The 72089-nt window shown below is 37.9% G+C and overlaps 1 pseudogene; it reads right to left on the reverse strand.

Annotated features, from left to right (window-relative positions):
• Positions 1 to 19550: 19550 nt before the first annotated feature.
• Positions 19551 to 20069, reverse strand: LOC120862275 (annotated as a pseudogene).
• Positions 20070 to 72089: the final 52020 nt, after the last annotated feature.

The following is a 72089-nucleotide window of genomic DNA, read 5'->3' on the forward strand; positions in this document are numbered from 1 at the left end:
CTTTGGTATTCACTCAGTCCTTTGTTCTGTGAGCAGGCCAGGCTGCGCGTTAGAACCTTTCATGGGAAAGTTCTCTTTTTTTCTCTCTCTCTGGCGATCCCACAGTTTTGGTTGCTATCTCATGTTAGCTCCCTCAGAATTGCCCTCAGGGCATTACCCTAAATCCTTACCCTGGTCCTTACCCTAAGCACCAATTATGCAGCCCACAGCTCCCTTTCCAGCCCCTGCTCTCTGGCAGCAGACGCGAGTGTCTGGGCTATTTCTCTACTGGCAGTGGCTGTTAGATGGGTATTCTGTGGGTTTTATTTTTTTCTCCCGGTTATGTTGCCCTCTGAGATCCCAAAACTCCACATAGGCCCGCTTGTGAGATGGCTTCCTACTGTTTGGAAGCTTCTCCTCCTTCACTACTCCCTCCCAAGGATAGGTCTCCATCCCTAACTCTTTGTCTCTCTTTTTGTCTTTTATATTTTGTCCTACCTCCTTTTGAAGAGAATGGGCTGCCTTTCTGGGTGACTGGTGTTCTCTGACAGCATTCAGAAACTGTTTTGTGGGAGTTGCTCAGCATTCAAATGATCTTTTGGTGAATTTGTGGCAGAGAAAGTGGTTTCCTTGTCCTATTTCTCCACCATCTTGGGAAACCCCCCCCAACCCCGCGACAACTCCCATTCTTCTCTCCCAATCCCTAGAAACTGCCAATTTATTTTCTGTCTCTAGGAATTTGCCTGCTCTAGGTACCTCATCAAAATGAAGTCATGTAATACCTGTTCCTTTGTGACCAGCTTCTTATTTCACTTAGCATAATGTCCTTAAGTTTCATGCATGTTGCAGCATGTGTCAGAATTTCCTTCTCTTTTAAGGCTCATTGATGTTCCACTGTGTGTGTATACCACATTTTCTGTTTATCCATTTGATGGACATTTGTGTTCTACCTTTTGACTGTTATGAATTATGCTGCTGTAAACTTTGGTGTGCAAATATCTATTAGAATCCTTGGTTTCGATTTTTTGAGTATAAGCCCAATTCCAAGAGTGGAATTACAAAACCATATGATAATTATATGTTTAATATTTTAAGGAACAACCATGTTCAATATTAGTTTTGGACATCAGCTGGACTAGTGAATACTGCCTGGTTTTAATCTTCAAAGATGACACTTGTTTGGCAAAAGCTAAGAGTTTCAAGGGAAATAGATGTTGGTACCTTTATGAATAGGTTAGCGGTATATAGAAGTGTTTACTCCAGCACATTGAGCTTATTTTGATACTGTACTGGCTTTACCACAATATATCTTTAAAGACAACATATGCATACATAGTAATTACAAACCACATTCTTTGTTTTATATGCTAACTATGAAGTTCATGCTTCATTATCTGTTTCCTTAGCTATGCATCCCTTTGTGTTAATAACCACTTCTAAGGTCTTTAATTCCCTAAACATTTACAACCTAAATATTTTGCTGAGGCATGTCTCTTTCCTTATAGTCAGCATTGTTGCTAAATGTCATTAGGAAATCTCAGTAAATATCAGTCCTGTGGACTTGAGACTTAACACAGTTACTCATGATGACTTTTAAAAAAGGCTCTTTTTTGTATAGTGACATTACTTTCATAAAGCACAATTGAACTCTCTGTCTAAAGACCATCTATATGTGTCCAGCCAAATGTTTTACTTCAGGTTTACATTATTAGTTTAGAGTATCTTTCCACAAGGTGGTATTTCTAGAAATAGGAATACTAGCTGAAACCTACATCAGGAGTTTAACTTAAATTTATTCTATGATAGAACTACTGGACCACCAGTCAACCTACTACTACTTAATATTAATAAAAGAAAAAATAATAAGAGATGGAGAGGGATATAATTTTATTATGGGAGTTTCATTTTGGTAAAATCATAATGAAATTTTTAAGTGTTAGCTTTTAATTGTTCATCCTTTATTTTAGACACATCCAAGGAAGACAGTTTGATGGAAGATGTAGGAATACAAAACTATTAAAAAAGATAAGCTTTTAAGCCTCTTTGGGAAAATAAAAGCAAAGCCATATCTTCTAGGATTAAGGAAACTGGAAAACCCTTGGAAAATTATTAATAGGTTGTTAAAATTCCCCATTAGAAATGAACACTCTCATCATGCTTTTATACCACAATTCAGGATCTTTTCATCAGAGAAATTAAGTGATAGTCCTAGTTTCAATGTTTGAAGTTTGGCTGCTAAAGAAAGCTTTTCCTGTAGCATGTTAAATGGCCCAGATTGGCACTTGTTTCTTAGGTGCTCGATAAATGAAAGAAACTTCAAAATATATGTAGACATATACATTTCCCCCCCAAAGTTTCCTTCTAGGAATACCCCATAATTATTGCTTTAGTGGGCAATAATTTGAAAATCAGAAGATTTCAGAGAAAAGAAACTTTAAGAATTTCACATTTATTTCTTATCATGAACAGGAATCTCCATGCTGAGAACTGGTTTCCCAATTCCCAAGCCAATGTCTTCTTTCTCTCTACACATGTTTTCTCCTTTTTAGCATTATTACTGTGAAGAAAAAAATAGGTGTTTTATTTTCCCTAAAAAACTCATATTGTTTTTCTAGATTAAAGAACTATGATAAACTTTTAAAAGAAGTGTCTAGGAGAAATAATCAATGAATATATTCATTTATTTATAAACATTTATTGAATACCAAATACATCCTAGGATCTATGAAATACACTGAAGGAACAATATTGATCAAAGTCAGACACAGTGCTTCCTCTCCCAGAGTCTGAAGAGTAGTGGAGAGAAAAATTAATGAATAAATAATGCTAAATTGCATATAATTACAAATTGAGATAAATCTTTGAAATAATCTTTGAATAATCTTTAGATTGTTGAAAATATTTGACAAAAGAAGTTGATCAGACTTGGGCAGCAAGAATGACTTCCCCCCCAAAATGATATGTGTACTGATGTCCAAAAGGTGAGTTGAATTTAACTAGGTGAAAGGAGATAGGATGAGGGTAAAGTAGGGAGAAAAGGTGTGACATGTAAACCCATGTATTAGGGAGGGAAAAAGATCATATACAGTGGGATCAGAAGGTGTTTTTTATTGTATTGTTTTGGATGAAAGCTGGATGAAAACTGGGCATGCTCCTAATCTAAAAGGAAGGACTTAGGCGAGAGAGAGAGGTTGAATGTATGGGAGAGATAGAAATAGCTGGAGCAAGGTCTCCAAGGAAGTAAAAGGTTGAGGAGGCCTGAGATGATGAGCAAGGAGTATAGAACTGGTTGTGAAGGAATGGAGGCATCGACAAAGAGAGGAAGATAGTTGAGAAAGTAATTTATGCACTGGTGTTTAAGACAAAATCATCTGCTGAGGTTGAGGTTAGGGTTAGATCGGGAACTTGAGGTGAATGTTGAGTATATGAGGGAGAAGACCAACAAAAAAATTAATAAATTGTGTTGAAGTTCCTATGAAATTGGGTATAAGGTCTAGGGAAGTAAAGTGAAAGAAAGTGAAAGTACTAGTCACTCAGTTGTGTCTGAGTCTTTGCGACCCCATGGACTGTTTTCAACCAGACTCCTCTGTCCATGGAATTCTCTGGGCAAGAATACTAGAGTGGGTTGCCATTTTTTTTTTCCAGGGGATCTTCCAACCTAGGAATTGAACTTGGGTCTCCTGCATTGCAGGCAGATTCTTCACTGTCTGAGCCACCCGGGAAGCCCAATACATTCATGTATTTAGATAAAAACATGGAAGTGACCAACACATACTGTAGCACAAGATATGTTCAATGAAACTAGAATAATCTCAGTGCTGACATTAAGAGAACATTAAATTCAAATAACATAATTATGAATCAGGATCCCATCTCTTTAAGATTTTTTCACAGTTTGTTGTGATCCACACAATCAAAGGCTTTAATGTAACCAATGAAGCAGAAATAGATGTTTTTTCTGGAATTCTCTTGCTTTTTCTACGATCCAATGGATGTTGGCAATTTGATCTCTGGTTCCTATGCCTTTTCTAGATCCAGCTTGTACATCTGGAAGCTCTCGGTTTACATACTGTTGAAGCCTAGCTTGTAGGATTTTGAGCACTACTTTCTAGCATGTGAAGTGAGTGCAATTGTGTGGTAGTTTCAACATTCTTTGGCATTGTGATGCTTCCTAAGGCCCACTTGACTTTGCACTCCAGGATATCTGGCTGTAGGTGAGTGATCACACCATTGTTATCTGGGTTATTAAGCTCTTTTTTGTATAGTTCTGTGTATTCTTGAAGAATTATTAAAAAAAAAAAACTGTGGAAAATTCTTAAAGAAATGGGAATACCAGACCACCTTACCTGTCTCCTGATAAACCTGTGTGCAGGTCAAGAAGCAACAGTTGGAACCGGACATGGAATAACAGAATGATTCCAACTTGGGAAAGGAGTACATCAAGGCTGCATCTTGTCACCCTGCTTATTTAACTTATATGCAGGGTACATCATATGAAATGCTGGGCTGGGTGAAGCACAAGCTGGAATCAAGATTGCCGGGAGAAGTATCAATAACCACAGATGTGTAAATGACACCATCTTTATGGCAGAAAGTGAAGAGGAACTAAAGAGCCTCTTGATGAAGGTGAAAGAGGAGAGTGAAAAAACTGCTTAAAACTCAACATTCAAAAAACTAAGGTCATGGCATCTGGTCCCATCACTTCATGGCACGTAGTTGGGTAAACAATGGAAACAGTGTCAGACTTTATTTTTTGGGCTCCAAAATCACTGCAGATGTTGAGTGCAGCCATGAAATTAAAAGACGCTTGCTCCTTGGAAGAAAAGTTATGACCAACCTAGACAGCATGTTAAAAAGCAGAGACATTACTTTACCAACAAAGGTCCATCTAGTCAAAGCTATGGTTTTTCCAGTCTCACATGTATGTATGTGAGAGTTGGACCATAAAGAAGGCTGAGTGCTGAAGCACTGAGCACTTTCAAACTGTGGTGTTGGAGAAGTCTCTTGAGAGTTCCTTGGACTGTAAGGAGATCAAGCCAATCAATCCTAAAGAAGATCAACCCTGAATTTTCATTAGAAGGACTGATGCTGAAGCTCCCATATTTTGGCTACCTGATGTGACGAGCCAACTCATTAGAAAAGACCCTGATGCTGGAAAAGATTGAAAGCAGGAGGAGAAAGGGATGACAGAGGATGAGATGGTTGGATAGTTGGCATCACCGACTCAATGGACATGAGTTTGAGCAAACTCTGGGAGATTAGCGAAGGACAGGAGGCCTGGCGTGCTGTAGTCCATGGGGTTGCAAAGAGTCAGACACGACTGAGCGACTGAACAACAATGAATCAGGAACACAGTCAAATATGCTTTGTATCAACTATGATAAAAAATAATTAGAAAATAGGAAAAGGTGGCAAAGTTCAGAGATATTTATAATGTAATGGAATATATAGATGGAAAGAGAAAAGAGGTGAGGTAAAGGAAGAAAACTGATTCTCTCTGCTTCTTACCAGAAGGAAAATTAAGAAGGAAATTAATTAAGAAGGATAAAGGGAACCTCTGATTGTTTCAGTATTGGTTACTTGATGATTTTTCAGAGACTGAAAATTGAGATCTGATAACTTCTTGTAATAAACATGATGTCATGTAATGATTCTTGTCACCAAGTATAAATGTGTGGCTGGGGATTTCCCTCTCACCACCAAGCAGTTCTCCAATGCCAGCCGGATGTCGTACAATTCATCTCATTTCTGACACTACCTCTCCGGAGATAGCATCAGATTCCACAGGTTAGGGGCTAAGTCCCACACGACTGCCCTTTACTTCAGATATACTAATTGCAAGTCCAGGTGGTTACTTGGGCTGCTGACTGACTGGCTGTAAATCAGAGATTCCCATAATTCCCTCCTTGAGTTTGATTAATTTGCTAGAGTGTCTCGTAAAACTCAGGAAACCTGTTTACTCACCAGATTACTAGTTTATTACTAAGGATACGAATCAACGCCTAGGTGAAAAGACACATAGAATGAGGTACGGAGCAAAGGAACTTCTATCTGCATTGAATTTGGGGCCTGACACAGTGGCATGAGGAAGCATTCTGGTTCATCTACTTGGGAACTCTCTGAGCCCTGTCCTTCTGGTTTTATTACATACGTGTGATTGATTAAAATGCTCAATCTCCAGTTTCTTTCCTCTCCCCAGAGATCTAGAGATGGAACTGAAAATTCCAGCCTTCTAATCCCAAAGAAAGGCAATGCCAAAGAATGCTGAAACTACTGCACAACTGCACTCATCTCACATGCTAGTAAAGTCATGCCCAAAATTCTCCCAGCCAGGCTTCAACAATACATGAACTGTAAATTTCCAGATGTTCAAGCTGGTTTTAGAAAAGGCAGCAGAACCAGAGATCAAATTGCCAACATCCGCTGGATCATCGAAAAAATAAGAGAGTTCCAGAAAAACATCTATTTCTGCTTTATTGACTATGCCAAAGCCTTTGACTGTGTGGATCACAAGAAACTGGAAAATTCTGAAAGAGATAGGAATACCAGACCACCTGACCTGCCTCTTGAGAAACCTGTATGCAGGTCAGGAAGCAACAGTTAGAACTGCACATGGAACAACAGACTGGTTTCAAATAGGAAAAGGAGGATGTCAAGGCTGTATATTGTCACCCTGCTTATTTAACTTCTATGCAGAGTACATCATGAGAAACGCTGGACTAGAAGAAACACAAGCTGGAATCAAGATTGCCGGGAGAAATATCAATAACCTCAGATATGCAGATGACACCACCCTTATGGCAGAAAGTGAAGAGGAACTAAAAAGCCTGTTGATGAAAGAGGAGAGTGAAAAAGTTGGCTTAAAGCTCAACATTCAGAAAACAAAGATCATGGCATCTGGTCCCATCACTTCATGGGAAATAGATGAGGAAACAGTGGAAACAGTGTCAGACTTTATTTTTTGGGGCTCCAAAATCACTGCAGATGGTGATTGCAGCCATGCAATTAAAAGATGTTTACTCCTTGGAAGAAAAGTTATGACCAAACTAGATAGCATATTGAAAAGGAGAGGCATTACTTTGCCAACAAAGATCCGTCTAGTCAAAGCTATGGTTTTTCCAGTGGTCATGTATGGATGTGAGAGTTGGACTGTGAAGAAAGCTGAGTGCTGAAGAATTGATGCTTTTGAACTGTGGTGTTGGAGAAGACTCTTGAGAGTCCCTTGGACTGCAAGGAGATCCAACCAGTCCATTCTAAAGGAGATCAGTCCTGGGTGTTCTTTGGAAGGAATGATGCTGAAGCTGAAACTCCAATACTTTGGCTACCTCATGCGAAGAGTTGACTCATTGGAAAAGACTCTGATTCTGGGAGGGATTGGGGGCAGGAGGAGAAGGGGACGACAGAAGATGAGATGGCTGGATGGCATCACCGACTCGATGGACATGAGTTTGGGTGAACTCCGGGAGTTGGTGATGGACAGGGAGGCCTGGCGTGCTGCAATTCATGGGGTCACAAAGAGTCGGACACAACTGAGTGACTGAAGTGAACTGAATCCCATGGTTGGTTCTCCTAGTAACCAGCCCCCATCCTCAGGTGCTTCCCTGTTTCCCCAAAATTGCTTCATTAACTCAAGTGTGGTTGAAAGGGGTATATTAGAATTATTGACACCTTTATCATATAGGAAATGCCAAGGATTTTAGGAGCTTTATGCCTGAAGCAGGGTTGAAGACCAAATATATATTTCTTATTATAAACCACAGTATCATACTCTTTGTTTTTTTCTTCTGATACTTGGAAAAACATGCATTTATATTACTTCTCTTTTCTACCAAATTCAGTCAAAAGAGAAGAGCAGTAATAACATCTGAATAACACAGATGTGCTCGTGAAGTCCTTTCTTCTATTGAGACACTGTGGATGGGGAAGTTGTCTATGCATTTATTGTTATCGTTATTGTTGTTGTTTTATCTTTGTTGTTCAGTTGTGTCCAACTCTTTGTGACCCCATGGACTGCAGCATGCCAGGCTTCCCTGTCCTTCACTATCTCCTGGAGCTTGCTCAAACTCATGTCCATTGAGTTGGTGATATCAATCCAACCATCTCATCCTCTGTCATCCCCTTCTCCTGCCTTCAATCTTATCCAGCATCAGGGTCTTTTACGATTTTATCTTACCAATCATCTAGTCACACTCTTCAAAAAAGTTTGAATTTCTTAGAGCATTTGCTTTTCCTAACTATGGTGCTTGGTGATATATTATTTATTTATTTATTTAAAGAAGATGCTAGCCACCAGCTGGAGTTGGTCGCCTTGAAATAGAATTTTCTGCTTCAGACATTAGTCACTTGAGTACTCTGCCAGGTTATGAAACATAAAGTGAGTAGACACCCGTGACTCTGGAGGAAGGGTGTAATAGACTTTTTGTGGCTTGACGAAGATCCTTCTCTCCAGATTCCATTGTCTGCTGGTAGGGCTGGCTTTGCACGTGTGGAACCAGGATGGTCACACAGGATCCCCACACTTGGGGTATGAGGTTCTGTTGTTGTTGCTATGAAATTCTTAATGATTTTATCTTAGAATTTGTTTATTTGTAAATGAAGTATGTTGACACAGTGGTGCATACTTTGGGGGCTTGGGGCCATCAGCTCACTCCTGGTCCCTCTTCCTTCCACTTCCCCAGGAGAGGTTCTTGGCTCCCTGCTCCCAGTTTTGCACATCCTCCCTGCCTGTGTCCCATGATTACTGCTGTCCTCTGCTTGATCTGGCAACCAGGTTGGGTTGGTGGGGAGGAGGTTGGAAGGTGCCATACGTAGCCTTCTGCCACCCTTTTGGCTCTAGTAGTGGTTTGTGAACAAACACGGAGGGTTAGGGTCAATGTATGCTTGTGGCATCATAAGGCAAGGGAAGGTGGTGACCATCCCTGGACCAGCAATTCCACTGCATACTTGGCAGCTGCGTAAGTGATGGAGGGTCTTTTTTCCACCTGTCCAGGTACTGCGTGTATCCTGGCAGGGAAGCTGTGGTCCTTTGGTAGTTGCCTGTCCTCTGTGGGTTGGAGCAGTGGGGCCTTTGGAAGGGAAGATGACTTCTCTGCCCCTGGTGGTAGCATGGCAATGGTGGCTGCTGGGAAACAGATCCCCCCACCTCGTGAGCCATGTGTGCCATCACAAAGAGGTCCCTGGGCACATGTGGAGGTTTGCTCTTGCTCTGTGGTTATCCTCATGCCTAAGAGTGAACACCATTGAACACTGAATAAAGCCCAACATGAGATGATAAAGGGGACTGTGGAAGAACGGAAAAGTTTGATATTGGAATATGTTTATTGACACTTTTCTCTGTTTTTAGAACAAAAGATCCCACATTTTTATTTTGAACAGGGTTTTGCAAATTATGTAGTTGGCCTTGTCCACGGGGCTTATTACTGCATGGTGATGGTTAAGTCACTAAGTCGTGTCCTACTCTTGCGATCCCATGGATTGTAGCCTGCCAGGTTCCTCTGTCCATGGGATTTCCCAGGCAAGAATATTGGAGTGGGTTGTCACTTCCTCCTCCAGTGTATCTTCCTGACCCAGGGATTGAACCTACGTCACCAGGTTAGCAGGCAATCTCCTGTGTTGTGGGTGAAATCATTACTGTTTGAGCCACCAGGGAAGTTCTATTATTGGATAGCTGGAGGTCAATGAGTCTTCTGGGAAGGAAGGCCTTGAGACCTCTCTGATGCTTATTGTCACGCTTTGCAAAAAAAAAAAAAAAAAGAAGACAGCATCTGGGTAGAAAATTAAAGAGCTATGAATTTACATTCAAGTATGAAGTTATTCAGGCACTAAGATGGAAAGTATTTTGTAGCTGCAGGTGAGACAAAATTGTGAAGACCTGGTTTTCTACAGTGACATCTTGTGGTAGTGAAAGAAACAACAGCTGTGCTGACCCAAGGAGGCTTTCTTGTTTTCTCCAGCAGCAGGCATTTAGAGTGAGTAAGCCTCTGGGCTTAGAGAGGGAAAGGGTAGGTCTCAAGAGGGAGATAATGGACCTTCTATTAATGAAGGCAGGTGAGGCGAATGAGTTAGTGGAAAAATATAAGATGTGATCAAACACGCATTCCAAGCCCAGGATATGGGCCATGTTGGTTTCTTTGCTATGGAATTATGTTTTGATTAAATGCCATAGATATTAAAATAGAGGAATATTTAAGTTTTCTTCTTGGGTATGGAGATTCAATATTTCAGGAGAGATTATGAACATCAACTTATAGTAAATCTTTTATAACTTTATGGCCAGATATTGACTCATAGTAATATTGTTCAAATATTTATTAAGTAATAAATATTTATGGATTTTGGCACTGTCCTAGGCTAAGCATGTGTATCAGGTGTCTTACTTGTCACTTAAATTCGTTGTAAAATTTCTTGAGTTTTAACTTAAGGGATTGCAAGGAAATAAAAACATGAAATTCCACTTTATGTATTTAGTAGCATGTATCAGGTTAGATGTTGGGATGCAATAGTAATGCAGACATTTATGTTTGCTGTTTTCATGAAGCTTACAATCTAGTGGGTGCAGATATTCAACAAACACTTGCACAGATGCTTAACTTCAATTGTGCCGAGTGCTACGAAGGAGAAGCATAGAGTGCTGTGAGGTAATAATACGAGGATGTAGCCTGTCCCTGAGGAAGAAACATTTAAACTGAGGCTCAGAGGATGAGTAGGAAGCATATAAGAAAGAGTAGGGGATAAAAGGGGAACAGGGAGGATAATATTTCAGAGGGAGTGGCATATTTGATGGTTGAATACAAGGAATAGAAAGCTGGCTTGGGGGCCAAGGCTCAGTAATTAAAGGGGACAGTGGTCAGCAAGGAAGCTGGGAAGGAGGTTGGGACCAAATTATCCAGGGCCTTGAAGGTAATGGCCAAGATTTACCCTCTTAACCGCCAAACAATGTACAGATATTGAAGCATTTTAAACAGTTACAGTCAGATTTTTTTTTTCCTTTGTCTTAAAAAAAAAATCTCTCTGGCTTCAGTGATTAAAACAGATTGTTCCCATTTGAGAGAATAAACACAAAGCATGGTTTGAACACACAGGATTTTTGGAATTAATGACAGAACTAGGTACATCAGCAAGTAATGATCAAGTGAAGATGTTTTTCAAGTTCTGCAAGATATAGGAGGTCTACATTCTGTAGGTCTACCATCAAATTAAATTTTAGCTTTTTGTTACCATGCAGAAGTAAAAGGAGTAGTTTCCTCTTTCTTGTTTTCAATTCTATCACTGATAAAATATGATGTACATCGTGGACAAAGCTTGGCATATTTATAACTTCCAATAATTGGTACATTAAGCTTCATTGTTAGTATCTAAGTAAATAGGTTTAGATTTAAAGGATACTTTGATCGTGGTTTTCTTTTTGATTGGAAAGAGGGTTTTAGGTAGGAAGGATTTATTTTTTTCAGCATTCTTAGAAATGGCAGACTTCTTAACTGTGGTGTTGGAGAAGACTCTTGAGAGTCCTTTGGACTGCAAGGAGAGCCAATCAGTCCATCCTAAAGGAGATCAGTCCTGGGTTTTCATTGGAAGGACTGATGCTGAGGCTGAAACTCCAGTACTTTGGCTACCTCATGCGAAGAGTTGACTCACTGGAAAAGACTCTGATGCTGGGAGGGAGTGGGGGCAGGAGGAGAAGAGGACGACAGAGGATGAGATGGCTGGATGGCATCACCGACTTGATGGACATGAGTTTGGGTAAACTCCGGGAGTTGGATATGGACAGGGAGGCCTGGCGTGCTGGGATTCATGGGGTCGCAAAGAGTCAGACACGACTGAGTGACTGAACTGAGCTGAACTGAATTAATATTATTACTACTAGCTCTACTGTTGTTACTCAGTTATGCTCAGCGCCTCTGTCCGTGGAATTCTCCAGGCCAGAATACTGGAGTGGGTAGCCTTTCCCTTCTCCAGGGGATCTTCCCAACCCAGGGATTGAACCCCAGTTTCCTGCATTGCAGGTGGATTCTTTATCATCTGAGACACCAGGAAAGCCCAAGTATACTGGAGTGGGTAGCCTATCCTTTCTCGAGGGGATCTTCCCGACCCAGAAATCGAACTGGGGTCTCCTGCATTGCAGGCAGATTCTTTACCAGCTGAGCCACCAGGGAAGCCTGCTTGCATATTTATGTTTATATATATATACCTTCTTTCTTCATTCATCTGTTGTGAACACTTAGGTGCTTCCATATCTTGGCTATTGTGAGCAATGCTGCTATGAACACTGAAGTGCATATATCTTTTTGAATTAATGTTTTCATTTTCTTAGGATATATACCTGGAAGTGGAATTGCTGGGTCATATGGTAACTCTATTTTTGTTTTTGTTTTTTTGAGGAAATTTCATAGTGTTTTCCATAGTGGTTACGCCGATTTAGATTCCCACCAACAGTGTAACAGGGTTCTCTTTTCTCTACATTTATTATTTGTGTTCTTTTTGATGATAGCCATTCTGATGGGTGTGAAGTAGTATCTCATTGTGGCTTTGATTTGCATTGCTCTGATGGTTTACAATATTGAGCATCTTTTCATGTGCCTGTTGGCTATCCCTATATCTTCTTTAGAAAAATATTCAGGTCCTCTGCCCCCTTTTAGATGATTTTTTAAAATCTTTTTATTTTGTATTGGGGTATAAGTCATTAACAGTGTTGTGATAGATTCAGGCGAACAGTGAAGGGAGTCAGTCCTACATATACATGTATTCCTTCTCTCCCAAACTCCCCTCCCTTCCAGGCTGCCATAGAATGTTGAGCAGAGTTCCATGTACTATACGGTCAGTCCTTGTTGGTTATCCATTTTAAATATAGCAGTGTGTACATGTCCATCTCAAACTCCCTAACTATCCCTTTCCCATATCCTTTCATCATTCTCTAAGTCTGTAAGTCTGTTTTGTAAGGAAGCTCATTTTTATCATTTCTTTCTAGATTCCACGTATGAGATGGATGACCTTTTTTTGATGTTGAGTTGTATGTTGTTCAGTCACTCAGTCATGTTCGACTCTTTGCGATGCCATGGGCTGCAGCATGCCAGACTTCCCTGTCCTTCACTATCTCCTGGAGCTTACTCAAACTCATGTTCATTGAGTCAATGAAACCATCTCATCCTCTGTCACTCCCTTCTTCTCCTGTCCTCAATTTTTCCCAGCATCAGAGTCTTTTCCAGTGATTTGGCTCTTCGTATCAAGTGGCCAAAGTATTGGAGCTTCGGCTTCAGCATAAGTCCTTCCAGTGAATATTCAGGGTTGATTTCCTTTATTTTATTTTTTTTTAAATTTTATTTTTACTTTATTTTACTTTACAATACTGTATTGGTTTTGCCATACATTGACATGAATCCACCACGGGTGTATACAAGCTCCCAATCCTGAATCCCCCTCCCATCTCCTACCCCATATCATCTCTCTGGATCATCCCCGTGCACCAGCCCCAAGCGTCCTGTATCCTGTATCGAACATAGACTGGCACTTCGTTTCTTACATGATAGGATACATGTTTCAATGCCATTCTCCCAAATCATCCCACCCTCTCCCCCTCCCTCAGAGTCCAAAAGTCCATTCTATACATCTGTGTCTCTTTTGCTGTCTTGCATACAGGGTCATCATTACCATCTTTCTAAATTTCATATATATGTGTCAGTATACTGTATTGGTGTTTTTCTTTCTGGCTTACTTCACTCTGTATAATCAGCTTGAGTTTCATCCATCTCATTAGAACTGATTCAAATGTATTCTTTTTAATGGCTGAGTAATACTCCATTGTGTATATGTACCACAGCTTTCTTATCCATTCATCTGCTGATGGACATCTAGGTTGTTTCCATGTCCTGGCTATTATAAACAGTGCTGCAGAATTAACTGGTTTGATCTCCTTGCTCTCCAAGTGACTCTCAAGAGTCTTATCCAGCACCATAGTTCAAAAACATCAGTTCTCCAGTGCTCAGCCTTCTTTTTGGTTCAACTCTCACATCTGTACATGACTAGTGGAAAAACCATAGCTTTGACTATACGTACCGTTGTCAGCAAAGTGATGTCTCTGTGTGTGCGTGTTTGGGGGTCTCTGGTGGAGGCATGCATTGAGAGTGGCGTGCCTTGGGGTCAGGAGCACTGATAGCAGCAGTCCTGGGAGGCACAGCATGCTGGTATAAGTCCTTTTGGAGGAGGTTGCCATACCCCTACCATAGTTTGGTCTAGACCAAACTACAGGGAAGGAACACAGCCTCACCTATCAACAGAAAATTGGGTTAAGGATTTACTGAGCATGGCCTTGCCCACCACAGCAAGATCCACTTTCCCCCACAACCAGTCCCTTCCATCAGGAAACTTGCCTAAGCGTCTTATCCTCATCCATCAAAGGACAGACAGGATGAAAACCACAATCACAGAAAATGAACCAAAATGATCACAAGAATCACAGCTTTGTCTAACTCAATGAAACTATGAGCCATGACGTGTAGGGCCACCCAAGACAGGTGGGTCATGGTGGAAAGTTCTGACAAAGTGTGATCCACTGGAGAAGGGAATGGCAAACCACTTCAGCATTCTTGCCTTGAGAATCCCATGAACAGTATGATTTGTATGAGTTATTTATATATTTTGGAGATTAACCTCTTGTCAGTCATATCATTTGCAAATATTTATTTTTTTCCATTCTATAGGTTATCTTTTTGCTTTGTGGTGGTTTCCTTTACTGTGGAAAACCCTTTAAGTCTACTTAAGTCCCATTTGGTTACTTTGCTTTTGTTGCCTTTGCCTCAGGAAACAGATCTGGAAAAAAAAAATATTGCTACAATTTATGTCAAAGAGTGTTTTACCTATGCTTTCCTTTAAGAGTTTTATCATTTCCAGTCTTACATTTAGGTCTTTAATCCATTTCGAGTTTATTTTTGTATACGGTGTTAGAAAATGGTCTAATTTCATTCTTTTACATGTGACTTCAGTTTCCCAACACCGTTTATTGAAGAGACTGTTTTTCCTCCATTGTATGTTCTTGCCTTCTTTGTCAAGATTAATTGACTCTAAGTGTGAGGAGATGCAAGTTCAAACCCTGAGTCAGGAAGATCCCCTGGAGAAGGAAATGACGACCCTTTCCAGTATTCTTGCCTGGGAAATCCCACACAGGCTGAGGAGCCTGGCGGGCTACAGTTCCTGGGGTTACAAAGAGTCAGACATGACTTGGTGACTGGTGGTGGTGGTTTAGTTGCTAAGTCGTGCCTGACTCAAACCCTGCATTTTCTACACTGCAGGTGGATTCTTTACCACTGAACCCCCAGGGATTCCCCAGTGACTAAACAATAACAGTAACTATTCCCTACTTTATTTCTCTTAAAAATTTCTGTTGTTATTTAGACATTTAGAATTGTTCATGCAACATAAACACATTGCTTAATATGTTATCTTAAACCAAGCACCCGTGTAACCACTACCAAAATCAAAAAGTAAAATTGATTCCAGCCAACCCCCTCTGTGCCCCTTCCTGTTTATCACTCCCATCAATGGTACTGACTAGCCTCACTTTTAAATAGCATTTAAAAAACTGAGATATGCTTCACCCAACATAAAATTCATTATTTTAAAGTATGCACTTCAGCTGTTTTAAGTATATTTACTATATTGTGCAACCCTGGAGGAGGGCATGGCAACCTACTCCAGTATTCTTGCCTGGAGAATCCCATGGACAGAAGAGCTTGGAGGGCTACAGTCCATAGGGTCACAAAGAGTTGGACATGACTGAAGTGACTTAGCATGCACACATGAAACCATCACCACTAATTCCAGAACCTTCCCATTTCCCTCCTTACCCATCCCACCCCAATCATGTATTTATTAGCAGTTAGTCCTAATTCCTGCCTTCCCACATTTTCTGGCAACCACTAATCTACTTTCATCTTGATGGATTTACCCATTGTGGACATTTCATGTAAATGTTTTTGAATAATAAGTCATCTTCTGTGTTTAGCTTCCTTCACTTAGAATGTGTCAATACTTCCTTTTTATGGCTGAGTAAGTATCCCATTGTATGAATATACCACATTTTGCTTGATTCTTCATCAGTTGATATACATTTAGGTTGTTTCCACTTTTTGGCTATTATGAATAATAATATTATGAACACATTTTTGTGTGAACATGTTTTTAATTTTCTCAGGTACATTCCTAGAAGTGGAATTGCTGGGACATTTTTTACACACCTCTGTAATGTTTAGTAGAGAGTCTGGGACAGAGAAAGTATCAGTAAATAAATAATGGTTCAATTGAATTAAAGTAGATGGCTGTCATGGGCTATGGCCAGGTGTTGGAGGAGGTCACTAGGAGGACACAGTTGACTTGGGAGCTAGATTCCTTATCCCGTCCTCTGTCCTTTAGAGGTACAAAGTGAAGTCGCTCAGTCATGTCTGACTCTTTGCGACCCCATGGACTATAGCCTACCGGGCTCCTCCGTCCATGGGATTTTCCAGGCAAGAATACTGGCTTGGAGGTACAAGCCACCTACAAACCTATTTTTATACTAGCAGCCGCTTCAAGGATGTAGCCTTGTGAGAATAATGTGGTTTTGAAACAGTCTGCATGGTATACATGACTGAACCCACTGTGGCCTCTATATAGACTTTTAAGGTTCTGGTGGGCAGGTATGAAGATTTGCTTGGAGCCAGCAAAGGCAAGCCTCATAAGTAAGTACCCTTGACATGAAACCCACCACCTAGCCAATTTGGTGTGGCTGACTCTTCAGTCCCTTCCTTCCCTTCATGTATGAGTGTGAGGAAGGCCAGTTTCGAATTTCCCCCCAGGACTCCCAAGGCTGTGAACCAACATCAGGTCTATTCATAGAAACACTCCGGGAGAGAATAATGGGAAGATTCTTATGTTTTATGACAATGTTGGAGTAAGGGAAGGTGGCAAACCTAGGCCACCGAAAAGGAAGGTTGAACAGCTGCTGATGAGGCTTCCCAGGTGGCTCAGCGGTGAAGAACCTGCCTGCAATGTAGGAGACATGGGTTCAATCCCTGGGTTAGGATGATTCCCTGGAGAAGGAAATGGCAACCCACTCCAGTATTTTTACCTGGAGCATCCCATGGACAGAGGAGCCTGGCAGGCTACGTACAGTCCATGGGGTCTCAAAAGAGCTGGACACGACTTAGTGATGAAACAACAGCTGCTGGCTCATCAAAGACTTTGGAGCACGGAGCTCGGACATAGTCTTGTTGTTAAATGCATTTTGACAGCAGCATTACTGCTTTATGGGGAAATGTCTAGCACTGCCTTCTGACTTGGCCCTTTTGGCAGGACTTGGGTAAAATTCCAGGAGTGCTTTCTTTAGGGACTGGGGAACTGGTGAATCTCATTCTTTTCAGGTTGCTGATTATTATGGTCACTGTAGGCACTTGCTTGTCGAGAATAGAAAGCAGAAAATAGCAGACTGAATGTTCTATGTTCACAGAAAATCTTTTTTTTGTCCTGTGTTCTCATATAGGTTTTGATGTTTAGTATGACTTTCAAATAGAATGGATTTTCCCCTAATAGTTTAATTTCACCATCAGTAAGTCCAATTTTCTCAGACCAGGATCTGAGACAATAATAGCTGAAGCACCACAGACAAAATGATGCATACCATTGACCATCTCAGTTCCACAATTATGAAGTTTGTCTTAATATTCTTTTTCGAGCAGAGCTCCTTAACCTGTGGTTCATAAAATGAGTGACGGAGAGTTCAAGAAACCCTAGAAACTGTATGCATAATTATACATACATGTTTGGAAAGAAAGAGTTTATTGCTTTTTTACAGATTCTCAAAGATATTTATGAACACGAGTGAAAGACTCCAACTCTAAAGTATTGTCGAAGGAAGCACATTTCTTCATTAATTTAATAAACATATATTGAGACTGTAATGTGGGACAGGCACCATTTTGAGGCTGAAATACAGCTGTGAACCAGACATAGATTCATCTTTTGCTGAACTTACATACCAAAGAGAGCCACATTTCACAAGAAATGTCATGGAAATCAGTTAAAGAAAACACAATGAAAGCAAAATGCTCAGATTCTAATCTCAGATTATACATATGTTACCCAAGAATATACAGTGGAAAAGTCAGTCCCAGGGTTCTTATTTATGTCAAGTCAAATATCTGGACAGTTGACCTAATTTTTCACTTTCCACTAGATTCTTTACACATATTCTTTGTAGACATAACTGCGGTGTCTTGAATGATTTAGTTTCCTCGTTTTAAATCGTCTCTTGGCTTTGAGAGTGGTTGAATACTCTAAAATAATGCATTTTGGTACAAGGCAATTCTCCTGTGGTTGGAACCTGACCATTTGCAAAAAGAAGCCCCTTCCCCACTGTGAGTGTTTTTATTCTTTCCTTTGCTCATTATTTGCCCCTGAGTCCAGCTGGTCATGTTACCATTAACTGCCACTGGAGGGAGCTGTGGTATCAGGCAAATGATCTTTCCATAGCTTGGAGGAGTAATTTCCCTGACTTGTAGCCATCTATTTGCTTACCTATAACAGGTAATAATTGTTGACTTCCTGCAATTTCAAAGTGTAATATTTTATCTTGGCTATGTTCCCTGATTTCTCTTGCAGTCTTCAGACATATTTTTCTAAAAATTAAGGATGTTAATTTTGTTTTGATAATTTCCTGACATCCTTTAAGATTAGTTGAGAAATCCTGAGAGTGATGCAAATCAATACCAGTAATTACTAGTGTAGGTGTATGAATGTTGCTGACAGGTGCTTTATACAACCTTAATAAGAAATGACATGATTTAAATTCTCCTTACACTGGGGACCATTTAGTGGTTTTCTGTTGCCTTGAGATAAATTGCAGAAATCATGTATTGAAACATAACTCAAGTTTTACTAATGTTTATATAGTGGAAACTCTGCCCAGGAAAATTAGTGTTATTTTTAACACCATATCAGAAAGCTTACCTGAATAGCTACCTAGGTATGATTGTCTATCATCTGTTTCTTTCTATCCAAAATCTACCTGTCTTAACTTCTACTGCTCTGTAATCACTATTAATGGAAAATTTTTTTCATGAAAAAATATTATTTCTAAAAGCACCTACTAAATTATTCATTTTTTAATTGCCAATATTGGATATAGAATCAAGATCTTAACCAAAGGCTAATAAAAGACTAAGCAGACCTATAAGCGGTATGTTATAGTTATTATTTTATTTATACTATTATTAATTTAAGATATGACCCCCCCTAGATAGAGCCTTCCCTCTCCCTGTATTCTTTTCTTCTAGCTTCATTGTCCTCTGTTTTCCAAGAATGATGTCTCAGATCAGAGGCATAATCAAGGACTGACTTGCTAATTGTAATGTATAATTTTATATTCCCCTGATTGAATTGAATTGGAAATTTTTGTCTGCAAAAACCTTTATTGCTTCCATTTGGTCCAAGATTTGTGAGAGGGCTCCAGGGTGTTTAAAACCTGCCTAAGTGGCCACTGAGAGGGGCTTCAAGTAGAAGCCCTGACACCTGAGGGCTCCTCAAAGGCCTCGGGGCTTTGGAGGGTCCTAGCTGTGTTCGACCGAGAGCCTTTCAAAGAGAGACCGTGCAGCCCAGCCTGGGGATGAGCCAGCCTGCAGAGGGTGGTCAGGTGGGCGCCCATCTTTTTTTCACCTGCTCATCTGGGCTGTGGCTCTCCAGAAAGTCACACAGCTGGGGGTCTGCGTGGGCAGAACCCAGAGAGTGCAGATCCTAAAAGGGCCTGGTTCAGGTTCTTGTCCATGAGAATGCGGCTTCCACGGCGTCCTGGGTTTTCCCTCACTTATCTGGAGGTGGGTTCTGCATGTCCTGGGACACGTCGTGGCTGCCGCGCTGGTTTTGAGTTTTCAAGAGACTCTCAGCGCCCTGGTGCTTCTCCTTGGCCAGTTCTTAGGAAAAGTGGCCCATGCCCTCTGGAGTCACATTGTCCTGGTAGAAATAAAAGCCCAGAGAGAGGTAGGTGTAGGAGACTGCAGGTACACATTGACCAGGTGGTTGATGGCGGCCTCCACCTGGGTGGATTAATTCTGAGGAATTTGGGAGCTCATGGTTGACTGGTAGAAGCTAAGTTAAAAAAAAAATGGTGTTGGCCTGTCCCAGAGGCGGAGCATAGATGAGAAGATGGTTCAGAAGTTTGCACCTGGAAAAGAAGCTGAAGGCCCTTGGAGCAAGGGGCATCCCTGGGTCTGCACCATCCAAACTCTGTTGAAGCAAGAGACAGATCCGTGGGACTGCTGAATGCACTGCCAAACTGAAGTGGAAATTTTGTGATTTTGGATTAGAAATGATTGTCACCATTCTCTAAACATATTTTTTCTAGGTTTTCTTTCTTATTCTTTAATCAATTAATGGTGAATTTTCAATAAAACTGTTCAATTAAAACATTTGAACATACATAGTACAAATATACCATTTATTACTTTGTGATTTAAAGCCTTTTTATAAAATAGCAAAATCAATTTTATGAAACAGGTTAGACAAGTGCACCATTTCTTGTCTGTTGTTGATTTTTCTTTTTCAAAATTTTTAATTGGAGGACAATTGCTTTGCAATTGTTGATTCTTCTAGTTGCTTGTTTTCCTTAAAGAAGATGAAGAGAAATGGCTCTTTAATGTCAAAATTTGTCAGGACACCTTCACAATGAACGAGTAAATTCTCATTTGAAAGGCATGTTTAGAAAATTTAAACACACATCTTGTGACTATAATATCAGTTCCCTAGATTGTAGGGTAAAATAAAAACACATCTGCCCAACCCACTAATTCTTTTTTGACCTATTTGTGCATTAGTTTCCACAGGTAACATTTATCAAAAAGACAGTGGGATATATGGCCAGGACATGGGGTTGTTGTTGGACAGACCTAACATTGAACTATAAATCCAGCTCTTAATTAGTCTAATTATAGACAAGAAGAATCTAGAAAATCTGGAATATCAATCCAAGAAACTTATACTTAACAGGAAATACCTTAATAGGCATCACCGATGGCTTCTTGAGACAAGTAGTCATACGACTGAAACATGTTTCTGTTTGTCATTCCTGCAAGGTTCAAAGTGGAAGCATACAACTGTCTGGAAATAGGCCATAGTCTCTGCCATTGGGCAGAGAAACAGCTGATTTCTTCTCGTTGCTCTTGTAATAAAAGGTGAGGATTCTGTATCCTGCCAATGCTACAGGAAAATTGTGAATGGAAAAGAAGGGATGGAGGTTAGAGACACTGGTGGTATCTAGGATTTGACGTCTGGCTGGGCATGGTGAGATGGGGAAAGAATGACATAACAAAACGTTAAGAGTGGTGTAAACCAGAAAAATATTTGAACCTTCAGTTAAGGACCCATTGTAGACCCTGAAAAGTACAGCTTCAGTAGAGTAGAGAGGTTAATAGCTAAGTTGCCCCTCTTTAAACCTTCTTAGACTACTGCTGCTTAAACAGATTTTCACCTTTATGAGCAATCTATAATTTACAGTCGTGGTTACATTAACACACTGTTCTCCAATTGTGTGTGTGTGTGTGTGTGATCATGATGCAAGATCTTTTATTGTTTGTTAACTCTACAGGGTTGGGAATGTTGGAAAAGAAACACAGAGACAGATTTTACAATTGTTGGATTATGATATCAGTTGAATTTACATCTTCGCCAGGCTCTGTCCAGTGTTCTTGGTATGTTAGTTTTCTTGCCTAAGCTAGAAAGACAGCAACTTGAGTATAAGGACATTTTAAGGACTTCTTGCTTCTTTGTTGTTACTCAGTATATTCAAGCAATGCTTGGCAAATGGTTCTAAATGGCTCTTGTTTGAATGCAGTAAATATACAATGAAGGTCTTACATTCACCGCATCTCAGATCTACTTCATTGCAGGGTAATAAGCTGTACAATTACAGTGGCCATTGTAATTATTTGTATAAGTGTCTATTTCCCAATTAGGTTGTGAAGTCTTTGAAGACAAGATGGCATCTCATTCACTTTTGAATATACAATACCTCAAATCCCCAGTGTCTGTTATATTTAACTAAATTTGAGTGTTCTTGTCCATCTTTCTCTTTCTTTCTGAGCCTGTGCTCTTGGCAGGGTGTTCTTCAGCCATGAATTGTGGGGCAATGGACTCTGGTCTCAAATTTCCTGTCTGACTTCATTTGTTTTCAACATATGCTAGGGATTCAATGGTTTATTGAACAAAGAAAGATGTAGAGGCTACATTGCAATTCTCTTCTTATGGCTATGAAAAAAAGTGAAAGTGAAGTCGCTCAGTCATGTCCAACTCTTTGCAATCCCAAGGACTGTAGCCTACCAGGCTCCTCTGTCCATGGGATTTTCCAGGCAAGAGTACTGGAGTGGGTTGCCATTTCCTTCTCCAGGGGATCTTCCCAACCCAGGGATCAAACCTGGGTCTCCTGCGTTACAGATAGACACTTTACCATATGAGCCACCAGGGAAGCCCTCTTATGGCTATAAATATTACTAAATGGCCATCAAGTTGAAGGTAAACCCAGAAAGATATGTTTTTCCATCCATTGACTATTCATTTGGTAATTAAGAAATTTTGCTCCATGATACAGATTTCAATATGGACACACGTAATTGATGCTATACTTTAATCTGAAAGGCCATTTAGGAGTTAGGTATGGAATGCTTTCCATTTAAGGACTCTCCTCCATAAAGATTCAGAGGATTAAGATTTAAAGATTTAAAACTCCTAGCTAAAGTTGCACATGACTCATACTCTGAAATGTTTTCCATTAGGAATAAAATTGATCTTATAGGGCTTGGACTTCTTTTCTAAGTTGCTTTTTATGCTCCCAAAAGTCACTAGTACTCCATTTTATTTTCATATGTAACTTTGTGCTAACAAACTTTAAAATTTATCCATACTATTACAAATGGCTAATAATCACTGAAGTGACATTTCAAACAAAGAAAAATGAGAATTAATTGCTTCTCAGTTCTTGCTAGTTCTAAATACTAGTAAAAAAGAATTGGTATGAGTGTGGGAAAAACTTATGCCAAAATATACAGCCTCAGTAAAACCAGAATAAATTGAGGAAAAGAAAGCTCATACCTTCATGTAGAAGGAACAGCAGGCTTTACCATCCACTTCTCTCTAATGACATCAGCCAGTTAGGAGCTGTCTTAAAGTTAGATTTTGAGAAAATGCAGCTGAATTAGACTGGCTGTGTAATGGCCTGCAGGCAACCAGGTTTGTGACTTAATTCAAGAAGGTAGAAATTGACCACTCAGTTTGGTGTGGTAATTAGATTCTTAACTGCTCTCTCTAAACATACCTATTTTTAATTGAAGGTTTGTTGTTCCAGTCTACAAAACCCAACAGTGTATAACTGGAGTTCTTAAATGTGAGAAAAATTGTTTTTTCTCCCTCCATTTCTCTAAAATAACTCTCATTGAGATTAATGTAACTTTGCACTAGGGAAAGTTTGGCTGTCTTTTGGAAATGTATTTTTCCAAGTGTTTCTATATTTAATCCTTTCATAACATGCTGTTTATCTTTAACTTTGCTCGTAAGAAGTCACTTATATTTTTCTTAAGATTCTGAGACTTACCAGATCATAAAGATTCATAGAAAGCTGTTTGTCAGTTTTTAAAGTCCTGGCTTTGATTTTGGGAACTCTGTTTTTTTTCCATTTCTCATTAACAGACTGATAAGACAGATATCTTATGATAACCATGGTGGGAAATTTTTATTTACGGTATTTAAGACTGCACTGAATGTTTCTTTAAAAACGTTAATTACCTTAGCGCCATCTTGTGGACCAATTGTGTTGTCTGCATGGATCAAACCCATTACATGTAAAGAACTACAATTTTTTTGGTTATTTTGTTATGATGATGACCTTAAGCTTCTTTCAGTAAAATGGTAAAATTAATTCTTATATTTTCCTATATTTACTCAAAAAATTCTACATATTCTATAGTTATTTTTAGGAGGCAATCCAAAGGTTAACCTGATAAATCTGAGATTATCGTAATAAATAATTCAAACCAAGACCAGCCAGTAGAAACAGATGGTGCTTCTGGAAGAACTTGAAATTTTTCCACTCTTAAATGAACATAAACCTTCTGCTTGGAGCTGTGCAACTACATGGACTTATGAGCACGCCTGTAAATCTGTGTAGTTACTTTTTTTTTGTGGTCTCAAGTCACATTCTTTTAATTTGATGCCTCTCAAGGTATGGGAAGCAGAGGCTAACTCAAAACACAAGAGAACAAGTTCTGGTTATTCTCAGTTTGTAGTGCTGTCTTCCCTCTTTCTGTGATTGCTTCCTGCTTCTCTGTTTTCCATGTGAGACTATGTATTCCAGTAGAGGACAAAAGACACTTTAGTAAGCTTTTTATTATACTTAAGCCTGGGTTTAACTCCCTAAATAACTGAATAGGCATATAATCCTATGGATTTCTTAAGATAGCGAGTTGGGTCTAGATGGATTACGACATTTTTTTTTTTTTTCCTGAGTCTTTTCAAATGACTAGCAACACTTCTGTGGACCATTATGTTTGAGAGATAGCACTGGTTTAGATGAATAATCTGAAGCAAAGAGAAAATAAATCTTCAAAAAAAAAAAAAAAGAAGGAAAGAAAGAAAAAGAAGTGAATGCATGTGGTAACGCACTGTTTTGAGCCATCTCTGTTCACATTGATAGATTTCTTTTGACTGACTTTTTACCCGAAAAACACAAAACTGTTGGTAAAGCTGTAAATTTAAATATGGTTGGTGAAGATGAGCTTGTCAAGAGCTTTTTAAAGGTAGAATAAGTCATTGACTCATAAAAGTTATGTTAGAGAACCATATGAAGTAATATATTAATAGTATATGTAGTTGTTAGCTAATTTATTATTTTCAATTTTAGTAGTTTCAGTTTTTATTCTTAATTTTTTGTAACCGGCCACCTTGTAGCTCAGTCAGTGAAGAATCTGTCTGCAATGCAGGAGACCTGGGTTCAGTTCCTGGGTCGGGAAGATCCCCTGGAGAAGGAAATGGCAACCCACTCCAGTATCCTTGCCTGGAGAATCCCATGGACAGAGGAGTCTGGCAGGCTACAGTCCATGGGGTCAGAATAGTTGGACAAGACTTAGCAACTAAACCACCACCATCTTTTATTTTTTCTATAATTGAACAAATCATTTCTCCAGGAAATGGAATTACATAAATACACTGTCTGAATATTTATGTCCTAGTAATATGTTGACATTAAAAATTATAGTTGGGTTTACCAAATGCTGGCCAAGAAGCAGGAAAATTGGAACAATCGTACATTGCTGGTGGGAATGTAAAACAGTACAGCCATTTTGGAAAACAGTTTGGCAGTTTCTTAAAAACATTAAATGTCCAGCTATAATATGACCTTCTGGGCATTTATCCCAGAGAAACGAAAACTTCCATTCACAAAGAAACCTGTGCATGATTGTCATAGCAGCTTTATGTATAAAAGCCAAAAACTGGTGAAAACCCAGATTTCCTTCAACCATTGAGTGGTTAAACAGACTGTGGTACATCTATACCATACTATTCAGCAATAAAGAAAACAAACTACTGATGTATGAAACGATTTAGATGAATCTTCAGAGAATTATGCTGAGTGAGAAAGACAGTCCCCAAAGGTTATGAATAGTATGATTCCAGCCACAGGCATACCAGGTTGTATTGTGCTTTGCTTACTGAACTTTGCAAATACTGTGTTTTTTTGTTTTCTTTTTTCTTTTTCCTTTTTCTTTCTTTCTTTCTTTTTTTTTTTTTTTTAACAAATTGAAGGTTTGTGGCAACTACATCAAGGAAGTCTGCTGATGCCATTTTTTTCCTACAGTATTGCTCACTTTGTGTCTCTGTCACATTGTGTAATCCTCACAATATTTCCAACTTTTCATTATTATTGGATTTGTTTTGGTGATCTGTGATCGTGATCTTTGATGTTACTTTGATCATGTTTTTAAGGCTCAGATGATGGTTAGCAATTTTAGCAATGAAGTGTCTTTTAATTAAAGTATTACATTTTTTTAGACATAATGCTATTGCACACTCAATAGACTACAATATAGTATAAACATAACATGCCCTGTTTCTAAGTCACTTCAATCGTGTCTGACTCTGTGCGACCCCATAGACGGCAGCCCACCAGGCTCCCCCGTCCCTGGGATTCTCCAGACAAGAACACTGGAGTGGGTTGCCATTTCCTTCTCCAATGCATGAAAGTGAAAAGTGAAAGTGAAGTCGCTCAGTCATGTCCGACTCTTCGAGACCCCATGGACCGCAGGCTACCAGGCTCCTCCACCCATGGGATTTTCCAGGCAAGAGTACTGGAGTGGGGTACCATTGCCTTCTCTGTAACATGCACTGGGGAGCCAAAAATTTTAGTGTGACTTGCTTTATTGCGGTATTTGCTTTATTGCATAGTCTGGAACTGAACCCACAGTATCTCTGAGATATGTCTGTTCTTGAATGACGAAATTATGGAGGTGAATAGATTAGTAGTTGCAGTGGTTTAACATGGGGGAAGGACAGAGGAGAGGTGGGTATAGTTATTAAAGGGTAACAGGAGACCCCCTGTGGTAATGGAATGAATTTAGTCCTGGCTGTGATGTTGTCTATGGTTTTGCAAGATGGTACCATTGGGGCAAAATGTATAAGTGATTTACACTCTCTGTTATTACCTACAATCTACAGTCATCTCAAAATAGATGTTTAATTAAAAATATAAAGCAATGTTTACTAAAAGATAACATTAATTCAGTGTTGAATTGATGAATGCACACTCAGGATTGTTTCATGAACCTTTAGCAAATAAATATGTATAAAATGTTACAGAAGCATTGTAAAACTTGAAAACAATTCAATATCATAAACAGTACAATGAATAAATATACTATGCTTAGCCACATGTAAAATACTATACAGTGGTGAAAATTAGTGAAAATATGCTTCAGAATTGGTGAATCTCAATAACTTCATATTGAGTGAAATAAGCATATCATAGAAGATAGGTAAAGTATGAATCCACTTATGTAAATGTAAACACGTGATAAACTTTTCTATTTAAATTAAGTCCCATTACTTCCTGGCAAATAGTTGAGGGAAAATTGGAAACAGTGACAGACTATTTTTTTGGGCTTCAAAATCACTGCAGATGGTGACTGCAGCCATGAAATTAAAAGATGCTTGCTCCTTGGAAGAAAAGTTATGACAAACCTAGACAGTGTATTCAATAACAGAGCCATCACTTTGCCAACAAAGATGCATATAGGTAAAGCTGTGATTTTTCCAGTAGTAAGCAGTCAACCAACTCTGAGTTAGCTGACTATGCTGTTCTATGTATCTAAGGAAACTGATTTTATTTTATCAAATAGTAGACTAGTGTTCAAGTTGTCACAAATTAAAACACAATTCTCAGTGAGCTTTTAATCTCAGAATTTAAAAAGGATCACAATATTTTCCTAGCAACTCAAAGACACTGTAGTATATACATATTTAATAGCATCGTGCTTGGTTGAACACATCCTTCCAACCATGGAGCATTTAATGGCTGTTTCTTAATACTACTTCCCTACAAGTTCAGCTTAATTTCATTTGGGATATTAACTAATACTCTGTGAAACAGATGGCTGGTGGTAAGTTGTTATATAACACAGGGAGCCCAGGCTGGCACTCTGTGACAACCTAGATGGGTGGGATGGGGGGAGGGGAGGGAGGCTCCAGAAGGAGAGGATATCTGTATAATTATGGCTAATTCGCGTTGTTGTATGGCAGAAACCAACACAGCATTGTAAAGCAATTTTCAAAAAAAAAAAAAAGTTATTTCAACATTGTATTGGGATCTTAAAATTAAAAAAAAAAATGTATTCTGTGTGCCAATACTGAGGAAAATTGTAAGGCAAAAGAAGAAATGTCCCCAAATAGGTGGATCGGTTAGCTAATCTGAATTTTTAAAAATTTGCTAAATTTCCTCATTTATTTACAAGCTTCCTAACTGGCTCCACCCTTAACTGACGGACAGACTTGATCTCTTTTAAAATATCTAATCTCTTCCTGATTAATTGTCATAAACTCCTTGACAAGTGTTTTTGTTTGTTTGTTGTGACCCATGACTTTCAAAGAGGGTGCATCTCTGGGATCAGTGGTGCTATTGTATTCAGAGCTGGTTTTCTTCACAAATGGTGATCCTATGACTCAAATTAGAAGAGTGAGTATACATTCTGATATTTCTATTCTATATGTCTTATAGGATTTATGGGATTAAATGAGTTAATATGCACAAAATGCTTAGAATAGTGTCTGACACATAGTAAGTGCTATATACCTTGAGTGAGTGAGTGAGTGAAGTCGCTCAGTCGTGTCCGACTCTTTGCGACCCCATGAGCTGTAGCCCACCAGGCTCCTCCATCCATGGGATTTTCCAGGCAAGAAGACTGGAGTGGGTTGCCATTTCCTTCTCCAATGGCTATATACCTTAGCCATTATTAATATTATATTTGTTATTATTTATGTTGTTTGCTTGGCTCAGTTCTTGGTGAATATTCCCTTGAAATCTCAGTAATTTTAACACATTTTCAAGCACACTATTGGAATAGCAGATAGTTATCAAAATCATATTTTGAATTTTAAATTCTAATGTGGACGGTAGTTAAAAATCCATTTTAATTGTAAAACATAGCAGAATAGTACACATACAGAATGGTACACAATACAAATATAGCTTAATGGTTTATTACAAAATGAATATCTGTGTAGCCCATTTCAGGTCAAGAAATAGTACATGTCACTCCCCAGAACCCCTCTTCCACACTCCCTCCTAATCCCTAACTAATAAAATAATTTCCTTGCTTTTCTTCTTAGTGGAACTCAAGCTATCCCTAATACTATCCCTAATTCTTTGTAGTTTAGTTTTGTCTATTTAAAAAACTTTATGTAAATTAAACTGACATAAATTCTTTTGTATCTGACTTTATCTCAACAGATTTATCTGTAAGAATCATCCATGTTATTGTCTGAGTGAAGTTCATTCATTTTCATTGTTGCGTAGAATTCCATTGTGTGAATATATCATAATTTATCACTCCTCACCAACTGGCCTTTGTGCTGTTTCCAGGTTTTTTATATTATGAATAATATTACCATGAACATTCTTGATCTTGTCTCATGAATAACACATGTAGGCATTTATTGTTGGCAGTATACCTAGGAGTGGAAATGGTGGTCATAGGGTATATATATCTTCAAATTTAAAAGATGGTTTTAAGCTATTTTCCATATTATTTCTACTAACATTACTCCTGCCATCAGTGTTAGAATTTCCAGTGTTCTGCATACTTTCAAATACTGATATTATCAGATGTTTTCATTCTGGCCCATTCTGATGGGATGCTGTGGTATCTCATGGCAACTTTAATTTCCATTTCCTTCATTACTTGTGATGCTGAACTCTCTATATTTATAGGCCATTTAGATATCCTCTTGAGTGAAGCACTTATCTAAGTCTCTCGCCCATGTTACTATTGCATTGACTTTTCCTCATTAATTTGTTGTGGATCTGGGTCTGTTGCTCATTATATTTATTGTAGTTATCGTCCCCAGTTTGTGGTTTGCCTTTTTCACTCTCTTCGTGGTATCTTTTGAAAAACAGAAGTTTTGAATTTAATGTCCGATTTATGAAAACTCTTTCTTTCATGATCTTTTATGATTAGATTTAATGTAGTCCAATTTATCAACTCTTTCTTTCATGGTTTTTCTGTTCTGTTTTAGAATCCTCTCTCTACCCCGAGGTCATAAATTTATTCTCTAATATTATATTCTAGAAGCTTGTATAACTTGGCTTTCATATTTTTGTACATGGTATGAGGTAAAGGTCACTTTTTATTTTTTTTAATCCACAAGGGCCTTCAATTTGTCTCAGCACAAACTGTCAAAAAGATCATCCTTTTCTTGCTCTTTTACAGTCCCATCTTTGTTATAAATCAACTCTCCACAAATGGGTGAATGTTTCTTGGCTTTATGTGTCTGACTCTTTGTGACCCTTTGGACTGTAGCCTGCCAGGCTCCTCTGTCCATGGGATTTTTTAGGCAAGAATACTGGAGTGGGTTGCCATTTTCCCCCTCCCTGGACTCTTCCTGACCCGAGGCCTGAACCCATGTCTCCTGTGTCTCCTGCATTGCAGGCAGATTCTTTATCCACTGAGCCATCGGGGAACCCTGTTTTAATTATGTATTTTTATGTAATTCTTGATATGAGGATAATTTTGGCCTTCCTTATCTTCATATACATTTTGGATCAGCTTGTCAAATTCTACAAAGCAAAACAAAGCAAAAGCCTACTAGAATTTTAATTGACATTATATTAAATCTATAAAAGGTTTGGCATATACTGATTAATTTCCAATGTAAGGGGGGTTTTCTGAAAACTTTTAGAACTTATTTTACCTTAATTGGCCAGAAAACATACTGTAGATTTCAGTTCATTAAAATTTATTAAAATTTGTCTTATGGTCTAAAAGAGGATCAATTTTTATAAATGAGTTATACATACTTAAGAAGAATACCATTTCAGCCTGTGTTAAGGGCAGTGTTCTGTGTCAGTCAATTAGTTCAAGCTTATTAATTGTTCAACTATTCTAAGTTCTTACTGATATTTTGTCTGTTTATCCTAATACTACTAAAACATATATGTTAAGATCTTCCATATGATTGTAGATTTCTTTAGTTCTCATGTTAGTACTGTTAATTTTTTTTTTTTTTACTTTACATATTATGTGGCTGTGTTGTAATATGTATATATTTTAGAGCTATTGTATTTTCCTGGTGAGTTAAACTTCTATCATTATGGAATATGCTGTTTTATCTCTGGGAATGTCTTCAAATTTACTGTGTTTTATTTTTGTATATTATACTATTATATATACTATATACTATTATATTTTGTACTATTATACTATGTTTTTTGGTTGGAATTGCATGGCATCCCTTTATAGTCGTTTACTTTCTATTTTCTGTATCTTTTTGCTTTAGGTTTGTTAATTATGGCATATACATAAAAAAAATTCAATCCAATGATCTTTTTCTCTTAATTGGAGTTAAGTTTATTTTTCACTCAATTTAAATAATAATTAAAACTTAAGTTTAAATCCAGATATACCAGTGAAAGTTGCTCAGTCGTGTCCGACTCTTTGCGACCTCATGGACTATATAATTCATGGAATTCTCCAAGCCAGAATACTGGAGTGGGTAGCCTTTCCCTTCTCCAGGGGATCTTCCCAACCCAGGGATCAAACCCAAGTCTCCAGCACTGCAGGCAGATTCTTTACCAGCTGAGCCACAAGGGAAGCCCCAGCTATGCCATGCAGATACTAAATAAAAGAAGCTAGTAACTCTGGACTCCACCCCCTTCCTTCTGCCTCTTCGGGGCCATCAGCAGAGTTCAGCTTCTTAGTCATCTAGTTGCCCCTTCTGGGTCTGTCGGTGCCCTCAGAGAGCATGCCTGCACCCAGTTGCGTCTGACTCTGTGCAACCTCATGGACTATAGCCCACCAGGCTCCTCTGGCCATGGCGTTCTCCAGGCAAGAATGCTGGAGTGGGATCTTCCTGATAGTTTCAAAGGTCAGGCTCATCTCCTTGGTCCTCAGTCTCCCCAGATCTTGTCCTGTTTGCTCTTCACTCTTTTTTGGATTTCCAGTGCCTTGGAGAATATGCTTTTTATATTTTGTTCGGTTTTTCTAGTTATTTGTCCAAATTATCTACTTTGTCATTATTGACTTTCTGCAATCATATTTTTTAAAGCCTATAAAGAATGTACATACTTTAGTCAATAGAAACTGTCTGAATATCAAAGAAGAAATTATATAAAATTGAAATTGTTTTCAGAATTTCAATAATAATAATTAATTGTAACCTTTTTGTCATGACCCTTTTGCAATCTTTGTGCTATAGTAGCCCTACTCAAAGATGTGTGATAGTCTAAACCAGGTCAGCAATACATTTTAAGGTTGCAATATGATGACAGATACAGAAATCAATGGCATAATATAATCTCAGCAGCCTAGGGAAAATCCGCAGCACATTGTCTTTTTTCTTAGGATGTAACCAGTTAATCTCTCATAAATAAAATGTACACCATGATGTCATATGTTTCACTTTGTGAATTATCACAAATGGCTCTTTTTTAAGAAGTGGTTCTTTGAACTGAAGTCCCACTTGCCTTTCTAATTACTCGTTTAAAATTTACATTGTGAAATTCCCCCAAGTATTTAATTTGTATATATGTTTAAAGTTATTTGATAAGAGCCCAGTACATGTTTTGAATTGGATTACCAATTCTGTTTTCCCCTGGTGTTTAGCAAAATTTAAGTGGATTTTTTCTTTCTTCTGCTAAACTCATCTTTATTAATATATAGCTTTAAGTTAAATATTAATACATCTTACTCTGAAAATCAGTATTCAACTTATACTTGGGCATTTCCAAAATAAAAGAATTGTTTGAAATATTTAGAGTAACAAAAATATAGGTTGAGTGTAAATATTCTACATTTTCTTGAAATATGTAACACTAAATATTAGAGTCCTGATACTATTCAAGTACCTCCAGAGCAAAAACCCTGTGAAATAAAACTGCTTTACCTGTGATAGGTACTTATCTATTAATGTTGCTTTATGGACTCTAGTGAAGACTGATTTTCCTATTGGTAGAAATAAGTCAAAGTTCTTTTTCAGCATGGGCTTTGAAGTCAGACAAGTCTGGTGTTTCAATAGAGAGTCTCTATTGGCCAGCTTGACTTTGGGTTCCTTAACATTTTTAAAGTTTGTTTCCTTATTTTTTAAAATTGAGAAATATCTGTGTGATGGATCCACAAGAAGAAAACTCTGAGCCACAACGACTTTCTCAAATTCCAGAACATCAGTTTGCAACAATCTGGGGCCTGTGTGTTCTATTACAGGGTTTCTGTGTAGATAGTGTAACAGAGTTTTAGGTTTACTCTGCATTTTACTTGGATTAAAGATTTAAACACATTAATATATGCTCTTTTCCTCTTCTTTACAAAGACGCTTTTTAAAAAATAGCGTTATTACTAATTACATTTTATGTGGGAGCAATATGGTAGGGGATTTTATCAGAAAATCCCAAGTGCTACTGGTCTACAACAGAGGTCAGCACACTGCATCTGGAGGGCCAAATTTGGCCACAGCCTGTATTTGTAAATACAGTGTTACTGCAGCAGGATTCATTTGTTGTGTAGTATTATCTTGGGCTGCTTTTGTGTTGCAATGGCAGAGTTGTGTAGTGGTGACAGAGACTATATGGCCTATGGAGCTTAAAATATTTATTATCTGAGCCTTTACAGAAAAAGTTTCCCAAGCCTGGTTCAGAGTATAAGAAATAAAGAAAGTCAATCTCAGGGCTGGTTCTAAACTTCTCCAGTGGATCCTGTATTAGTTCATTACTTTCTGTGTCTGCCCTTTCTTCTTCCTGTCCCAAGAAGAGCACTAAACAAGACTGAGCTCTTCTGTCTTGAGCCTCTTCATTTTCCTGGAATAGACTCTGATCAGTCTCTTATACCTGAATTAACTTATGTGTCATTACCTGCTCTTAGGAGAAATTTTGTTTTGTTTCTTTTAAAAAAGGAATTGAACAAAGTTTATTCAATGGCATGAGTCTTTTAAAAGTAGAGCTTTAGTCTTTTTGGCATCTGGGCAGGAGCAATTTTTAAGGCGTCAATAGTATCTTCTTGGAATGCTCAAGTAGGCGAATTGTCATTTTATTTCAGTGGTCAAGTTTGTTTCTATAAAATTACCATCTTTTAAAAATGCATCTAGTGTGTGTATATATATATATATGCCTCTGTAAGTATATAATCTCTGTCTATCTATGTCTTTATTCTTTTCAGCTCATAGCCTTACTTATGCATTCCTCAATACTTTTACCCATGTATCTGAAAACTGGACTCATCGTGTCTTTAAGACTGAGATTTGGCTTATATCCAAGGAACCATACAGTATAGTGGTCAATAATGTAGTTGTGATCACAGAGGGGGAATGAGAGGGTGGGACGCATTGAGAGAGTAGCAGTGAAACATATACATTATCATATGTGAAACTACATGGCCAGTGGGAATTTGCTGAAGACACAGGAAGCTCAAATGGCCTGCTCTGCGACAACCTAGAAGGATGGCATGGGGTGGGAGGTGGGAGGGAGGTTCAAGAGGGAGAGTACATATGTATTCCTATGGCTGATACATGTCAATGTATGGCAGAAGCCAACACAATATTGTAAAGCAATTATCTTCCAATTAAAAATAAATAAATTTTAAAAATAATGTAGTTAATTTGATTATGATAATTCCCAGGTGGCGCTAGTGGTAAAGAACCCACTTGCCAATGCAGGAAATTCAGGTTTGATACCTGAGTCGGGAGCATCCCTTGGAGGAGGAAATGGCAATCCACTCCAGTATTCTTGCCTGGAGAATTCCATGGACAGAGGAGCCTGGTGGGCTATAGTCCATGGGGTCACAAAGAGTCAGACTTGACTGAAGTGACTTAGCACATAACTACATAAGCCCATGCCTCATAATAATAATAAATAAATGGTTATGATAATTTTATGTCATTATTATTATCTTTATCATCAATGTCTATTCAGATCCAAAGAGGAAGCTTTTTGTAACAGAAATGTATATTGTTTTAAGTAGTGTGACTGTATTTTTAATTAACATGTTTGATACTTCTTATGTGCCAGTACTTATAGTTTTAAGTACTTAATATATACTTTTATTCATTTTAACTCTCATTATAACTCTTAAGATTGTTATTAGTACTATTTTTATCAGCCCTGATTAGAGGAGTCCGAAGGAAACCCTAGGAAGTCTGGTTCTGAAGTCCTTGCTGTCAGGCATTGTGCTATGTTGCCTACAGGTAGCTATGTTCAAGATTAATATTTGCTTACAAAAATTATACCAAGGTATTCCTCTGAGTAATTAATTCCTTCAAGGAGCTAAAATTTAATTTACATGAATTTATATAAAATGTGTCAGAAATTGTTTTATAAAGAGTATTGCATTTCTAAAATAAACACTGATCTTTACTGACTCAGGTTTTTTTTTTTAACCAATTTTCATTCTTCCTATGCTTTTTGATTTACACATGCACCATCTTTTAATGAAATCCAGAAAAGGAAACTAAACCAAAAGTTAGTTTGCCAAGGCTAAAATGAATGGCTCTGGGATGTTTCCTGTTGAATGACACTTAAGGATTTACTGCTGCTCTCCTGGCTGCTTCCTTATCTCTCAGCGAACCTCATAAGATGGAAATTCACACAAGTACCCCAAGTCATATGTTGAGTCATATGGTGAGCTTTTCTTAGCATTGTCCTTTAGCTGAAAAGAATATTGAATGTTGTGTAAGGATGCAACATGGCATGGTGGAAAGAACTCTGGATTTGGTATTTCAAATCCTGGATTCAAAATCGGATTCCATCAATTATTAACTTTTTATAACCTTGGACAAATCACTCAACATTTGAGTTTCAGTCATTGTACTAGAAAACAGAGATAATATCTATATTGTATAATTATTTCTGAGAATTAAATAACAAGTGAAAGTGTGTCCTAGATATTAATTTGACTTTAAATTGCATTTTATTCTGCTTTTAATATCTCGGTGAGGAGCACACATACATATCAAATGAAATTGTGTTTATAAAATACAGACTACACAACTCACCATTCTTCTTGGATTACTGCATTTAAATATATGTTTTACTTGGCAGTATCACGCCACACCTGTCAAAAAATGATAGCAATGAGAAAAATCTAACCACTTCCAGGATCAGTTTTGTTAAGAGTAATACTCAGGTTCTGTAATATCCAGATGGAAGCCTATTGCAAGTATTTTTTCCTTTGTTCCTTGACAGTGAAGAAACCAGTCACTGTCTCAAGACGGTCATGTGTAATGTCTTCATCGCCTATGAAACTTGTATGACACAAGTGGAAGGTATTTTAGATATATCATGTGTTGGGCAGTTTTTGTATCCAAAGAGATATGGGTTCTTTAGAGACTTATAAGAGCTTAATTTTCATTATAACCTCATGATGTAATCAGAAAACTATTGATATATTTCTTTTGCAACTAAATTAATAAAGTAAGGTGACAAATCTATTTATAGGAAGACGTTCTGAATGACTACATTACTTGCTCCCTGTGTTGTGTGCAGTCATGAGTACTTGACTTGGTGTGTAGTAGGAGATTAGGAATAATTTCACTTTTAGCTGTGGTTGTGAGGAGACGGAAATAAAATCAATTTCTGATCGCCACAGACTGAGGATGTGTCATAAAATATTCTCAAACGATATTTTCTTTGAGGCTGGTAATCCTCTGACATGAACCAATGAAGTGAAATCATGGAGGAAAAAGATACATGGTTTGTCTGTATAGCAACCAAATAGTTAGTAGATGTCACAGCTACTCCTTCAGAAAGGAGCCTTTCTAGAATCTGCCAGATAGTCCCCTTGGAGCTCTGAGCCTTCACAGAGTTCCTTCTGTTGATAATTCCTACTGAGGTTGTCATAGGAAAAAAGATAATGTCTGCTGGTTGATGGAGTGGTGCAGCTTTACTTAGGGAATCTGGCAGAAACAGGGCATTTGTCCTAATATTTTTCGTAATGACTTAACATGCCAGTTTCAAGGTGTTAGAAAGCTAACCTGGCCGTATATAGTTCCTACCAGGGAAGGCTATGATTGTATCTACAGCTAAAATCTCTACAATTAACAGGTATATTTCAGAGATGCTGAAACAATAACATTATGATCTTTTGCTGAGAGCTATGGTAATTTGTAACCATATCTTTCAGGAATTTGTTTGCATCCAAAAATGGGGAAAGGGCTATGTGCTGTTGAACCCCAATCAGTCATTAAATTCCTTGTAATCAGGAGATGAAGAAGTCTGAAATGCCTCCTCTTAGAATTAGCCAAAATAATGAAAGTCTAATAGATAAAGTTTAGGGCTGTAATCTTTGCCTTTAAGGATGGCTTCACATAAAATGAGATCATCTTGGCTCATGTTAGACTTAGTAATTCAATTCCCAGCCTTGGATATTCCTTGTGTACTCTCTCTTTTCATAGTGTAAAAGTTTTTTTATGATGTATATTGCTTTTGCAGGTATTCCTCCAAGCAGTTCTTTGCCTTTCCATAAATTTATAGGGACCATATAACAGTTTAACACATTTAATAAACAGACTTTATATGGAAATAATTTTATGATTTGTAGTGAGTTAAAGTTTATCTTAAAAAGTTCTGTTTTAGGTTTGCAAAGCAAACGAATCATTAGGTGATTTAAGAGCCCATGGTAATGATAATTTAAATAAAAACTTTAATGTAAACCTTCTGCTCCAATATTCATTCACTTTTCCTTCAAGCTAAGAGGGAAATCTGGACTATGTACTGGGGGCAGTGTTTAATAAGACAAAACATCTCTTTATAAAATTATTTTGCTTACATTTGTAAAAGTGACAGCTTAAGAGGATACTCCTGTAACTGACAAAAGAATAGAGGAGCGGCAGGTCAAACAGCTTTTACTAGGCCATGCCATCCTGAGTTTGCATTTGTAACTTACAGGTTCACATTTGTTTGGGTCCAAGTTTTTTGTATAACTTCTTCTTAAGTTTATTTATATAATTTGTTCCTACCAGTGCCCTGGGTCATTTATTACACCTATTAACTTCTCTCCCTGAAGAGATTCTGCCAGAATTCCTTAACAACTGTCTTTGAGTCTGTTTCTTCTCTCTTTAAATTTAAGATCAAGGATTTGCTGGCACAGTGTATGTTGAGCCTGTTTTGCTGCTAGTCTGATTATATTTTTCTGTGGATAAATAGGGGTAAAAGTAGTTCACCAAACTTATCCATTTTGTGTGTGGAAACACTTCAAAAATATAAAACAGAAAAATTTCAAAAATCTTACATTCAGTGCTAGTTGGAGCAACTTCTTAACATTATATTCAGATACTTCACTGACTTCTAAGGAGAGTTTTCATTTTATATACTTTATATTCTGTTCATAGGTTGAGATGAGTATTCTTTTGTTGTCATACTTTGGCTTTGCTTGAGAAAACCTAGACTGAGAAACCTTCCCTAACCTATTTTTGGCTGAGAGTAACCTGCACTATAATTATCAGGATTCCTGTTTGTTCAAGTCCATTTCTCTCCTAAAATAATCTCAAAATTATTTAATCATATGGATTAGAATTGTCTAATTAAAATGTAATTTAAAACAGAATAGACTGTTAAATGGTGGAGGCAGTTTTAAAATGACATATACATGATACCATATTCACTAGTTGAGAAAGGAAACATTCTTTAATGTTAAGCAACAGTTTAATATTATTTCAGTAAATTTAATTAATGCTGCTGCTGCTAAGTCGCTTCAGTTGTGCCCAACTCTGTGCGACCCCGTAGACGGCAGCCCACCAGGCTCCCCCGTCCCTGGGATTCTCCAGGCAAGAACACTGGAGTGGGTTCCCATTTCCTTCTCCAATGCATGAAAGTGAAAAGTGAAAGGGAAGTCGCTCAGTTGTGTCCGACCCTTAGCGACCCCATGGACTGCAGCCTTCCAGGCTCCTCTGTCCATGGGATTTTCCAGGCAAGAGTACTGGAGTGGGGTGCCATTGCCTTCTCCGTTAATTAATGCTATTTTAAGAAAATTATGTTGAGGTATTTAAAATGATCAGCCCGTTTTTTAATCAGGTTGTTTGTGTTTTGATACTGAGTTGTATAAGCAGTTTACATATTTTGAATCTTAACCTCTTATTGGTCATATCATTAGCAAGCATTTTCTCTTATTCGTAGTCTTGCCTTTAGACGTTTAATCCACTTTGTTTATTTTTGTATATGGTGTGAGAAAATGTTCTTATTTTATTCTTTTATATGTAGTTGTCCAGTTTTCCCAGTAACATTTATTGAAGAGTCTGTTTGTTTCTCTGTTGTATATTCTTTTTGTTTTGTGCGTGGTTTCTTTTGTTGTGTGAAAGCTTTTAAGTCTAAGTAGGTTTCATTTGTTTGTTTTTGTTTCTTTTGCCCTAGATCTTTTGTTTCTTTTCTCCTTGATCTGTTGGATCTAGGAGACAGATCCACAAAAATACTCTCACAATTAATGTTGAAGAGTATTTTGCCTATATTTTTTTCTAGGAGTTTTATAGTTTCTACTCTTACATTTAAGTCTTTAATCCACTTTGAGTTTATTTTTGTATATGGTGTGAAAGTGAAGTCACTCAGTTGGGTCCAACTCTTTGCGACCCCGTGGGCTGTAGCCCACCAGGGTCCTCCGTCCGTGGGATTTTCAGGCAAGAATACTGGAGTGGGTTGCCATTTCCTTCTCCAGGAGATCTTCCCAACCCAGGGACTGAACCCAGGTCTCCTGCATTGTGGGCAGACGCTTTACCATCTGAGCCACCAGGGAAGTCCTATATGGTGTGAGAACGTTTTAATTTTATTCTTTTACATATAGCTGTCCAGTTTTCCCAGTAGCACTTACTGAAGAGCCTGTCTTTTCTCTGTTGTATATTCTTGCCTCTGTTGTAGATTAATTGGCCATAGATATTTAGGTCTATTTCTGGGCCCTTTATTCTGTTCCATTGAGCTACGTTTCTTTTTTCGTGACAGTACCGTACTGTTTTGATTACTGTAGTTTTGTCGTAAATGGGCAGAAGGCTTTTTCAAGGAAGACATTTGTTCAAAGAAGATATACAGATAACCAACAGGCACATGAAACAATGTTTGTCGTTGCTTCTCAGGTGGTGCAGTGGTAAGGAATCTGCCTGCTAGTGCAGGAGATGAAGCAGACTCAAGTTCGATCCCTGGGTCAGGAAGATCCCCTGGGGCAGGAAATGTCAACCTACTCCAGTATTCTTGCCTGGGAAATGCCATGGACAGAGCAGCCTGGCGGGGAGGGGGGCGCTACAGTCCACAGGGTCACAAAAAATCGGATATGATTGAATACAGCACAGCATATGTAAAACAGTATGGAGATCCCTCCATACTGAGATTGGAGAGATTTGAAATTTGAGATTCTTCAAAACACTAAAAATAGAACTACCACATGGCCCAGAGATTCCACTCCTGGGTATATATATATGAAGAAAATGAAAACATTTATTCAAAAAGATACAGGTGCCCCAGTGCTCATAGCAGCATTATTTACAATAGCCAAGATGTGGAAGCAACCTAAGTGTCCAGCAACAAATGTATGAATAAAAAAGATGTGGTGTACCTTTATATATATGTATATACATATATATGGGGTATATGAAGATAAGGTGTATACACACATATATGGAATATTACTCAGTCGTGAAAGAGTGAAATTCTGCCATTTGCAACAACGTGGATGTACCTAGAAGATATTATGCTTAGTGAAATAGGTCAGAGGAAGACGAACACTGTATGTTATCAGTTATATGTAGAATTTAAAAAGTAAAACCAATGAATGAATATAACAAAATAGAAACAGAATCATAGAGAACAAACTAGTGGTTACCAGTGGGGAGAGGAAAGTGGGTAGGGACAAGACAGGGGTAAGCAATTAAGAGGTGAAAACTACTATGTATAAGATGCATAACCCATAAGGATATATTGTATGACACAGGGAATACAGCCAATATTTTATAACAACTTTAAGTGGAGTGTAATCTATAAAAATATTGAATCACTATATTGTACATCTGAAACTAATATAATATTATAAATCAAATATACTTCAATTAGAAGATAAATAAGTCATTAAACCAACGAATTTTTGATAGACTCAGTCACATTTAGAAACTTTTAATATTAAAATCTTGATATGTTGGGTTTTAACACAATACTCTGAAAAGATCTTGCTTAAAATGTCTATACATACTTTGTATTTTTCTCTAGGATAGTCTGTGTACATAGCTTATTTAAATGATTTTAGTAAAAATCAACACTCTGATGACTGAATTTAGTAAAAGCAGCTATATATCATATAATTAGAATTTTTCAACCAGGTATTCTGTGTAATCAGGGAATTGGATTTGAATTGGATTCCCTTCCTTTCAGAAAAAAAACATTGAATTATCAAGATGATCATGCTTTTAATAAGTATTTTCATGGATTTGATAAATGTATAATAGCTAGTTTCTAAAGATAAAAAATTATAAAATATATAGCAGTAATATATTTTATGTCTAAGTGTAGATTCTGTTCTGTGAGGGTTGCTTTTTGCTGTTCTAGGCATCGGTTCAGACATATCATCCAAATAATGTCTTATGAGTTTCTTGAACTTGTACTGTGGAGTATATACTATATACATAAAGGTTGTAAGAATCATAAACATATACATGTGAACTATGTTCCTTTCCAAATTTCTCGTTTTATAAGAGGAGTACAATTGTGGGCATGTAAATAAAGATTAAGATTAAAGACTACTAGTTGACAGGTAGAAACTATTGATCACAAAATTTTGTTCTCTCCTTACATAATAATAGAATTATAAGGTAAATTATAAGGTAAACTAAAGACTACACAACGTTAGCTGGAATATAAGAATGACATGCCCCAATCTTCCTCATAGCTGGGAGTATTCATGTATCTAAATTCTTACCAAAGATATATGGGGAGTTACGTATGACTTTTCTGGCCTTGGGTCTTAAGACATACCCAGTGAGCTGAAAAACAGATGTGTCTATAAAGCTTCTTCCAGGCAGAAGTTGTGCTAGTAGAGGAGCAAGGTGGAAGAAACGTGGTTCATGGACCAAGTGAACTAGAGACGTGTCAACATGGAATACTGTAGCTTTAGACCTCAATGTTACATAACCTTCACTATAACTAATCTTTGGCTATGAGTGCCTAAAGTCGCTTTATTCATGCCCAACTCTTTGTGAGGCTATGGACTGTAGCCTGCCAGGCTCCTCTGCCCATTTGATTCTTTAGGCAAGAATATTGGAGTGGGTTGTTGTGCCCTCCTCCGGGGGATCTTCCTGACCCAGGGATTCAACCCAGGTCTCTTATTCTTCTGTACTGGCAGGCAGGTTCTAGCGCCACTTGGGAAGTCCCTGAGTACCAAAGGCTTAATCATTTAACGTCTCTGTTCAAATCTCTAGTAGGTCTTGGGAGGCTCACAAACCCTTCTCAGGATTGTCGTTGTTCCTATACAGTAGCCAAAGCCAGTCTTTTTGCTCTAACTTTAATTCTGATATCCAGCTGTGTCTCCCATTCATAGGATCTTGTTATGTAGCCTTGAAAGTTGTGGATATTGCAGTGATACCCCTCCTGCAAGCCTGAGTGGTCCTTATTTCTTCTCCAAGCACATTTTTTCTATGTTTGCTGAGAAGGCTCTGTTCTCTTTGTGGTTGCAATGATTTTAGTAGACATCTCATCATTCCCTTCTCTCTCAAAGGGCAGGCTTGTTAGTTTGTATTTGACTCACACATTCTGAGAGTAAACTTAGAACCTGTTCCCTGGGGTAAGACTAGTAGTCCCATTCACCGCTCACCATCAACTAATGCTTTAACATGGAGCCTGAGCCTGGTAGCTGCTATCCTCAGGATTATGTAGAAGAATCAACTCATAATAGTATCTTTCTATTACTTTATTAACTATGCTCACCCAAGAGTCATTCATTACAACTTCTTCTTTAACATAGTATTTCTAACCTACTAATGTTTTTTCTATCTTGAAGCAATTGCATGTTGTATTCTTATACATTTTAAAAATACATAAATTGCTAACTCTTTTTCACCTACTCTGAATAAGAAACTTTCCTCTGTAATGTTTAGGAGGAAGCATGATCCAATAAAAAGAAATTTGGACTTAAAAGTCAAGACCTAGGCACTAATCCCAGCCCTTCCATTTACTTACTGTTTGAGCAGGTAAGAGTTATTGTTCTCACTTTCTTTACCTATAAAATACTATTAATAATTCCTGTCACCCAGAATAGTTTTGCAGGGTAAATTCTGATCGAGACTTAGAATGAGCTCTCTTCAATAACCTTTTAAAATTTAATTTATATTTATAAAATATAAATATATTTAAATATACTTATATAAAATATATAAAATTTATATATTGTGTTTAGGAATATAATCTATATTTCTTTAAAAAAATTTTAATTGTAGGATAATTGATTTACAATGTACATTTGACAGGAATTCAGTCACTTTTATTTCTAAGAGATCATTTATTTTAAAGACTAAATAATTTTTATGTACAGAAAATATGCATGTTTAATAAAAAGTTATTGTATCATAATTGAAGATAAGGATAACTAACTTTTTAATATAATTATTCCATCTGCAATGTGGGAGAACTGGGTTCGATCCTTGGGTTGGAAAGATCCCCTGGAGGAGGGCATGGCAACCCACTCCAGTATTCTTGCCTGGAGAATCCCCATGGACAGAGGAGCCTGGTGGGCTAGAGTCCATGGGGTTGCAAAGAGTCAGACACAACTGAGCGAACTAAGTACATCCTTACTATTTATGTACAGCTATTTATGGATCAGTTCAGTTCAGTCACTCAGTCATGTCCGACTCTTTGCAACCCTGTGGACTGTAGCACAGCAGGCCTCCCTGTCCATCACCAATTCCTGGAGCTTACTCAAAGTCATGTCCATTGAGTCGGTGATGACATTCAACCATCTCATCCTCTGTTGTCCCCTTCTCCTCCTGCCTTCAGTCTTTCCCAGCATCAGGGTCTTTTCCAATGAGTCAGATCTTCACATCAGGTAGCTAAAATATTGGAGTTTCAGCTTCAGCATCAGTCCTTCCAATGAATATTCAGGACTGCTTTCCTTTAGGATCGACTGGTTTGATCTCCTTGCAGTCCAAGGGACTCTCAAGAGTCTTCTCCAACACCACAGTTCAAAAGCATCAATTCTTTGGCACTCAGCCTTCTTTATAGTCTAACTCTCACATCTATACATGACTACTGGAAAAACCATAGCTTTGACTAGATGGACCTTTGTTGGTAAAGTAATGTCTCTGCTTTTTAATATGCTATCTAGGTTGGTCATAACTTTTCTTTCAAGGAGTAATTTCAAGTAAGCGTCTTTTAATTTCATGGCTGCAGTCACCATCTGCAGTGATTTTGGAGCCCAAGAAAATAAATTCTGTCACTGTTTCCATTGTTTCCCCATCTATTTGCCATGAAGTGATGGGACTGGATGCCATGATCTTCGTTTTCTGAATGTTGAGCCTTAAGCCAACTTTTTCACTTGTCTTTCACTTTCATCAAGAGGCTCTTTAGTTCTCTGCTTTCTGCCATAAGGGTGGTGTCATCTGCATATCTGATTGGTATTTATGTATAGCTTCCTAGAAAAGAGACTGTTCCTTATTTTAAATGTGTTTTACTTTCACATTTATTTGCCATTTTAATTTTAATTTTATCCATGTGTGTGTGTAATACATACATTTCCAAAGGGGGGGAAAAAAGATCTGCTCTGAATTTTCACTTGGTTTATTATAGCATAATCTGTTTTACATGGTATTTGATTTCTGATTCCTAATCCCACATCAGAAGCTTTAGAGCTTGTATTAGATCCAGTAGAAACTGGTGGATGGTTCAAGGAACAGGATTTCCCATTTTGCAACATAGACTGTTTTTCAGTAGCCATATGCCTGAGCTACCGACCAAGATGAGTTGATTTAGCTTTCTTAGCTTGAATCTACCCTGCTACTCTCTTGGGAGAATATATCCTAAGAACATGCTATACTAAGAGGTTTAGCAGGGAGGGAACTGCCACTAAACACTTCTGTTAAGATCATGTTGGAATCAATGATCTAATCCCGGTAGAAGTGAGTTATTGACTTCTTAATGTATAAGGGAGGCATTGGCTCCTTAAGTTTGGTATGCTTTGCTTCTCCTCCAGGGAGCAGGGATCTGCTAAAGCCTTAAGGAATGTGAGGAGTTACCTCTTAGGGGAGGAGGAACTTGGCTCTTTGAAAGTCACAAAGCAGCTCAGCATTTTTTTCTTCTGTGTTTTCATCATTTAGGTTTAATATTTAAGAGTGTCATCTATAAAGGAAGCATTCATTTTACATATATTGGCCCTTGTTTGAAGATTCACAAGTATGGCAGTAACCCAAAAGATGAAATAAGAGTAATCTAGTCATAAGGTATTTGCAAAGTTGGATGACCTATGGGGAACAGAGAAAGATGGTGGTGTCTTCCTCCGCTCATGAAGAACATATCAAAGGCATTAATTCTTTTTCCAGATGAAAATGGCATTATTTATTTCTTGATTTGATACATAGTATACAATTGTATGGAAAATCCAAACAAAAATTATGAGGAAGGAAATATAAACAGCTCCCCAGTACTGTTATTCAGGCTAATATTTATAGTTTGAGTTTTTGCAAAGATCCATTCAGATTTTTTAAGCAAACATACATATATAGAGTTGTATATATATATATATGTGTATATATGCATATGGTATATGTATGGTGTTTCATGTATATTGGTATAAATATATACATATATCTTTGTCTATATATATCCTCATACTATACATCAACAGTTTATAACTAGGGATTTTACTCTTCTCCCTTATGCAATTGAGAGTCAGTGACTCAGTGAGCCATTTTTCATTATGGACTCTAAAGGCCTTCATGATGTATGACAGTAGAAAGCTGAAAACCATAGACTATATCCTGCTTTGTAATCGAATTTATACTCGGTGATCTTCAGCCCTCTCTGTGTCAATGAATAGGTCACCCATTTTTAAGGCTGTGTGTTTATTCATTGTGTAACTGCATTTTATTTAACCCACTATTCCACTGATAAACTTTGTGGTCATTTCCATTTTCTTTTCCCTCCTATTATTAACAATGCTTTTAAGAACATTTCTATTTATGCATCTTTCTAATTCTTTATCTCCTTGGGTTATGCTATTCCAAGAAGTTTATCTGGGACACAGAGAAAGCATTTAACATTTATGCATACTTGCTACACTGTCTTTCACAAAGACTGTGTCATTTGACACTTCCCTCAACAATTTATGATTGCCCACAGAATACTGATAATCTTAAAGATCATTATCCAGGTGGAAAGCAGTAAATTGTTTTCATTTTCCTTGGATTTATAATGAGGGTGTATAGTTGCTTAGGAGCCCAGGCTCTGGAGTCTATGTAAATTCAAGTCCTACCCATATCACTTAACAGCTTTCTGACTTTGTGTCGATTATTTAGCCTCTCAGTGTCTCAGTTTGCTCATCTGAAAAATGGTGATAATATTAATATAAACCTTGTACGATTGTTGTGAGGATTAAATGAATTAACACACAACTCTTAGAACATATCCTGATAAATTCACTCTCAATAAATGTTTGCTATTGATATATTTTCGTATGAGTTGCTCTTTAACTTTTTATTCATTAATTATATATTCAAGTTCTTTGGTATACTCTGTGATGTTCCTCTTTTATTTACTGATTTGATAGAGTTCTTTTATTTTTTTAAATAGTTATTGAGATGCTCAGTTTACATATGGACTTCCCAGGTGGCTCAGTGGTAAAGAATCCACCTGCCAAGGCAAGAGATGCAGGTTCAATCCCTGGGTCAAGAATATTCCCCAGAGAAGAAAACGGGCAACCCTCTCCAGTATTCTGGTCTGGGAAATCCCGTGGACAGAGGATTCTAGAGGGCCACAGTCCATGGGGCTGCAAGAGAGTCAGACACAAGTTAGCGACTAAACAACAAAAAGTTACATATATTGCCTCCATCATTACCTCAACAAACCTATAAAGAAGGTATATTCACCTTGGCATAATGTATAGGAATACAAATTGTGTTGTTAGGAGACTCTCATCATCCTACTTACCAGAAAAGTAGTACATTTTATACTTTATTTTGAGTATAGCTGAATAAAGGGTCCTATAAATGACATTGGAGATGTTAAGCATTAAAATGATTATAGTCCATCTTCTCTTTCTTTCTCTCTCTCTCTCTATATATACATATATATTTATATTTAAATAAAACCAATAAACTATAATGGTGACTGCTTCAATTTGTAGCTGTTGTTTTTGTTATGTGAGTAGAGAAGGAGCATCGATGATTAAATTCTTTATTAAAAATGAAAATATTCATTTATTTTCATTCTGATAGTATCTAAAATGAGAGCTGATAGTCTGCTGATTGTTGATGGAGCTCTTTTAATAGTACAGATATTAATTACTTGTCTGTCATACATTCTACAAGTATTTGGTTTTTTGTTTGGCATATCTTTGTACCATATATATTTTTACTGTTTAGGTAATAAAAATTACCAGTCTTCTAAGATTTCTGGCTGAAAAATCCTTCATCATCCTGATCCTGAAGATTATAAAAAAATTTACCTATGTTTTCTTCAAGGAGTTTAATGATTTTATTTTTTACATTTAATTCTTTGACTTGAGTTTGATAGCAGTGATGAAGAAAGGAGTAACAAAAACTTTGCTCTTTGAGGACAAGGAAGTAATCAGTTTGAGAACTACAGGGACATACAAAAGAGTAGAACTTCCAATTTTCCTTTGGCAGGCAAAAATCTAAATATATCTTTTGGGAATTCTTTTTCATTACCTGTTGTCGCTCAGTTGCTCAGTCATGTCCAACACCTGTGACCCCGTGGACTGCAGCACGGCAGGCGCCTCTGTCCTTCACTATCTCCCTGAGTTTGATCAAACTCATGTGCACTGAGTTAGTGATGCCATCCAACCCTCATCCTCTGTAGCCTCCTTCTTCTCTTGCCCTCAGTCTTTCTCAGCCTCAGGGTCTTTTCCAATGAGTCAGCTCTTCACTTCAGGTGGTCTAAGATAGGCTTTTAATTTTCTTCCATTTCTCACTCTCATTATCTTCTGTTTCTCTTCTTTCTGGAAAACATCTGCTCTTGGGACTCTATGAAAGTTTAACAGAGTTTCTTACCAGCAGCCAGTTATTCCCTCCATATCAGGATTTCACATTGAGATAATTGATGTTAAATGTTGATTTTTAAAAATAAGATAAAAATAGTTTCACATAACAGTTTCTACTGTGAGCATTCTTTGGACAACACTACTAAAATAGCTGTCATTCAGGATAATGGCTTTTTACTACTGATTCAAGATCTCTTTGTAATTTTGACTTGTACTGCGCACTGGCCAGAGTGATGATTACATCAGGTAATCGACATATTTAACAGTGCCCACAAATATAAAAGTATCCATAACAATCAGCTTCAATGACCCATTTATTATGAACATAACACAAATTTTATATACACATGTCTTGGACTCTCTATGTACCACTGCAGATCCACTGGGCCTTATCTTTCCTTGCAGTTGTGGTTGCAGGGAACAGGTTGGCACAGATGTTGTCCTGCTTTTTTCTGTGTAACCAGAAGTGCCTTACCTTTGTCCTTGTGTGCCTCCTCTGACACCCACAGCATGGGATGCTTGAACACACATGGGCAAAGTGTGGGAGATTTTGCAACCCATGGGGCAAACCTTGACCAATGTGGAATGTGAGTTAATGGATAAATGTTTCACCTTGTCATCCTTTCAGCAGAGACACAGTATATTCAATAATTCTTTTCAAAAAGTCCCGTAGATCTAACACCTAATACTGGACAACTCCTTATTGTGCCTTTGTGTGGCTATTCCTCCGTCTCTTTCCACTCTTGTCCTTCCTGGTACTTCTTGCCTCTCGCTCTTATTTCTGCAGCTGTCATCTTTAATAAACCATCATGCATCAGACTTCTCTCAGACACTGCTTTTTGGAGTTTGTTAGGCTGAGAAATTGCATTAGAAAAAAATTAAAAAAAATTCATCTGGTCATTTGTATATTGGTTTCTATAAATTGTTTTCTTTTAACTCAAACTTCAGAAACTGTAATTACTAGGGAATAGACCTTTGAAATTAAAAAATCAGCTGAAAATGACCATGTTTCATTTTTTAAAAACCAATTTTTAGTTTAGCAAAAATCATTCTTAAGTCAGCAAGAGGCATAGAGAATTTACTTGTATGTTAATAATTTTTTACTGTAAATTATTTGAGATAATACAAATTTATTACTTGTTTATTTAGACTGTTATTTAAAATGTAAGTTTGATTTAACCATTGACACTTAATCTAAATAGTTGTTACTTTTGTAGAAGATAAGCATAAAGAATCAAATTCTATTATTCATTCCTGTACTCAGAACAAACCATGGCTTTGGTGTGGCACTTAATAGTACGTGTTTTAAAAATCTAAGTAATATAGGAAAGTCATAGCATTCGAGTTAATAAACCAATGATAGATGCAAAAATGTGTTGTAAACTGTGAAGCATGGTATTAATTTAAAATTTCATTAGCTATGTGAGGTTGTAAATATGCTTCTAAATTAGAACTCCCACATGCTGTATGGATAAAGAAAATCTACCCTAAACTTCGGCCACTAGATGTCACGGCAGCTCTACAAAAGAAGTCAAGGGTGGGGGAAGGGTTGACGGCAGAACTGCCTATTTTAAGACCAACTGTTCTATTGCACAGAGGTGTATCATTCTATATCTTATAAAACCAGTCATTTTGTAAAACGCAGGAGCATCTTCAGTCAAAATAAAAACTCAGCTGGTATTGGATCTTTTTATGTGGTGATAGAATAAATGTGTTGATAAAGAAAATTACAGTGGTTGAAATCACTTAAAACAACTTCTGCTTTTGGATACAATTGTCATTTTTCTGTACTTACTCTAACTTCATTAAAAAACCGAAACAACCCTGTGAGCTTTGCAAGTGGAAAGTAAAAATGAAGTTTCTAAAAACCAATTGGTTGTAGCAAGACATACTGGCCTGGGGAAAAACTGGGTATAGCTCTTGAGCAGTCCATGCATGAGTGCAAAGGCAATATAGCATGAGATTAAAAACATAGCATATAGTTAAAAACATGTATTTTGGAACTCCATAAGCCTGGTTTTTGATATGGATCTTCTCTAATAGATATGTGATATGTAGTCTCCTCATTTATAAAGAAGAGTTAATAATACCTCAAAGAGCTGTTTTAAGACTCAAATAAGATTGTGACTATAAAGCTCTTAGCATAGTGTCCTACACACTGCAAACATTCAATGAATGGCCGCTCTTATTATGAAGGTGTAATTTCATACCTAATGTTTTAAAATGAAAAACCCAGTGCTTCAAATGCAAAGAAAGCATCAGTTCAGTTCAGTTCAGTCGCTCAGTCGTGTCCGACTCTTTGCGACCCCATGAATCACAGCACGCCAGGCCTCCCTGTGCATCACCATCTCCCACAGTTCACTCAAACTCATGTCCATTGAGTCGGTGATGCCATCCAGCCATCTCATCCTCTGTCATCCCCTTCTTCTCCTGCCCCCAGTCCCTCCCAGCATCAGGGTCTTTTCCAATGAGTCAACTCTTCGCATGAGGTGGCCAAAGTACTGGAGTTTCAGCTTCAGCATCAGTCCTTCCAATGAAGACCAAGGACTGATATCCTTTAGGATGGACTGATTGGATCTCCTTGCAGTCCAAGGGACTCTCAAGAGTCTTCTCCAACACCACAGTTCAAAAGCATCAATTCTTTGGTGCTCAGCTTTCTTCACAGTCCAACTCTCACATTTATACATGACCACTGGAAAAACCATAGCCTTGACTAGACAGACCTTTGTTGGCAAAGTAATATCTCTGCTTTTCAATATGCTATCTAGGTTGGTCATAACTTTCCTTCCAAGGAGTAAGCATCTTTTAATTTCATGGCTGCAATCACCATCTGCAGTGATTTGGGAGCCCACCAAAATCAAGTCTGACACTGTTTCCACTGTTTCCTCATCTATTTGCCACAAAGTGATGGGACCAGATGCCATGATCTTCGTTTCCTGAATGTTGAAATTTAAGCCAACTTTTTCATTCTCCTCTTTCACTTTCATCAAGAGGCTTTTTAGTTCCTCTTCACTTTCTGCCATAAGGGTGGTGTCATCTGCATATCTGAGGTTATTGATATTTCTCCCAGCAATCTTGATTCTAGCTTGTGTTTCTTCCAGCCCAGCATTTCTCATGATGTACTCTGTGTATAAGTTAAATAAGCAGGGTGATAATATACAGCCTTGACGTATTCCTTTTCCTATTTGGAACTAATTTGTTGTTCCATGTCCAGTTCTAACTGTTGCTTCCTGACCTGCATACAGATTTCTCAAGAGGCAGGTCAGGTGGTCTGGTATTCCCATCTCTTTCAGAATTTTCCACAGTTTATTGTGATCCACACAGTCAAAGGCTTTGGCATAGTCAATAAAGCAGAAATAGATGTTTTTCTGGAACTCTTGCTTTTTTGATGATCCAGTGGATGTTGGCAATTTGATCTCTGGTTCCTCTGCCTTTTCTAAAACCAGCTTGAACATCTGGAAGTTCACGGTTCACATACAGCTGAAGCCTGGCTTGGAGAATTTTGAGCATTACTTTACTAGCGTGTGAGATGAATGCAACTGTGTGGTAGTTTGAGCATTCTTTGGCATTGCCTTTCTTTGGGATTGGAATGAAAACTGACCTTTTCCAGTCCTGTGGCCACTGCCGAGTTTTCCAAATTTGCTGGCATATTGAGTGCAGCACTTTCACAGCATCATCTTTCAGGATATGAAATAGCTCAACTGGAATTCCATCACCTCCACTAGCTTTGTTTGTGATTTTCTTGAAGAGATCTCTAGTCTTTCCCATTCTGTTGTTTTCCTCTATTTCTTTGCAAATCAGCTTTTATCAATTTTCAAGGTAAGGAATAGCTCTTAAGTGGCATATAATACAAACAATCCCTCCTAATGTATAGCTATCATGGATGTTGAAATAGAATCTACTTGTGACTGTGGTCACAGAAAGGAATTTCTCACTGGAGTGATCCTTATTAATATCTGCAACATCAAGTCTCCTCTTTTATTATAATGCTTTCTTATAGCACTGACAGTGTCCACAAAGGTTCTTGCTTTTCCATCTTCTTATATTCCACCTGGGGGTTGGCAGTCTGAGTTAGATGGCCTTTTGTTTGGTCCACCTGTCTCCACTCATTCTGACAGTGGAACATTTAATGTGGAAAGGGCAGCAGGGCATAATCCCAAGACTATGCCTTACATTCCAGAGGGTCTGAACCAAGATGATCCCGTGACACCTGCCTAATATGCATGGAATAATGTGATATTGGCAGTTCCAGGGCAGCAGACATCTGTCTTTAAATGTGACTCTTCTAAAATGGTGAGGTCTATGATCCGTAGAAAATAACTCATATCTATTTGTGTATATTTGGAAAATGACCAGAAATAAAGACTTAGATATTTTAAAAGTGTTTCAGCACATCATATTAACACGACCCTATTTCAGGAGGAAGAAAGGGGCAAATAAGAGGATGGGTACGGTTTACCTCTGGTAGGAAAGGCGAGATCAATGAAACGTGGTGGAGAGAGAGGCTTCGCCATCCATTTGTATGGCTTTGCTGGCTTCAGGAGGATTTAATAGTTTGTTCTTCTCTGACTTGCTACAGCCTTTGTAAAACTTTAGTGTGAAATCTGAACAAAGAGACTGAAGATGAGATAAAAAAGGAAAATCTAGTGAATAAAAGGATTTACTTCAATAACTCCCAAAATCCTACCACAAGTGAAATGATCATTTCAAATACTATAAGGCAGAAAATGAATCAGCCATAGTACTAACGATTACAGTATGAGACAGTGATTCATATGAAAGGCAGCATAATTACTGTGGATATCAGATTGGATTTCAAAATGAGGAAAGAACGTTTTAGTACTTTCTGGGCTAAGGATAAACATAATTGATTTATGAATAACATGAGAGTCCAGCTTCTCTGGAAAATATATTGTATTTCATGTAGCAATGAGCTTAAAGGCATTTTTCGCATTTCTATGTGAAACTCAATATTCGCATGCCAGGGAAGTGAGGAGCAGGAGCGGCTGGAGCCCCTGAGAGATGGCAGGTCAGCATCAGACATGCCAGAGCAAGCCCGTCTGCTGCATGGCAGGAGCAGGAGCAGGATACAGGCCAGCCAGAAAAAACGATAGGTGATGGTGTATTTATTCACTTATCTAGTTGTTTAAAATGCAAATGTGATTTACTAGTGAGAATGAACACCCTTCCTCCTCAGAGGCTATTCTAAGAAAGTTTCTTTCAGTCCTGATTCTTAGGGAAGCTGTGCACCCCCATCTAGTCTAGAGCATGGCACCAGTAGCCTTCTGAAGTCCCTGTTGCATTCTGAGCTTCTCACCAGTACTGTGTTTAAAGCGCTGGGAGAAATCACATTTGGAAATATTTCATAAATGAAACTTCCAAGTCCTGTTAGGTTCTTTGAACCATTTTTACTGGCGTGACTTGGTTAAGTGGGGCTATGTATTTGAGTTAGGCTGGGATAGTGGTTAAGGTAAGAGACCTATCAGACTTCCTGGGTTTGAACCCAGGTTCTGCCAAGTATAAGCTATGTGACTTTGGGCAAGTTGAGTGGCACCTACTCTTTTGGTGATTAATATTGCTAAGTGCCTGGTACAGTGCTATGTGTTTGCTAAATAATAATCATATATTTGATCTTTTCGATAATTCTGTGAAAAAAAAAAAGAAACATACAGGATAAGAGAAGTTCTTGCAGTTAAAAGGGACCTTGTTATTGTTTAGTCGTTCAGTGTCTGACTTTTTTTGCGACCCCATGGACTGTAGCCTTCCAGGCTCCTCTGTTTATGGGATTTTCCAGGCAAGAATACTGGAGTGGGTTGCCATTTCCTTCTCTAGGGGATCTGGAGTCAGGGAGCAAGCCTGCATTTCCGTGTCGCCTGCGTTGACAGGCAGATTCTTTACCACTGAGCCACTGGGGAAGCCCATCAGTTCAGTTGAGTCACTCAGTCGTGTCCGACTCTTTGCTACCCCATGAATCGCAGCACTCCAGGCCTCCCTGTCCATCACCATCTCCCACAGTTCACTCAGATCTGCATCCATCGAGTCAGTGATGTCATCCAGCCATCTCATCCTCTGTCGTCCCCTTCTCCTCCTGCCCCCAATCCCTCCCAGCATCAGAGTCTTTTCCAATGAGTCAGCTCTTCGCATGAGGTGGCCAAAGTACTGGAGTTTCAGCTTTAGCATTATTCCTTCCAAAGAAATCCCAGGGCTGATCTCCTTCAGAATGGAGTGGTTGGATCTCCTTGCAGTCCAAGGGACTCTCAAGAGTCTTCTCCAACACCACAGTTCAAAAGCATCAGTTCTTCAGCACTCAGCTTTCTTTATAGTCCAACTCTCACATCCATACATGACCACTGGAAAAACCATAGCCTTGACTAGATGGACATAGAAACCATCTAATTAAGCTCTCTCAATTTAAAAATAAAAAATGTACCTGAAGTTTTATTGCTTATTAAAGTAATATGGCTAGCATCTAAATATAGTTTTTTTATTTTTCTGGCTATTTTTTCCTATCACATCACTCTGACTTCTCCTATAAAGAAATGTAAGGAAGAAGAGTTCTTAAACAGTTTTTAAATGTAAGAAAATAGTCTGTGATAAATGCAGTAGTGATATTAGGAATTGGAGTTGTATAAATCATAAAAAAACATATCAATTTAAAAAAAAGTATCTGCTGCAATTAGGTTTAGCTGCAAAGAGCAGCAAGCTTCAAATCTCTTAAATAAGATAGGAATTTATTTCTCTTCCATGTAAAAGAAACAGAGAAAAGAGTTCTAGGTTCTTTTGGTGGTTCTGTGGTCATCAGAGATCTGGCTCCTCCTAGCTTCTTCTCCTATTCTGTGGCTGGCTTTTATTCTCAAGGTCATCTCTTGACTCAAGATGTTTACTGCAACTCCTGCCCTCGGGTCAGCTGTCCAGAATGCAGGAAAAAGGAAGGGAGAAAGGACAATAATATTTGATATTATTAGATAAAATATTAGATAATATTTGATAATGTTTTAAGCAGTCTTCTAAGAAGTTCTAATATCGTCTTTTACTTACATCTCATCATTCAGAAGTTTGTCACATGTGATGCCTGGCTACAAGGGAAACTGCAAACTGCTTTCAACCATTATCAATTAAGAGGTGGGTTCTCTTTTTGAGGAAAGAGAATAATGTCTATGGGATGGTACCTAATGATCTCTGCCATAGATAAGGATAGTTATTTCTACCCACTTTCCTCTTCATACTTCCTCACATCCATGTAGGAGAAAATTTATTTTTTCTTTCTGAAAGGATATTGTATCTGTATATTAGAGTCTTATTGTTGCAAGAAGTAAATCAATTTGCTTAGGACTAAGAGGAAAAGGAAAAAGTTACTAAAAATGACACTGATGTTTTGTGGAACTCAAAGGTAGGAATGAAGAAGTTCCAAGGAAAGCCAGGAATTGAGAACATGTGGGAAATACAGGCAGTGTTCACTTTCAATTTCCTGGCTTTGCTTCTTTCTGCACATGATTCTTCTGTCTCTTTAAAGACCCGTTTCTTCTCTCCACAGCTCAACCTGCCAGTAAGGGAGGGACCAGATCTTCTAACTTACATTCTATTATAATTACTATTTTAAAATTCTCTTCCTCCTTCTTTATCTATAAAGCAACAGAATTCCTTCTCCTTACCAATTCACTGTCAGCTCCCAATCACATTGACTTTTGATGTATTTGAATATATTAGCTACCTGTATCGGAGAAGGCAATGGCACCCCACTCCAGTACTCTTGCCTGGAAAACCCCATGGACGGAGGAGCCTCGTAGGCTGCAGCCCATGGGGTCGCTAAGAGTCGGACACGACTGAGCGACTTCGACACGACTGAGCGACTTCCCTTTCACTTTTCACTTTCATGCATTGGAGAAGGAAATGGCAACCCACTCCAGTATTCTTACCTGGAGAATCCCAGGGACAGGGGAGCCTGGTGGGCTGCCGTCTATGGGGTCGCACAGAGTCGGACACGACTGACGCGACTTAGCAGCAGCAGCAGCAGCTACCTGTATGGATCAGAACCTTGAAATCTGGCTTCCAGAAATGCTTCACAAGGTCTGTGATACTATTAGTATTTGGCACTACATGTTAAGCAATCTTCCATTCTCAGGCATCTTCTCAAGTTCTGTATTTTCATTAACTGATGTCAAATGTTTCAATGACCTCATCACACTGATGATTCCAAACACACATTTCAATTTTAGACCTCTTTAACTCCAGATCCTTATTTTTATCTGAATATTGGTCACCTTCACTCAGTTGTTTCTTAGCATCCCTAGTACCTTCAAACTCAGCATATCTATGATCTCATTTTGAATTCTCCATCTTAAGCTGCATCCACCCAAGCATAAGTAATCTTCCTTTCCCTTCACTTCTACTGTCAGTTAATTGCCAAGTCCTACAGAATCTGTCACCTAAAGCTTTGATTTCTTACGGGTATTGCCATAAGTAATACCTTTGTAATCTTGTTTTTGTAAAACTGCCTCCTAAATCTTACCCTTATCTTCAGGCTTATCTATTCTCTGCATTGTCACTAGAGTAATCTCTTAAATGTATAAATATGGTTATGTCACCTCACTACTTAAAACTCATCAGCATTTCCCTTTTACCTACAGAGCAGTGGCTAAATTCTTTGCTGGCTGTAGAAGACTGTTTATTATCTGATTCCTTTGTATCTAGCCAATCTCATCTCCATCTACCCCTCCATATGCTTTGGCTTCATAGAACTACTTGAAATTCCCTAAATGGAACAGCAAATGTCACATTCTGTGATAATGACATGTTTTTATTTTCTTTCCCTCTAAATGCCTTTATTCTCATCTGTGGTCTTGGTGACTGTCTGCTCATCTTAGACTTAGTTTAAGCCTCCTTTCTTTTCTGAAGGCCTCCCTGATCAGCATGCTGTCTCTGCTCACATACTTTCCTCTATCTTCCCTTTGCATGTTAGTTTCTTTTTTTTGTTGGATCATATACCACACACGTTTGAGAAGCCAGAGAACAGACTAAGACGGATGCTATATTGTCCCCCAATATCTTATCTGTCCTTATATAGTAAAATGATTTAATCAGGGATATACTTAACCAAGGGCTTCCCTGGTAACTCAGCTGGTTAAGAATCTGCCTGCAATGCAGGAGACCTGGGTTTGATCCCTGGGTTGGGAAGATCTCCTGGAGAAGGGATAGGCTACCCACTCCAGTATTCATGGGCTTCCCTGGTGACTCAGATGGTAAAGAATCTGCCCACAATTCAGGATACCTGGGTTCGATCCCCAGGTTGGGAAGATCTCCTGGAGAAGGGCAGGGCAACCCACTCCAGTATTCTTGCCTGGCGAATCCGCATGGGCAGAGAGGAGCCTGGTGGGCCACAGTCCATGGTATCTGCAGAGTCAGACACAACAGAGTGACTAAGCACAGCACAGCACATACTTAACCAAATGAGAACTACATTCCCCAGCCTCCTTGCAGAATGTGACACCATAGGATTGGGTTCTTTGCCGATGCTTTGTGCACAAAATGGTGTGTGCAACTTATGACACATGCCTTTTAAAGTAAAGGGTATGCCCTTCCCTTACCCTTTTATCCTTCCTGTCCACTGACTAGAACATGGGTATAGTGAACCATTGTTGCTTATACAGATATGGGCAACACCCTGGGGTAGTAGAGTAACAGGCAGAAGAGGCCTATCTCCCTGATACTGTGAAGCTACCATATCTACTCTGGAGTGCTTATGGTTAGTTGTGTGCTAAAGATAGACTTGATTTCTCTGATGGCATAGTGGTAAGAATCTGCCTGTCAGTACAGGAGACACAAGAGACACAGGTTCAATCCCTGGGTTGGGAGGATCCCTGGAATAGGAAATGATAACACACTCCATTATTGTTACCTGGAAAATTCCAAGGAGAGAGGAGCCTGGAGGGCTACGGTCCAGGGGGTTGCAAAGACAGGTAGACTTTATTATTGTTTAAGCTCTTGTTAAATCAGCACTTCCCTGAGAGCTCAGTGGGTAAAGAATCTGCCTGCAATGCGGGAGACCCCGGTTCGATTCCTGGGTTGGGAAGATCCTCTGGAGAAGGGAAAGGCTGCTCACTCCAGTATTCTTGGGCTTCCCTTGTGGCTCAGCTGGTAAAGAATCTGCCTGCAATGCAAAAGACCCCGGTTCGATCTCTGGGTTGGGAAGATCCCCTGGAGAAGGGAAAGGCTACCCATTCCATTATTCTGGCCTGGAAAATTCAGCCCAGGGGGTCGCAAAGAGTTGGACATGACTGAGTAACTTTCACAAGCCCATGAAAGTGAAGTCGCTCAGTCGTGTCTGACTCTTTGCTACCCCATGGATTGTAGCTTACCAGGCTCCTCCCTCCATGGGATTCTCCAGGCAAGAGTCCTGGAGTGGGTTGCCATTTCCTTCTCCAGGGGATCTTCCCCACCCAGGGATCAAACCCAGGTCTCCTGCATTCCAGGCAGACGCTTTAACCTCTGAGCCACCAGGGAAGTTATATACTAATACAAATATTCAGATACAACAAGTTTTATAACCTAGCTAACATGCCCACTTCACTGTAAGACTATAAGAGGAGTTCAGGAACTTAGATTTATTCATCTTTGGGGAATTCCCTGGTGGTCCTGTGGTTAGGACTTGGTGCTTTCACTGCTGGGGCCTGGGTTCAATCCCTGGATGGGAAATCCTGAAAACCTTGTGAAACAGCAAAGAAAAAAAAAAAAAAACCAAAAAACTTTGTATTCTTAACATCTGCTACAGAGCCTAAAACAGTATTTCACCAATAAAATGTTGTTTCTAGAAGAAAGGTGTAAATAGATAGAAGTTACAGCTTGTATGCAAAAAAAAAAATGCAATGTTCTTTGTTTTCCAGTAATTAACATAAACTTTGTCAAGTCCCCATTTTCTGTTGATGAGGGCTGACCCATTGTTGCCAACTTAAGGTCATTAGCTCTTTCAGTTAAAGTTTGTCTCTTCCAGTAACTGCTTAGTTAATTATGATTTTGTCTTCTTGGGGGATGGTGATGGTGGCTATCAGATGTTTCTTTCTCATGAGAAGCCAAGACAACTGGCCTGCTGGGCCTCTTATGTGTTCTACGGCCTCCACTGTGGTGTCAGTCTTCTCTCTTGGTCTTGAGTATTGGCCTCTGTCTCTCCTGATGCTGAATTCAGACCTCAACCTGGCCTCCAATTCGTATATCCCACTGCAAGGCTTTCTTCTGGGCTTTTGACTCTCAGGCTTGTATCTACTCTGTTAAAGTTGCTAGGAAACTCTTGGTTGATGCAGCCTCATCCTTTTGGAGAGCTAAGGCTCTTGTGAAGAAGCTCTCAGACCATCCATCTAGATACCTCCTTCAGCCACTGCAATTTCGGGTGTAGTATTGAATGCAGGACTTCTTTACCCAGCCCTAGTTACACTCTTTATAGCCAGGCAATGAGCTTTCTGTTCTGGAATCTTTTCAAGCTCATCTCAGATTTCTAATGAAGAAGAAAAGTTAAAATTTTACATAACCTTCTTCCTCCGCCTCTGTAACTCAGCTTGCTCCTTGCAGAGTCTAGATCATGTAGGTCACGTAGTCTCAGAAAGTAGGAACTTGCAATACTAGGCACTGGAGTTTATCTCACTCACCCTTGTCCTGCTCTTTGCAATCACATGCCCCCTGCAAACCTGCTCAATCATGCCTGTCCAGGCTAGGCATCCCCCTGCTCATCTTGACTGTTGTTGCTGCATGCAACACCCCTATTGACAGCTAGTGTTGCCCACTACAGTCTGCCTATAAAAACTCTGTAATCCCTTTGTTCAGGGCTCAGAGCTTAGAGTGTTAACTCCTCTGGGCCTGCCGGCGTAATAAACCTGGGTTCTCCAACTCTCCGAGTGTGGTGGTTGGTTTCTCGAGGACTGGTTTCTGCCACACTATCTATATACTATCCAGAGATGTTTCCTTCCCTTCTCTTTGCCTTCCCAGTCATTATTTGACCTAAGACAATGGAACACTAGATCTTTTCTCAAGTAGCTACCAATATTTAGACCATCTAGTAAGTCACCTTCGATTCTTCCTTTCCCATCTACTGGCCAACATGAAACCTCCTTCTGAGCTGGGGAAACTTCTCTTCCTTCATGATTATGTTTTCTTTACTCTAAGGATTATGGCATAAACTCCACATTAGACTTCCAAGCTGTGAGTCTTTATATCTAAAACCAGGCTTTTTAGAATCACGCCTCTATAAGGCACTCATGGTAATGTGCTATACTCTTCTTAAATCAATCAGTCTTTTCCACACCCAGTTGTATTGGTAAATAGCACTTATAGAATTCTACAGTTCCAAGACCTTAGGTCCTTTCCTTAGCCAGTCTGTTGGAAAAGTCCTTTGAATACGAGGCAAAGTCACATTAGCCCTTCTGATTTTGCCCGGGTATTTGGTATAAGTAAGAACATTTCCTTCCATATTCTGTGTTTAGTCTTTATGTCTTGTCTTACTCTTTTGTGACCCCATGGACTGCAGGTTCCTCTGTCTATAGGGCCTGCCAGGCAAGAATACTGGAGTTGGTTGCCATTTTCTTCTCCAGGGGATCTTCCTGACCCAGGGATCGAACTCACATCTCCTACATTGCAGGCAGATTCTTTACTGCTGAGTCACCAGGGAAACCCATCCTTTTCTAATACTACTATTTATAAAAGTACTGAGCATTTTGCAACATATATATATATATATATATGCCTTTTACTAATATGTGTGAAGATGTATATATATATATGTGTGTGTGTGTGTATATATATATATATATATATATATGCCTTTTACTAATATGTGTGAAGATTCCTCAGATGTCTGGAGCCAACTTTAAAAGTCTCCTTGACATCATTTAATCTAAGCATCCTTTCACTGCTATAGTCATTTTAGCAGCAGCCATCATTGCTGCTTCCTTGTATTCATATCTTTGTTTAAATACCTTTACTTGAGTGTGGGCAGGATCTGCGACTTTCTTCTAGCCAAGTAGATTATGGCACAGGTGACAGGGTGTTCAGGATTACGTTACATGAGAGATAATACCTGTTTGGCACGGAGACTCTCTTTCCCTTTCACTGGCTTTAATGAAGCAAGTTGCCGTGTTGTGAGCTGCTCACTTGGAGGGTTACGCAGCAGGAAAACAGGGGTTTTGGTCCAACTACATGTGTGGAACTCAGTACTGCCAACAACCGTGTGAACTTGGAAGTATTAAATAGATTCTGCCTCAGTCAAGCCTCAGGTAAGACTGCAGCCCTGGTTGACACTTTATTTATAGCAGCCTCTGAGACCCTAAGCAGAGAACTCAGCTAAGCTGGCCCACAGAATTTGTGAAATAATAAATGTGTGGTGTTTACGACCACAAAGCTTATGGTGAACTGTTACCTAGCAATAGATAATTAAGACAGAGCCTAAAACATTGAGATGGATGGTTTGACGGAGCTTTCAAACACAGGAAATCAAGATTGAAGGATTAATGGACTGGAAGTTATGTAACTGAGAAGATATTTCTAAACCAATGAGGAGATTTTGGAAAAGCTATTTTAAGCTCTATAAAAACTTGTCTTAATATAGTTACTAACAATGCTAAATGGCAGTTCACATGATAAGCATAGTAGAGAATTTTCACTGCTTTTTCATGTTCTAAGAAGTATACAAAAGCACACAGAATTTTACTAGGCCTCAAATAATGGTAAGAAATTGATTAAATGGTCAAAGCAATATGAAAGAAGTTGCATCTGAGATAAGATAAATAGCATAAGCAAAAGTGACTGAGATAGTGTTGTTCAGAATGTATTTGAGAGAAAATGATCAGAATATCTGGATGGTCCCAAAGTTTCAGGAATGGAGACAGTATGAGGAAGACAATGGTTAAGGAACACAGAGGTTATTTTGTAGAATACCTTCAATGCAAGGCAGCAAGCCTAAACGTGTTCCTTTGAACCCATGGTCTTTGCTCCCCTTTCCCTACCTTAATCCAAGTATTTCTCCCTTCATCTGTTTTAAAAAATGTTTCATTTAAGTGAAAGTTTCCGTAGGTAAAAACAATGTGAATTTGTTATACTTTAGAAAACTGGAGCCTTTGTGTTATTTTTCAACAATTGCTATTAGATTTTTATTTTACAATTCATCTGGCTGTAGTTTTCATGTGGGATTAAAGGGGGGAATAAATTGAAGTTATGGAGACCAGTTGGAAGGCTATTGTAGTTTTTTACCCTCTGAAATTGATTCATTGATGTAGGCAAAATAGGATTTTACAGTAGGATTCAGGGATTTAATAGTACTTAATTCATAGCTTTGCACACTTGAGACTCTCAATAAATATATGCTGAATTGTAGGGACTTAACAATAGGATTTAGATCCAGATGAAACAAAAATTTGCTAAAGAAAAATTTGTGCATTAAGCACATTAAAAAAAAAGTGAGTGTGGGGGAGCCAGATGGAGATATTTTGTAAAGGTAGGAAGAGTTTTTGATCATTATGATGAAATGTGATTAGAAACTTGATATTATAGTCTCAAATCTTCTAATGGAATACAATATTTTGGTATATGAATTTTCTAAATGCAGTTTTTACAATAAACTGTAAACTCTTTGATTTGTTTAAGTAAAATCTGCAAAGTTCTACAAGATGAATTATTATTTTGAAAGTTAAGGGAAACTAAATTATATGTATTTGAGGAATTTACCCACATTCTTTGAGAATTGGCTCAAAGCCAAGGTTTACAAGATTTATTTTCTAGAAACAGAAAATTTGCAGATTCAATAAACTTTACTAAGTGATAGCTATCATTTGTTTATTTTTAAAAAAGGGAATGGAGGTTTACAAGTTTTCAAAGGTAGTCCCTTAGAAATAAAAACATTTTTCTGGGAATTTTCTATATGCCTAATGAATATTTAAAATCAGAATCTCTTTACTTAGGTATCCTAGTTCTTTTCAAGGGAATCGAGAATCCATAGGAATTATATATTTTTAAAATTTTCTTTAGTTTCTAATTAATAACAATGTTAACTTCACAAAGCAAATGGGTAAACATCAACTTCCTGAAAATAACTTGTTTTTCATGGAAGTAGGTATAGTGTACAGACACAATGAGAGCTCAATTCATTTGACTGACTGGTGTTAGGAAACAGAAATAGACGTCAATTATGGTTGGAATAATTTCTCTTTATTGAGGGGTACATCAAATACAAGGCTCCATTTTAATCTCTCCATCCCAAATTTTAATTGATTTCCTCTGAAACGAACATTTTATAAAATCCCATCTCAAAAATAATCAGAGGAATACTGTTTATATTTACACTAAATTTTCTTCTGTATTTTTATTTTACAATGTCTTCAGAAAATGTCTGTAAGTGTATAGCCTTTTCCAATTAATTATGCAGTAGTTTTTGAATTTGAGTGACCCCTGGATTCTTTCTGCTTAATAGGGATTCTTTCTCCAAGAGGTTGAGAATTTTAAAATTCTGCTGACCAATAGATGGAAAAGTGTTAAATCTACAAAGACACATTCTGAGCCCTTCAGTTCAGTTCAGTTGTTCAGTCATGTCTGACTCTTTGCGACCCCATGGACACCAGACTTCCCTGTCCATCACCAACTCCTGGAGCTTGCTCAAACTCATATCTATCGAGTCAGTGATGCCATTCAATCATCTCATCCTCTGTTGTCCCCTTCTCCTCCTGCCTTCAATGTTTTCCAGCATCAGGGTTTATTTCCATTCAGTCAGCTCTTCATGTCAGGTGGCCAAAGTATTGGAGTTTCAGCTTCATCAGTCCTTCCAATGAATATTCAGGACTGATCTCCTTTAGGATCGACTGGTTGGATCTCCTTACAGTCCAAGGGACTCTCAAGAGTCTTCTCCAACACCACAGTTCAAAAGTATCAATTCTTTGGCATTCAGCTTTCTTTATAGTCCAACTCTCACATCATACCTGACTACTGGAAAAACCATAGCTTTGACTAGATGGACCTTTGTTGGCAAAGTCATATCTCTGCTTTTTAATATGCTGTCTAGGTTGGTCATAATTTTTCTTCCAAGGAACAAGTGTCTTTTTATGGCTGCAGTCACCATCTGCAGTGATTTTGCAGCCCAAGAAAATAAAGTCTGTCACTGTTTCCATTGTTTCTCCATCTGTTTGCCATGGAGTGATGGGACCGGATGCCATGATCTTAGTTTTTTGAATACTGAGTTTTAAGTCAGCTTTTTCACTCTCCTCTTTCATTTTCATCAAGAAGCTCTTTAGTTCCTCTTCACTTTCTGCCATAAGGGCCCTACTATGTGAAAAAAAAATCCACATAAAATATGATTTTTTCCTTTAAGAGAATAATTTCTAAAATATTTCCCCCTTTGCTAAAAAAGACATACTAGTCATAAATTTAAAGGAAAATAATGGAATGCTGAAAGACTGGTGTACCTTGAAGATAAAGATCAGGTATTTGAACCAAATTATATGTTATTTTTTGATGGCTAAATTTATGTGACTAAAATAATTACTTTCCCAGCTTTTAAACATGTGTGCAGACATACATACAATTGTTATGGTTGAGTGCTATTGTTATTCTTGCTGAACTTTCTTTTCAACACAGCCCCCCTTATAATCTCATAGCACTGAGGGTGTCAATAAGATCACCTTTACAGTTACTTCATTTGAAATGCGGAGAACTGATCTGCAATTCTGGAAGTCAGTAGAAAAGAACAACCTGGAAGCTGGTAAATACTATAGCTATCTCAATGTGACTGAGGACAAAAAAAGTTAGATAAGTCTAGGGGTGATGGTCTAGAATTATTTTCAGCTTTTTATTAGGAGAGCAGAGAACAGATCACTCCCATCACTGGGTGGTAGAGAGATCATACCTGGAATTTAATCTGCTGTTTTGTGAACTCTCAGAAAAGAAATCTTTAGAGGAAACCCAGAAATGAGAAATAATAAGGGTAGAGGGAATGGAAGGATCCATTTGTGAGGAGAGATTAAGGCAACTAAATGTGTTCAGTTAAGTGAAAATTAAGTGGGCCCTGATAACAAGTTATGCATATTTGTGAACCCTAAATGAAGATGAGACATATTTAGTATAAAAAGCCTGTAATAAGAATATGGCTTTCAAGGAAATTCTAAGGAACTTATAATTTTTTCCATGAAAATATTACTTTTCACAAAGTAGTAACTATAGAATGATTTTATAAAATGAATTTGAGATTGCAAGCTTCTTGTTTTTTTTTGTAAGCTTCTTGAAGTTACCATTCAATATATATATATAAGATTTTACAGTACCTTATAAATCCTTATTCTTGTCAGCTAGGAACTGTTAGGAATTATCAGACAGCATCGAGTTACAGTTTGGAGAAAAAAAAAGAATATCTAAAATAACAGTTCATAAACTTTTGGTCTCAAGGCCCCTTTATGCTTGTAAAAACTGTTGAAGTTCCCAAAGAGTGCTTGTTTGCATGGCTTATAGTAATGGCTATTTATCATATTAGAAATTAAACTGAAGATAATTTTGATATATTTATTTATTCATTAAAAATAATGATAAGCTCATTACATATTAAAATATAGAACATACTTTTTAAGGTAAATATAACTATAGAGGAGAAAAGTATTGTATTACGTTTTTGCAAATCTCTTTCAATGTCTAGTTTAATAGAAGACAGAGACTTCTAGAGACTTCTAGAAGACACCTGGATGTCTATTCGGTATTGCAATGTGTTGTTTAAGGTGAAGTATATGTAGAAAGTCCAGCCTCACACAGATATGTAGTTGGTGAAAAGCAAGGTTTCTAAAAATAATCTTTTCATATAATTGTGGATATCCTTTTTGATACCCACTAAAACTTGACTAATTGTAGGTTTTTGCAGGTTATCTGCAATATGGAATCTCATGCCACACTAGTAGACTTTTAATACTCTCTTATACTAAAATCCATTGGTCTGTCTCATGTTTTTAATGGATCTTTCATGGTTTTGTAATGTTATACATTGGTTATTTGGAAAACACTTTCTCTGAGTTATTCAGATCTTCTGAAGGCTGAACTATTTTATCATATGATGTCAAAAATTCATGTTTCTAAACACTACCACTGATCTCATCAGAAGATCTTTAGGTTTTAGAAAACTGTCAAACTTATGGTGGTGGATATAAGTTTTCAAAAATTTTAATTTCTTCTGAAAGCTGAAATCTTATCATTGGCCACAACTACTATTCCATTGTTTTTCTTGAAGTGACAAACTCACTTTGTTCAAGAAAATATTTCCCAAATCTCAATCTGAATGGCCATAGATTGTCTGTCAGTCATTTTTTTTTAAAGTAAAAAAAATAGTATTCCACAGTAAAGAAAGTTAGCTCAGCTCCTAATTCAAATAATCATACAAATGCTTTTCCTCAAGTCATCAAATTTAGTGTGTTACCAAAATGCTTTATGTATCTTTCCCATTTCATCACACAGAATATTAAAAAGACACACATTCACAAGTCAAGTGTTAATATAATTCATATTTTTTATGGCTTCATCAAGAACATTCTCAAGTGGAATTGACACTTTCTGGTTTTGTTATTTCTTATTGCCAGTGCCAGGAGGTGAAGAACGCAATGGCTACTGATATAGTTTGGAGCCACTGCTCTGGTTCATGCTAAGGCACGAGAAGTTTTATCTACCATCGCTTCCAGTGTCAACACTGTGCATGCTTGTGTGCTAAGTCAATCAGCCATTTTTGACTCTTTGTGACCCTCTTGGACTGCAGCCTGCCAGGCTCCTCTGTTCATGGGATTCTCCAGGCAAGAATACTGGAGTAGGTTACCATTTCCTCCTCTAGTCAACACCATGAGAAAGTCAAATAACATCTTAGTATAATTATGAAACTAATCTGGCCTCATATATTCCCTGGTAGTGTCTCAGGGACCTCTAGTTTTGAGAAAAAGTTTCGATTATGAATCATGGGGAGTTTACAGTGAAGACTGCCACTTCCTTTTTTATCCTTTGGTCCCTGAACCCAGGTATCATTTGTATGTGAAAAATAGTGTCATATGTGGGTGATGAATTCAGAATGTACACCGCATGCTAGAGCATCTCATACCTTGGGAGGCATTTTCTCACAACATGGGCTGCAAGTGAGTCTTCAATAAGCTGTTCTAGCACGAAGCCAATAAACAAACTCGGATGAGTAAGGGTGTGTAAATGGCCCCAGTTCCCTTTTGGAGATGGTAGAGAGGAGATTTACATTACTAAGTGGTGATGCTGTAGGCATCTTCTTTCTTCTGCCTATCATAAGTATCCCTTTTATTTGAGAGGCCTTGGTTTTGGAAACTGAACTAGAGAAATTGGGTGAGAGGCCAAGACTTTCCAGTGTGGATATGAAAGTCAATTCTTCTTGTAAGGTTTAGAGATTTTTAAAAAAATTCTACAGATGTTATAGGGTTGCTCATCTTAAATTTGAGTCCCAAGAATCCAAGAAGGTTTAGAAATTACTCCTTTCAACAAAAAATTGAGAAATGTACTGTTGAAGGGCATACTGCTGCTGCTGCTAAGTCGCTTCAGTGGTGTCCGACTCTGTGCGACCCCATAGACAGCAGCCCACCAGGCTCCCCCATCTCTGGGATTCTCCAGGCAAGAACACTGGAGTGGGTTGCCATTTCCTTCAATGCATGAAAGTGAAAAGTGAAAGTGAAGTCGCTCAGTCGTGTCTGACCCTCAGTGACCCCATGGACTGCAGTCTTCCAGGCTCCTCCGTCCATGGGATTTTCCAAGCAAGAGTACTGGAGTGGGGTGCCATTGCCTTCTCTGGAAGGGCATACTAGCATTCTGTAATAGTGGTTTTCACTAGGTTAGAACTGAAGATGGGAGAGGCCACCATTGAAAGAGCTTCCTGTTCAATGAGGGTCACAGGATGCAGTTACACCACTTAATCTCGGTGGCCATAATTAAATGATAACTAGATGCTTACCAGAAGGTTTTGAGTACAGTAATCTTTGAGAATACCTACTCATTCTTTGGTTTGGTTCAGAATGTTTCTCTCATCATCAATACATCACTAAAAGCTTTTTCCTTTTCTTTATGCTCCTCAAATTCTTTTACAGTATTTCAGTTTGTTTGAAAATGTTACAATTCAAATGTGTAAAGAAATTTTCTCCTTAATATTTCAGAAGGGTAGACAAGGATATACTTTATCTAATGAGGTTTATATATGAAAAATTATATAGCATTCTGTAGAAAAAACAGACCTCTCCAAATTTATTACTTCAACAAAATGGTGAAATTCAAATTACTTCAAATAAAACCTAAAGTGTGAGATAATTTGAGGTGTGAACCTGAGGTATGAAATCAGACTTTTTTCTCATGATGTAATCATCGGTTTCCTAAAGTCAAATTGGAGGTCACCAAACATTTTTTTTCTGTAAAGGGCCCGATAATAAACATTTTAGGTTTTGTAAGTCATATGGTTTCTATTGCATCTACTCAGCTGTGCTCTTGTAGTAGGAAAACAGCCATAGATAGTATGCAAATAAATGGGTGTGAGTTTTAATAAAATTTTATTTACAAAAAGGAGGCAGCAGGCTTTATTTTGCTGACCCTTGCCCTAAAACTCATGCTTTACATTCTAGCATCACCAGCTCAATCTCATGGTTTTTTTTTTTGCAAATCCTTTTGAATGATATACCCACAGCCTCTTATTCACTATCTGTTCTGTTATCTATGCTTAAATTTTTGATTCCTAATCTCTCCTCATGGAAACTTTCCTTTATATCATTAATTCTTTCTTGTTATTTACTGGTCAGATCTCTTGCATTTGGAATCCTAGCTTGCCTTGATATCTTAGCTAGATTAGGGTCTGAGTCAAGACTTGGATGGGCCACTTGACGGCACATGCTGTCCTTTCTGAAAGATAGTATTAGAAAGATACCTGAAAGATAAATTAATAGATATATTCAGAACTACAAGCAGCTAGTTTGATTATTATGTGAGTTACTGGTCTGTATCCTCCTAGTGTCAACCAAGAAGAAATTGATATTATCTGGGACTCATAACTGATGTAGCCAAGGCAAAGTTAGACAACTCTGAGAAAATCTCTGATTTCCAGAAAATATGAGCAGGGGCATTGGACTGGTAAGGTGGAACTCTCTTTAGAGGGTGGGAAAAAAGATAAACATGAGTAGGTCAAGCAAAGCTCTCTTTAGAGGTAGAGAGTGAAGATGTGGGAAAGGTAACAAAGTCTACGAGTATAAACTTTTTAATAAATTTCATTACAATCCCACAGTTAAATGCAGATCACTTAAATGAAGTCTTAAATAATCTATCTTAACTCCTAAGTAAAATTTGACTCCTGATTTACCATAATTTAAAAGATAAAATACACTATCAGTATGATAATCCATTGAATTACTCCAAAGATAATTAATACTCTCAACACTAAATGTAATATGATTTTTGCCATCTTCATTTCCTTTTTTATATGTAAAATTATACAGCTTAGTTTGTCTGGATAGCTTATTTCAATTTTGAAAGAAAATAATTTTTTTTCTTTTCCCCTTTTCCACTTGAATAGTTTTCCCTTCCCACTGCCCATGTTTAATGTGCACAATGCATGATGTGGTAAGGAAACTTTCAAGAACAATTAGATCAAATTAAAAATATCCAACAAAAAGTATCCATCGCATATTTTGCAAAGTTTGTGGCTTTTTTATGAAACAAGTGTAAAACTAAAACAGAAGTTTTGGTCTTTTACTATTGAGTCCCTACCGCATGACTTGTACAGATTTCTGAAGTTGGTTGTTTTCTGGTCTATTTTCCATGTATATTGAATTAATTTTCTTGGCATTTTGCTGATTGTTCCAGGGCCTTTTCATCTGAAATAAAAACTCAGAAAATGTCATTTACTTACTGCTTTTAGAATAAATTTTAAAGTTTCTTCCATTTTGTGATCGATCAGCATCACTGCTATATTCCATAGAATGCTTTATTCTCATGTGATTACCTTGGAGATGCCTCCAGGAGCAAATCATGGTTGTTGTATAATTCATGCACTGGAGTCAAAGTACTCAAAAAAAGAACAATCCTAGACAATTCTTTGGCTATTAGACTGTGTAAAATGAAGTTTATGTGTTCATTCATTTGTTTCTTCAATGACAAATATTATTAAATATTTACTATAAAGAAAGACTCATGCTGAGATGGGGATGAAGAAGAGATAAAAAGATGTATACGATATTACCCTTGTCCTCTGAGTACCAGAGAATTTTAGATCTTGAATGCATGACCTGAATAATATATTTCAGTTCTGAAGAACAGTGACTTTTTTTGTTTGTTTGTTTCCCTCTCCTCCTCCAGCAACTTTTACTACCCACCACTACCCATATTTAATGCACAAAATGTACAGTGTGGTAAAAGAAAACAGTTGCACTAGAAACCTACTTCAACCTTCCGTTAGATATGTGAGAAGTCATAGCTCAAAGGTTTTATGTGGCATACTAATGTCACATGACTTCTGGTTCAATTAGATTTGAGTTCGTGTTTTAATAGAAGAATTTTTAACTTCTTAAAAAAATTTTATACTGACTAAAATTTAAGATTGATATTGCATTAAATCACTTAGTAGGGTCTGAGAATTAGATTAAGAAATTTTAAACTTTATTATTTCTTTCCAAAGACATTCATAAAATGAATTGTTCTTTTCACAAAGAGGTAAGGAATATTAACATGTAGTTAATCTATTGGTGGCCCACTAAATCATAGAAGTAATGAATGCAAACTATTTTCAAAATGCTTTAATAGAATGCTTTATTTATATCTGATAGTCAGGCTTTATTTTCCCCCACCTCCCCTTGATACTGAATAGTTTTATTGGTAATCTAGGTTGATGAAAAGCTTCAATTAATAGCTATTGATTATTGAATGTCTACAATGCATCAAGTGCTTTATATGTAGTCTCATTTAATCACCATAAGAGGAGATATTATTATTTATTTTTTAAACATATGAGAACTTTTGACTCATAGAAGTTAAGTGACTCAGAGAGGCTAAGTAACTTCTCAGTGTCAAATAAACATGACCTAACAAATGTCACGGAGAAGGCAATGGCACCCCACTCCAGTACTCTTGCCTGGAAAATCCCATGGATGGAGGAGCCTGGTAGGCTGCAGTCCATGGGGTCGCTAAGAGTCAGAAACGACTGAGTGACTTCACTTTCACTTTTCACTTTCATGCATTGGAGAAGGAATTGGCAACCCACTCCAGTGTTCTTGCCTTGAGAATCCCAGGGATGGGGGAGCCTAGTGGGCTGCCATCTATGGGGTCGCACAGGGTCGGACACGACTGAAGTGACTTAGCAGCAGCAGCAGCAGCAACAAATATCAAAGGTGGTATTCAATGCCATAGTCTGTCTAATTATAAAGCTTGCACACATTCTACTCTTTATCCAACCATTCATTCATTCCATATTTTTTTTCCAGAAAGAATTCAAGGCAGTTTGATAAGGAGACTCTTACAAAACACTGTATTAATGGGGAAGAATGATCATTGATAAAAGGGTCCTTAGAAACCTTAATGTTAATAGTGCTAGAATATTTTATAGGATCCCTACAGTCCTAATGCTTCCATGTTAACAGAGCTTGCCAACAGTTCATTTTGATCTTAGTTCTTGCCAGGTGGTTAGGAAAGAATGTTAATTTCCCTTGTTCCTTGGGGCAGTTTCTTTTGTCTCCTAGTGGCTTTCAGGCTGATAATCTTTATGTCCTGATTTATTTTTGTATTCTTTATAGTCTTGCTCTTGAGTATACTCGAAACATGGAAATATGTAGACAGCTGATCTCAAATAGGAAGGGCCAAGATAAAGGGTTAACTAAATAAAGATAGGACTCCTTTAAAGTCAGTAACATTATAAAAAGTTTACCCACCTCCATGACCTTGTGGGAGTGACAAGGTGATTCCCTGATCAAGCATAAACCTAGGAGAAGTTGAAGGTTTAATCCAGCTCAGTAACTGACTTGCCTTGTTGTCTCTCTTAATACTGTCAACAGCAGTCTCCTAACTGTGAAGGACAATTAGCTCTCTAACCACTGTTTTGATGCCTCAGTTTCCTTATCTGTACACTGGAAATCATATTATGAGCTCAACTTGAAAGAATGCGTGTCATGCTCAGAAATATAAAGTATTTAGAATAAAAAACGGTAATGGTAAATGCCC

Source organism: Oryx dammah, unplaced genomic scaffold (genome assembly GCF_014754425.2).
Source record: "Oryx dammah isolate SB20612 unplaced genomic scaffold, SCBI_Odam_1.1 HiC_scaffold_3, whole genome shotgun sequence".
NCBI classification, from domain to species: domain Eukaryota; kingdom Metazoa; phylum Chordata; class Mammalia; order Artiodactyla; family Bovidae; genus Oryx; species Oryx dammah.